General features: G+C 61.1%; 2 protein-coding genes across 7 annotated transcripts; one reads left to right on the plus strand and one right to left on the minus strand.

Annotated features, from left to right (window-relative positions):
- Positions 1 to 1,755: 1,755 nt before the first annotated feature.
- On the plus strand, positions 1,756 to 40,559 carry SRCIN1 (SRC kinase signaling inhibitor 1). Of its 6 annotated transcripts, XM_048926677.1 has the most exons (22): positions 1,756 to 2,257; positions 2,490 to 2,638; positions 10,345 to 10,628; positions 17,857 to 17,880; positions 26,208 to 26,400; positions 26,842 to 27,040; positions 27,449 to 27,542; positions 27,932 to 28,737; positions 28,930 to 29,022; positions 29,116 to 29,159; positions 29,437 to 29,615; positions 29,736 to 29,911; positions 30,076 to 30,206; positions 30,759 to 30,906; positions 31,782 to 32,094; positions 32,462 to 32,711; positions 32,805 to 32,959; positions 33,073 to 33,225; positions 33,685 to 33,813; positions 35,043 to 36,155; positions 37,957 to 38,094; positions 39,837 to 40,432. In XM_048926677.1, exons 2-22 carry the CDS (start codon positions 2,533 to 2,535, stop codon positions 39,954 to 39,956), a joined length of 4,848 nt encoding a protein of 1,615 aa, XP_048782634.1. In that variant the 5' UTR covers positions 1,756 to 2,257; positions 2,490 to 2,532; the 3' UTR covers positions 39,957 to 40,432. The 6 variants fall into 6 exon arrangements, with proteins under 6 accessions (XP_048782634.1, XP_048782636.1, XP_048782637.1 ...); XM_048926679.1 differs by lacking the exon at positions 35,043 to 36,155 and having other exon boundaries at positions 1,767 to 2,257; positions 40,316 to 40,558; XM_048926680.1 differs by lacking the exons at positions 33,685 to 33,813; positions 35,043 to 36,155 and having other exon boundaries at positions 1,769 to 2,257; positions 40,316 to 40,558.
- Positions 40,560 to 45,225: 4,666 nt separating this feature from the next.
- ARHGAP23 (Rho GTPase activating protein 23) lies at positions 45,226 to 58,446 on the minus strand. Its single transcript, XM_048926484.1, is given in 34 exon segments — positions 45,226 to 45,540; positions 45,542 to 45,679; positions 45,681 to 45,944; positions 45,946 to 46,015; positions 46,017 to 46,213; positions 46,376 to 46,407; positions 47,708 to 47,801; positions 47,918 to 47,959; positions 48,068 to 48,193; positions 48,284 to 48,369; positions 48,450 to 48,527; positions 48,651 to 48,729; positions 49,210 to 49,365; positions 49,458 to 49,519; positions 49,522 to 49,575; positions 49,718 to 49,829; positions 50,260 to 50,291; positions 50,294 to 50,332; positions 51,473 to 51,731; positions 51,733 to 51,774; positions 51,871 to 51,973; positions 51,975 to 52,009; positions 52,296 to 52,328; positions 52,330 to 52,354; positions 52,435 to 52,546; positions 52,719 to 52,782; positions 52,784 to 52,878; positions 53,084 to 53,217; positions 53,219 to 54,390; positions 54,902 to 54,956; positions 55,116 to 55,194; positions 55,461 to 55,562; positions 56,353 to 56,377; positions 58,210 to 58,446. Coding segments are annotated over 34 exon segments (4,476 nt in total). The 5' UTR covers positions 58,375 to 58,446.
- Positions 58,447 to 59,590: the final 1,144 nt, after the last annotated feature.

The raw sequence follows: 59,590 nt of genomic DNA on the forward strand, positions 1-59,590 counted from the left end.
ACCCCTTTGCACCCAGACCCCATTGCACCCAGACCCCATTGCACCAGACCCCATTGCACCAGACCCCTTTGCACCAGACCCCTTTGCACCAGACCCCATTGCACCCAGACCCCTTTGCACCAGACCCCGTTGCACCCAGACCCCTTTGCACCCAGACCCCACTGCCCCTGGTCCCCACTGCACCCTGACCCTTCTCCACTCAGACCCTGTTATGATCAGACCCCACTGCTCCCAGACCCCATTGCACACAGACCCCACTGTATTCAGACCCCATTGCTCCCGGCCCCGACTCCTCCCAACCCCAGTGGCTGCTGCAGTGCTCACATCCGTCCCCTGTCCCCATCCAGGTGCTGGTGGCAGCTCCCAGGAGAGCCTCTGATTGCAAATCTGTGTCTGGCATCGCATGTGCAAATGCAGGCACCTCGCCTCGAGGTGTGAGCTGCTTTTACCAGCCTCCCCCTGGGAGCTGCCTCGCTGCATGCAGCTGCTCCCAGCCCCACTGAGGCTGAGGTGTCACGCAGCCATAGGCTCTCTGTGCACACAACAGCTCATGTGCCACCACACTGCCAGTTCAGGGTTGAGTTGGAGAGAAATCGTGGCTTTGGGAAGTCCTCAAGTGGGGAACTTTGGGTTTCAGATCGGGTGCCCACCCTCTCTGCAGGCAGCCCTTTCCGAGCAGCTCTCCAGCTGCACTAATGCTTGTTTGCTTCTCATTAGCAGAGCAATCAGAATTCAAAGGTCACCCCTTCCTCTGGCCCTCCCTGCAGCACGGCTGTGGGTGCAAGCCAGGATTCAGGGATCAGTGGGAAGGACAATTAATCCTTGCTGCAAGCACTGACCATGTTTGCCTTTCCAGCACAGCATCCTCCCATCTCTGCACCCTCCTGGTGCCCCCACACCTTCAGCTTTGTGTCTCTGCACCGTGTCCAGGACATTTCCCCATAGGAAGGGGGCAGCAGGACCCTCTGGGATGGAGGCAGTGGGGGGTTTCTCATCCCAGAGCCTGGGATTCTCACACCTGGTTCTGCCAAGGCTCTGCACAGTGCTGCACCCTCCGTTCACACCTCAGTTTCCCCATCTCCAAAATGGGATAAAACCCCACTTTGTGTCTTTGGTGAAGGGTTTCCTGGGTGCTGTAGCCCCCAGCAGCTGGTTTTACCTCTCGGGTTGTGTGGGACGAATTTTGAAGGCGTGAGCAATTAGAAGTTCATGAGAGCCTTCAGGATGCTGAAATGCACCAGGAGCGATGGGGAGAAACACCGGGAAGGGGGGGAAAGGAGGAAAAAGGGTGAGTTTGGAAAGCAGCTGCTGTGCCCTGGAAAAGCCATGAGATGGGAGGAAAGCAGGGAGCAGCTGGGGGGGATGCTGCCCAGCTCTGGTCCCGTGTGCACGTGCTGCTGGCTGCCACATCCCCCCCATGTCCCCGCTGTGGAGGTCGGGAGCAATGCCACGTATCATGGCTGCCCGGGGGCTGTGCAGAACACAGCTGTGTGGCAGAGGGCAGCAGCTCGGGGTTGGTTTCCAAGGGCTGATCCTCACGGTGCCCACGGGTGGGTGTCAGATCCGCGCCGGGAGGGCTGCTGGCAGCAGCGCTGGGGGCAAAGCGTTTGCTGCTGGATGCTTCGCGCTCTGGCAGGTGGCGAAGGCGGCTTTGGGGAACGGCTGGTGCTGGAGCTGCCTGGGGGCTGCAGGGCTCTGCCTTTAATCACCGGTAATCAGTGTTCAGCTGCTGGGGGCTCTGCTGGCGTCCCCCCCGTGCGGACCCTGCGAGCAGGGAGGGGCGTCCCATGGGCTGACGGCGTCGGCGCTGTGCACGGATGTGCAGTGGCTGCTGGCTGCAGCCCATGTGATGCATCTGAGGGGGCACGCTGACATTTCGAGAGGAAAAAAAAAATAATAAAAAATAATAATACCCAGAGACCCACGGGGAGCTTTGAAGAGCCAGAAAAGAGAGCAAGAGAGACAGAGAGAGAAGAGGAACCGAGCCGGGCAGGGGCGCAAATTCCCGGGCCGGGAGAGAGGATGTGAGCGCAGCGCTGGCACGGAGCCGGGGAGGATGCGATGGCCGCTGGCACCGAAAGCGGAGCAGCGATTTTTAGCCACCGAAATGGAGCGGGGACAGCAGCGGGGAGCGGCGGGGACGGCGGCGTGGTGGCAGCTGAGCGCTGTGCGGGATCGGTGACACCGCGGCCGCTCCTCTCCATCGCGCCGATGTGACGCGGCGGTGCCGAGCGGTGGCTGCGCGCTGCTCCTCGAGGTCAGTGCCGTGAACGGGGTTTGGTGACGGCGCAACCCGCTGCTCTCCTTCTCTGCGTGCGCGTTTCGTAATGAGCCGCTCCTGTATTTAATTAACGCGAGCAGCTAACGCGAGCCTCCCTAGATTTAACCTGACAGAGACGACGTGTTGCTTGAAATGCCGAGCGATTAGTAAAAGCGGGTTTTGATTCGCTTTCAACATATGCCGTACGATGCATGTGTTTGTCGCACAGATTTTGGAGCCGTCTCCCGGTTCCTCCCTGCCCGGGTGTCACCATGCTTCCTCGCTGGGCGAAGCTTCCCTCGGGCGCTTCCCCTCGGCTGCGGGAGCAGGACCGAGCCTCGGAGCCCGGGGACCGCAGGCTGCCATCGCTGCTCGTGGGTACGGATTGGGGACGTGGAGGGGGAATGGGGGGTGATGTGTGCCCGGAGGCGATGCTGGGATGGGCCGGGCGGGATGCTGGGTGCTGCAGGCAGCTGCTGTGCCCTCCTTTTGCTTGACTACACCGCGATGTTTGGGCAGCCGCGGGCGGGCGCTGGTGGAAAGGGCTCGGAGAGACGCGGCTCTGCTCCGGGTTGGGGATGGAGGAGGGATGGGTGGCATCTGCTGCGGGATGTGAGGATGTTCCTGGAGGGACGCTGCAATGCTTTCGTCCCGTGGCTGAACGTGGTGTGCTGGGGGTTGGTGGTGGATCTGGGGAGCCCCGTGGGGAGCTCTGGCAGCAGGACGTGGCCCGGCTGTGTCCCTCCGTGTGCCCAGGGCTCTGTTCCAGCACGGCTGCCCCGGTTATTCAGATGATGGGCTCGCTTTCTGGCACCTCCAAGGCTTTAGGCGTAGATCTGTGTGTTTTTCCCAGCCTTTTTGACTTGTAGCTCGCTGTGACTAACCGGGCTGGCAGAGCAGGCTGTGACCAACCACCTACGTGCTACCTGCATGCTTATAAATAGGGGCTGTCCTCCCCTCCCCGTCTGGAGCATTGCTCTCAAGCCCCTCCATAACACAGAAATAGCTTCCCCAGCATCCTCCCCCCCCGTGCAGCACCGCCCCAGCTCTGTGCAAAGCAGCACAGGATCCCCAAATGCCCATTTCCCACGTGGTGCTCTGGGCACGGCTGGGCTTTGGGCTGCATTGCTGCCAGCACTGATCACAGAAGGAGCCAACTCCTCGAAGGAGCTGCATGCTCTCATGCCAGCGCAGGAGCTGTGCCAGGCTCTTGTCCCCCCCTTAACCCCCCCAAGAGCTCAGAGCTCTGCCCCAAGGCTCTGCTCCAGCCTCTCAGGCAAGGACTGGGGGAGCTTTGGGTTTGATTTGAGTTTTTCCCCTTTGTGGCACCATCCAGAGCTCTGCTTCCCTGCAGGAGAGCAGGAGGGGCAGCCCCCCCCCCCCCCCCCCCCAAACCTCCCCCCACCTTGATCCCGCTGTGCTCTTCCAGATGGATTTGCTTTTGATGAGGTGTAGCGTGCCATCGAAGCTCCTGTCAGGCAGCTCCGGCCTCCCATCAGCGAGGCGAGCAGTTAGCATGACTGCACTAATGGCAGCAGATTAGAGGAAGTGATTAACTTGCCTGAAAAACTGCACTGAGTGCATTCTGCACAACCCCAGGGCTGGTGCAGTGCACAGCCCACGCTCCCCTTCACAGGGGCTTTTGTCCCATCATTTTGCTTCCTTCTACAGCAACCTGTCGCATTTCTTTTCCACCTTTGGCTGCAAGCTCTCCGGTCAAATCCTGCCCCTCTATTTCCAAGCTGGAATGACAATGCTGCCCTTCCCATCTGCGGGACAAAGGTGCATCCCCATGCAGCACAGCACCCTGCTCTTGGCTGTCACCCAGCACAGGGGGGTCCTGCAGCCATCCTGCTGCACTGGGATGGGTGACACCAGGCACTGCCATGTCCTGGAGCTGCCACCTCTCTGCTACCCGTGTGCTGCTGATCCTCATTTCTGCTCTCACCGAAGCAATCAAGGTGGCCTTGCTCTGCTCAGCGATTTCGCTCGGTGTCTCATTAGAGGAAGGAGTGGGAATTGATTTTTGATCTCATCCTGTTTCCCTCCAGCCCCTTCTCCCCCCTGGCTCGTGCCCCTGCCTGCCTCCAAAGCCAGCAAGGCACCACCCCAAGCCCTGACCATGGGGCTCAGATGAGGTCTCGCATCTCCCACTGATTCCTTATGGGGAGCACTGCTTCTCTGCAGGTCTGCTCCGAGCAGCCCATGCCGTTTGGGATTCCCTCCTTCCTCCTTTTCCCTTTCTCCTTCTGTACCTAAAAGCCAATTAACTGCTGGGAAAGGGGGGTGCTGGGCAGGAGGGCAGGGATGTGCTGGTGCCAGGTGGGGCACAGATGGGGTGGGAGCTGCCTGCCTTACCCCTGCCCTCATTTTGGGGCCATTTCCCTCCAACCAGGTGGGCTGTTTCCTTCTGTCCTATTGCAGCAGGACCCCAGCCCCCCGCTCCCCACCCCCTGCTCTGCTCTGGCCTAAGAGGAAGCATCGATTTGGTGTCTTGAGGGGCAGTTTATCGCTTTCCTGATGCCTGATAGATTGGAATTGATTTCCAGAGCAATTTGCCTGAGCAGCTGAAGTCAGAGCGGTGGGACCCACGCTGCAGCACTCCTGCAGTGGTACAGATGCAAAAGGGTGATGGAGACAGCAGCTCTGCAGGGTTTTGCGAGCTCAGGTCCTTCCCAACCTCAGGTTCATCCCCGTGCTGCCTCTCCCCAGGCTGCACATGGGATCTCTGTGTGGAGAAGGGGTTTGGCAGCGCTTTGCTGCACGACGCAGTGAGTCACTGCCCCACGCCTGGCTCAGCATAGCGGTGGGAGTGAGACAGAGCTGCCGGCTGCTGGGAAGCTCAGGGTCCTTTCAGGAGATGTACATCCAAACCAAGTGCCTCTGCCTGTGCTTTCCACTTCTTCCCACCTGGGGTTTGACCCCTCCACATCTCCATTATCCCTACTGGCAGCCGTGCCCTGTGTTTGCCCCCTCTGGATTGGGCCATTCCCTCTTCAGTCCTATGCCTCAGTTTCCCCCTCAGATCTGAGGGCATCCCCCCAGGCTGCGATCTGGCTGCAGCCACATGGGCTCATCCCATCCTCGCTGCACTGCCTGGATCTGCTGCCACGTGGGTGAGAGAGGAGGCCACCACACACTGTGTGTTTGTGCCGTGCCACCCCTGCTGTATTTTAATCCAGTTCCTGAACTGCTGGCATCTCCCCCAGCCCCTCCCCACTTCCCCAGGCAGCGCTGCTCAAGGGATGCCGCCAGCTCCGGCCCGCTGCCAGGGGTCAGGGAGGAAGCTGGCAGCAGAAGGAAGCTTTGCCCAGCTCTGCTGGCCGTGACTCATCCTCGTGCATCGCGCATCCTCTGTGAGCTCACCCTCCGTGCTCATTTTCCCCCTCCACCAAAGCAAAGGCAGCTCCGTGAGGAGCTCTGGGACGAGGATGGGAGCAGCTCGAGGGGAGATGCTGAGCCAACGAGACAGCGCAGGAAAGAGGAGGGCTGGGAGGGTGGCTGTGGAAAGGGCTGGGGGCTGCAGGGGGCTGTGTGCCCATAGCCCATCTCACGGCCCTGATGATGGATGCGTCGGTCGGTGCTGCTGGTACCCGGCACGGAGCTCATGGCTGGGGGAGCGGGGTGCCCTCGCTTCCCTTTCTGTGTGTGTGTGGGTGTGATGACATTCAGCGGGGTGGGAAGGAGCTGCTGCTTTTCATGGGGCCGGGCCAGATGGGCTCTCTGGGTTGAGACGTGATTTGAGACATGGGAATTGAGCCGCTCGTGTCCCCGCTTTCAGAGCAAAGCCCAGGGCTGGGTGCCAGCCTGAGATGGGGCACGGCTGCCACCAATGTACCCCTATGTGCCCGGATGGATCCTGTGCTGCTTCCTGCCTTCTTGGCAGCTGCGGTGGCCAGGGCACATCATGGCTGGGGACAGGCAGGGCTGGGTCTGCAGGGACACATCCGGCACTGGGGGCACCGAGCGCTGCCAGCCTGTGGGGTGTCCTGGCATCCTGGCATGGTCCCAGTGGAGTGGGGCTGGGAACTTCCTGATGAAATGACCAGTGGTTGGTGTGTTTTGTCTCCCTTGGATCCTCTTTAATGGAGAGAGAAAGGCTCCATATTGTGGGGGAGACCCCTGGGGATGGGGGATGGGGGTGGCATTAGCACTGCTGTGCCACGGGCAGGGGTTGTATTGGGGTGGGCACTCTCTGCCCCACACTGGGTCTCCATCAACCCAGGAGTGAGCAGATCACACGGAAGCTTTCAGCACAGCCGTCTGTGAGCTTTTGCTCCTCGTATTGCTCTGCACGAAGCTGCTGGGAGGCAGGGGGAGGGCATGCAGTGCTCCTGCTGTGATGTTCATGTGCTGGGACAGCCCCACCGAGCGGTGCCACATGGCCATAGAGAACCCTCGTCTCACACTTTGGCACTGGGTGAGCTGCTGCCAAGCCCCCTCCCTGCAGCCCCCAGCCATTCAGAGGAGTTCCCACCAGGCACAGCTTGGGGCTGAGGCTCAGTGGGTGCCAAAGTGGGACCAAGGGTTGCTGTGGGGGGGTGTCCCTTCTGACAGCAAAATGCAGGCAAGAAATGACTGCTGGAGAGAAGCCAGAGTGCATCCTGGACAGAGCTGTGCCCTGAGCTTCGTGCTCCATGGGACACCAGCACCCAGCATCACACCTTGGCTGTGTTCACCAGGTCCCATAGCACAGCTCACCTTACCCCACAGCCCCATCCTAACGCAGCTGCTTGGCTGAGCACAGCACAGCCCTTCATTCCCTCCCTCCCCCCCCCCTCCAATAGGTCCTGGCTCCAATCAACCTGAGCACATCCCCGCGAGCATCGCCTCCCGTTGCCCTTCCCCTATGGCTGCATCCCAGTGCCTTGCAGCAGCGTGGCAGAGAAGGGGTTACTGCAGCACGGGGCTCTCCAGGCCGTGTCCTCACGTGCTGCACACAGCAGCACTTTGCAGCTCAGCGGCTGCGGCGTTTCGGGGAAGGCGAGCGCATCTCCCCTAATGGCCGGCTGTGTGGAGCTGCGTAGCTCCAAGGGCTTCTATTCTTCCGCCTCCCTTTCTCCCCAAACGTAATCTCTCCTTCCCCTCCCCTCTCCCCGTTTGGTACAATTGCTTTCTCGGACTATTTTTCATGCTCTGCTAACTGTCACGGCTTTCACGGCCCGCGTGAGCTCGGCTGCTTCATGAAGATTTATGAAACTGCAGTAATAAACTGTGTTTGAAAGATCCTTTTTCTGATAAACCCCCGCCACGCTGCTGGCAGGGGGGGGGGGGGGGGGGGATCGAGGCGGACCACCCTGCTGGATGCCCACCCCGGTGTGACTCTCACGGGGCGCAGGGCAGGATTTGGGGCTCCTCTCCCACCCACAGCACCCGGTAAGGAGGATGGATGGACGATCCTTGCTGCCCGCAGGGAGATTACCAGGATTTCCCATTGGATTCTGGCTGTTGTGGGAGCACATCTGGAGGATGCTCATCCCATCCCACTGATGGAATCAGAGGGGCGAAGCGGGGGTCTGCATCTCCTCTTTCGGGATGCCTGCTCGTGTTCTTGCTGGAGCCCAGAGAGGAGTTCAGGAGCGGATGCTCAGAGGTGGAAGAGCCCCCGTTGGTTCCCAGCTCTGCTCTGACTGATTTTGTGCAGGGCTTTTCAAATCATCCTCTTTAGCAGTCGCAGAGAGACAGCGAGCTGCCGCGTTCCGCTCCCGGAGCGTGTAATCAAGGAGCAGGGAGCTGCATGCTGATGTGAGGCTCAGCACCGGGAGGGGGGTGGGAAAGAGTCAGGAGGGTGGCTGGGATGGGTGCTGGGCTCTGGGTTCTGTGATGGTGGGTGCTGTTCTGGAAGCTGAGTTTTGGGTGCTGAGCTCTGGGTGTTGGGTTCTGGATATGGGGTTCTGGGTTCTGGATGCTGGGTGCTGTTCTGGAAGCTGAGTTCTGGGTGCTGCTTCTGGATGCTCGATTCTGGGTGCTCGGTTCTGGCTGTTGGGTTCTGGATGCAGGGCTCTGAGTGCTGGGTTTTGGATGCTGGGTTCTGGGTGTTGGGTTCTGGATGCTTGATTGTGGGTGCTGGGTTCTAGATACGGGGTTCTGGGTTCTGGATGCTGGGTGCTGAGTTTTGGATGCTGGGTTCTGACTGTTGGGTTCCGGATTCTGGGTGCTGAGTTCTGGGTTCTGGCTGCTGGATTCTGGCTGTTGGGTTCTGGGTTCTGGGTTTTGGATGCTGGGTTCTGGATGCTTGATTCTGGGTACTGGGTTCTAGATACGGGGTTCTGGGTTCTGGATGCTGGGTGCTGTTCTGGATGCTCGATTCTGGGTGCTCGGTTCTGGATACAGGATTCTGGGTTCTGGATATGGGGTTCTGGGTGTTGGGTTCTGGATATGGGGTTCTGGGTTCTGGATGCTGGGTGTTGAGTTCTGGATGCTGGGTTCTGACTGTTGGGTTCTGAGTTCTGGAAGCTGAGTGCTGGGTGCTGGGTTCTGGATTCTGGGTGCTGAGTTCTGAGCACTGGGTTCTGGGCGCAGCCCCTGCGCATCTCCACTGCTCTGCCCTCCAGACAAGCACTCTGTGACCAGCTGAGGGCAGGAGGGCCTTGCAGCCCCATAGCAGCCCCACAGCGAGCAGCGTGGTTTGGGGGCTGTCACACAAAGGGAGAGATGCACACAGGTAGCGCCATACCCAGCTGTCACCTCCATGGTGACATCATCCATCCATACATGCGCTCTTTGCACACCAGCATGGTGCAGGGGTGACACGGGGACTGGGCTGAGCTGGGATGGAGCAGGAGTTGCAGTGCTTGCTCAGATTCTGCTGTCAATGCAAGGAAGGGTGTCCCAGGGCTTTGGTGTCCCAGGGCTTTGGTGTCCCAGGGCTTTGGAGTCCCAGGGCTTTGATGTCCCCAAGGCTTTGATGTCCCCAGAGCTTTTGCTGGGGGCTGCACTGATGTCATCACCTGCCGTTTATCTTGCTCCACAGCTTCTGCTCTGAACAGTTTCTCTTGTATTCCCACAGTCACCCAACTCACAGCAAACCCCTCCGTATGACCTTGAGCAGCCGAGTGGCGTCGGCAGCGCAGACAGAAATCCTGTCCCACATTAATAACACAATCACTCGTTATAAAGCTGATATGTTGGGCTGATAAATAATTAAGGGAAAAGGAAAAGCTCTCTATGATTCGCTTAGCGGGAAGGAAGGGGGAAAAGGAAGGAGATGAATAATGAATCAAGGTTAAACGGGAGTGAAAGGAAAGCCTCACGGTGGTGAATTCCCGCAGCAGGAGCGCTGCAGGTTGCCAAACAGTTGGAGCTGGTGGTTGTGGGGTGACGTGGGCTGGGCAGCACGAGGTCCCTGAGCTCAGCAGCAGCACTGGGACGGATGGGGCTGAGCGCCACGGGGTTGGGCACTTCACACTCACTGTGTTGGTGATGGGTTTTGGCAGCACGCAGGGACTTCCAGGCATGAGTTACACTCGTGGTGTGTGAGCAGTCGGCACGGCTTCCCCGGGGATTAAAGTCATGGCGTGATGCTGATGAATGGCTGTGGTGGTGAAGGGATGAGCGCTGCCAGCATCCGCTGTTGAGCTCTGCGAGGGCTGGAATGGCTCTGGGGGGGTCCCCGGCCACAGGCAGCAGCACGGTGCAGCACTGATGGGACGATGCAAGCCTCCCCAGCCCACCTTTCATTTTCTTTTTTGGTCTGTCCGTGTGTCTGTGTCCCTCTGTCTGTCTGTGCCGCAGGGCGGTGCCCGGCTCCTGTGTCTCGTCTGTGCCGTTTTGGTACCCTAGAGCTGTTCATTCCATGTTTCAGCCCAAATGTTGGGGTCTTGGTAGCACCCGGCCCCTCTGTCCCTCCCGTAGCCCCCAGCCCTCCCTGATCCCCCCGCCCTCATCACCCCCACCATCACAGTGGGACGAAACCCTGCACCCCTCCCACCCCCACCGCTTGCATCCCACCAAGGGATGACCCCACACCCGGCCGGGCTCAGCCACATTTAACACCACCCCTCGCCCCCGTCCCCACACCACAGCACCCCCAAACCCACCAGGGGGCTCCCCCTCACCCCGTTCTGCTCTCCCTCCCCGTGCAGATCCCGACAGGACCAGCGCCCACATGATCTCGGCCGACGATGCCGAGTACCCGCGGGAGTACCGCACTTTGGGCAACGGCACGCGGCGCTTCTCCAACGTAGGCTTGGTGCACACCTCAGAGCGCCGGCACACCGTCATCGCCGCCCAGAGCCTCGAGGCCCTCACAGGCCTCCAGAAGTCGGAGATGGAACGCAAACGGGACGCCTTCATGGACCACCTGAAGAATAAATACCCGCAGCACGCGCTGGCGCTGCGCGGGCAGCAGGAGCGCATGCGGGATCAGGTAAGGGGTGAATGATTGAGGGGGGAGAAGGGGGGAATGGGACCCACCTCATTTGGAGAGGAGGGGGGGCTCATAGGGGCCACGGCATGGGTGGGAGCAGCCCTTCTCGTTGACCTTATTGCAGTGTTTCAGTATCTAAAGGGAGCCTGCAGAGGGGAGGGGAGTCAACTCTTGGAAAGGGTTGGTAACAGCAGGACGAGGGGAAATGGTCTGAAGTTGAGGGAGGGGAGACTGAGGTTGGATGTCAGGAGGAAGTTCTTTATTGAGGTGCTGGAACAGCTGCCCAGAGAGGCTGTGGATGCCCCGTCCATCCCTGGAGGTGTTCAAGGCCAGGTTGGATGGGGCCCTGGGCAGCCTGGGCTGGAATTAAATGGGGAGGTTGGTGGCCCTGCGTGTGGCAGGGGGTTGGAGATTCGTGATCCTTGAGGTCCCTTCCAACCTTTGCCATTCTGTGATTCTCACACAGGCTGGGGGTCTCCAGGTAGATTTTTTTCCCTTGGCTGAGATGAAAGCAGCGTCTCTGTACACGCAGGTGGAGCGGTGGGTGCCAGTCATGAGCTGTGTGGCTTCACCCTGCTGGAGACGGGTGAAGGAGGGGGGGGCTGACATAGTGGGGACCCCAATCCTGCTCTCTGCAGCTTCCTGTTGCAAATGGGGGAGGTTGGTGCTCAGCCACGGGCAGACCTGACCTGAAGGGGATGCGGATGCTCAGAGCCAGGGCGATGTGGGGCACCTCCTGGGACGGGGGTCTGCCATTCTGCCTGGGAGAGGGCAGGGAAGGGCAGGGCTGTGAGGCAGCGAGGGGCTGAGGCTCCATCCTGGTGCACAGAACAGTGCTGTGCAGGGCAGGGGCTGCACGAGGGTCAGGTGCTCTCAGAGCTCAGGATTCCCTGTGTTTGTTGCTCCCACAGTTCAGTGCTATCAGGTTCGGTGCCCACATCCCTGCAGGGATGTCCCTTGGCTGTGCGTTCCCAGGGACTCCATTCTTCCCCATGGCCCAAAGGCAGGGGGGATTTGCACAAGAGACACCTGATTTCATGCCCCTACTGTGTGGCAATGGGGAGGAGTGACCCCCAGCCACACATTCCTACCAAAACTATCACTTATATGGAAAAAAAAAGCACAGGGGAGGGCGAGCACGGAGCAGCTGCAGGAAGAAATCCTATATCATCTCCAACTAGACACCTCCCCGTGGGGTGAAGGCAACAGCTCCCAGACTGTCTCAGCAGAAAGAAACAGGGAAAGAAATCGAGCTGCATAAGGAAAAGCAGCAGCTCCCACACTGCAGCCCCTATCCTGGCTTTGTGGGGCTGGCAGGGCAGCACCGGGGGGTCCCACAACGCAGCCCCTCTCCGTGCAAAAGGTCGTTGGTTCAGGGCTGGATGCAAAGGGGAGCAGAGCAGCCCTGCAGTGCGTTGCAGCCTCCAGCTGTTGGCAGGGGTTGCAAGGAGCTGAGGGCTGCTTTGAGAGTTTTCCTTGCAGCAAAGTGCACCCTGCTCCTCTCTCTCTCCGTGCAGAAGCGATGCTGGGTGCTGGTGCAACCTGAGCAGGGTGAGCACGAGGTGCAAGGTGTGCAGCCACCCCTTCTGCTCTGCAGCGATGTTTGTCGTTTACCTCTCAGTAATTAACCAGGAATCTTCCCCTCGTTATTACAGTGGTTTAAAGACTTCTTTTCTTTCCTTTAGGCAGCAGCTGGGAAAAGCAAATCTGCCCGGTGTTGGCTCAGGGTTGGGAGGCTGTAGAGGATTTTAGAAAGCAAGTGAGAAACTTTGGGGTTTGGAGCATCCTCTGTGCTTGGGAATGGGTGCAGGGCTGAGGGCTGTGCATTTCCAGCGAGATGGGAGGATGAGAATAAAAACAGTGGGAACCTGGGTGTAAACCTTTAGGTGACATCGTGGTACAGCACTGAAATGCGGTGCCCTGTAATGGAACCATCACCCACGGAGCGCTGCGGAGGGGTGCAAGGTGGCGGCTGCTGTAAAACCCGCGTAGGAAAACGTTGTTCGATGGGTACAGCAACAGCAGGGGGTGGGAGGCGTGCGGTGCTGCAGCGGTGCTGCTTCACTTTGGAACCGATAACCCCCAACCCGTGCAGATGCGCGCATCCCCAGCCCTCCCCAAGCACCATCCCCCCCCTTCCCCCACCTCCCCGCCCCCGGGGGTCCCGGTTCGCACACAGCCCTGCGGCTGCGGGGTCTTTTGGAGAGGGAAACGAACGCAGCAGCGCCGCGATGGGAGCACGGGGATGGGGGGGGGGGTTACAAGCATGGGTGCGCGTGCATGAGCGCGCGTGCATGCATGCCTGCGTGTGCGCGCAGCCCTACGCGTGCGTGCGCACAGGTGCGGGCACACGTGTGTGTATGTTTGTGTGCGCGCCTCCACGTGCACGCGCGCTCCTCCTCCTCCTCCGGGAGCGCGCACCGCCGCGTGGCGGCCCCGCGACAGGTGGAGTCGCGGTTGTCATGGAAACCGCACCCCGCGGGAGGGGCGGGCGGCGGGGCCGGAGCGGAGGCCGCAGCAGCGGCGGAGGAGGAGGCGGTGGCGGCGGTCGCTGCTCCGCGCAGCGCTGCGCTCCCGGGCCCCGCCCGCCCCCGGGCCGCGCTGCGACGCGGAGAGGAACGGAGGCGGTCGGGGCTGAGCGGAGCGGAGCGGGCGCACCTGGTGCAGGTACCGAGGGGGTGATGTCTGTCTGTCTGTCTGTCTGTCCGTCTGTCCGCCTGTCCGCCCGCCCGTTCTCCCATTCCTCCCCCCAGCGTCTCCCGGTATCCCTTCCCTATATCCTCTCCTTCCCCCATCCCGCTCCGTTCCGCTCACCTCTGCCTTTCCCTGTGCTCTCCCATATATCGTCCACCTCCATCCTTTCCCCTTCCATCTTTCTACCTCTCCGCCCCCCATCCCGCTCTGCTTCACCCATTTCCTCTCTTTCCCCCCCGTTCCTACGGACCCTCTCGTATCGTCCCCCCCCCTCCCCCCTATGCGCTGTACCCCGTCCCGGTGCGCGGAGCTGCGAGCCGATCGCCCCCGGCCCCGCTCGGCCTCCGGAGGGCGAACGCTGCGGGCGCTGCAGTGGCGGAGGAGCGGCCGAGGAGCAGCGCACGGTGCGGCCCCGCGGGCTCTGCGCGTTCCTCTCCGGTTCGTTCAAAGAGGGGGCTGTGAGGGGGGGGGGGGGAGGGCTGAGCCCTGCTCCTTTTGGGATTTTGCGGGGAAGAAGCGGCTGCGGAGCGGCTCTGAATGCGGCAGTGCGGGCGGCAGCGGCCGCAGCCCCCCCCGGGTTGGGGACAACGAAGGGGCACCGCTCGTCATCCCAACCCTCCCCACCCCCCCTATCCGGAGCGCTCCCGGCCCGATGCCGCCTGACCTCCCGGTGCCCATCACGCGACCCCGCACCCTTGGTGCTGCTGGGGGCCGCGCAGAGCCAGCAGCCCCTGGGACCCCCCCCGGGGAGGTGGGAGTGGGAAGGAGGAGGGCCGGCTCCAGGTGCTGCCCGGATCGCATTCCCTGTGCAGGATCGCACCCGGCTCTGTCCCCGCGGGGCCGCCTGTGGATGCCCGCGGATCTCCTTCCTCCCTTTACCTCTTACGTCCCTTTTGTGCCCGTCCACCTACGCGTGCCGTTGCCATCGTTACCCCGCAATTCGAGCTGCCCAACTTCTCCCGGGCTTCCTGCCTACCCCCCCCCCCCCCCAAACCCTGACCCCCAGCCCCGCTCCCCGGCTGGGGGGGGGGGGGGGGGGGGAGCAGCACCCTCTCTACCTCTCCCTGCCCCTATGGAACCGGGATTCCCGCTCAGTGACAACCCCTCCCCCCCTCATCCCCCACCTTTCTACATGGGGCTGTTGCAGCTCCCCGTGGATCCCCCAGTCCCGGAGGGGTGCCTGAGGCTTGGAGGCTGCGTTGCAAGCAGGGGGGGTTGCACGGCTTATCCTCAGCAACGCTCTCCCCTCCCCGCCCCCCCCCCCTTCCACCCCGAGATGCGTCGCTGCGTGCCGTTTTGCAAACAGCCGTCGTCGCTGCTTTGCTCTGTATTGATGTGGTGAGAAGGGAGGGCTTGGGGAAGAGCCAGGAGCACAAACGCGGTGGTGCTTGAGCGCGTTCCTGCTCTGACATCACCTGAGCTGCTCCAGAGGGAGCTGAGGGCTGGAACCGCTGCTTACGGTGGGCTCCGTGCTGTGGATGCAGGCAGGAGCTGCACGCAATGCCCTGAGCCTTCCTCGCTCACCCCGTGCTGCCGTGCCGGGCTTGCAATAATTACAGGACCTCAGATAACGATATCTGCAATGCACAGCCTCGGTGTCTCTCTTGGCTGCTTCTGGTTGCTGTTTGCATTCGGCTCTACGTGGTCGTTCCGTTGCTTCGGCTTCGGTTCCTCTCGTGCTGAAAAGCGTTAAAAACTTTTAACACGGAGAAACGGCTTCAATCCACTTTGCCGGTGTATTTCGGGGAGGTTTTTGTTTGTCAAGACGTTGTGCCCGAGGGGGAGACTATCAGAAACCGCAACAACTGGAAATGAGTTAATTAAAAAGCCAATGAGAGCGCTGCTGTCCCTCCCCCCCCGGCACGGCGTGCTGAGATGCCGCTGCTGCCCATTTCGGAGGGACGCGTTGGTGCTGCCTTGTTAATCAGTGACAGATTTGCGCCATAATTGCTAACCAGGAGCAGCCTGCCTCGGTCAGAGCGGTGACTTGCTTGGATTTCATTCACCTGGGACAGCTTTACTCCACAAGGACTGTGGGTTTAAGTGTGATGTTCTTTGCTGCGTTCCCCCAGCTCTGGCTTTCCTCTCCTCAGCAGCGTTTGCTGGTGCGGCTCTGTGAGCGTTGCTGCGTGCACGAGTTCCCTCGTGGCCGTGGGTTCCAGCAGATCCGAGGTTTGCATGGGTTCTCTGCCCCTGAAATGCACGGCTGTGTTCGGGAGGGCCCGGATCCTCCTTAGTCCCTCGTTTTGCAGCTCCGCGTACATGACTTTCATTGTAATTATAATCTCAGCCTTTGTAATTCTCCCTACCGTCGGCGCGGCTCGAGCTGCCTGTTTTATCGCGTGGAACAAGGCTGTCGTTTCCAATCCTCTCTCAGACCATTATCTGCCTTTGATGCTTTTGAAGAGTCAGGGACGCTTCATTCTACCTTGGCCTCCTCTTCTCTCCTTCTCTTCATGCGAACCCCCAGCAGGGCGGCGTGCAGAGCGCAGGGACCGTCCCAGCCCTGTCCCCATAGCGCAGCGTTTGCCACAGGGGTGGCGTTTTGCTTCGGGAGAGGCCAGGTTGGTAGAAAATGAGCTCAACCGGGCTCAGTGCCTGCGAGGACAGATGGAGCCTGAGGTGCCAGTGCGGATCTCTGCCCTCAGAGCATGGCAGATCGGTTGCTCTGGGCCAGCATGGGGTGACCCCCCCTTCCTTTCCCTTCCCCCCCCCCCCCTTGCAACCCAATGGGGTTTGGCTCCTGTGCACAGTGGGTCAGCACTGAGCCATGCAGCCACCTGCAGAGGTGCCCTCCTGGTTCTGTTTGGGCAAGGATTTGGTTTTTGTGCTCTGTGACCGTCAGCATCACTTTGAGGTCACGGAGCTGCGGCTGTGGGGCAGTCTGGGTGCCTGTGGTGGCTTCTAGAACATTCCCCACCTGCTGCCCTGGCACAGGGGAGGGGTTCAGATGAGCTGGATTGTGGCTGGGATGTAATGGATGGGCTTTGTGATAAGCCTGTCCAGTCATCCTAAAATAATAAATAAAATGCATACCGAGGGCTGCTGTGAGATAGGATCAGCAATATTGGGGATGGGGAAAATCACTGCGGCTCTTCAGCAGCGAAATGAAGGGAGCGGAGGGAAGGGGCAGAAGGAGCCATTCGAGAGCATCCGCTCCCAGTTTGGGGTTGGGTCCTTTGGGGTCGGGGGGCTGCAGCCACATCCCTGGGCTGAGGGCTGCCCTGCTCAGCGCTGGGTCTGTGCGCTACCTGAAGGCATTTGGAGGCAGCTCTCATTTGGGCAAGTTCTGTGCCCAGGGTGGCTCCTGTGGCTGCTGTCTGTGGGCTTCTGTTCCTGGTGCTGCTTCTGAGTCACAGCGTGCCCTTGGAAAAGACCTTTGTGCCTCCAGGCTTGCCTGCGTGAGCAAACAGCAGCGCTGGGCTTGAATCGCTCCCAAAGCAGCCTCGGTTTTGTTTGATGCAGAACTTGTGGGTCTGCTCGAGTCTGGTGGAATATTAATGTCAGTGCATCGAGGAGGACGTTGCACTGGGATAAGAGCATCTTGCTGAGGCTGTAGGTGTGTCTAAAAAGGGATTTAGGAGAAGGTTTTGTGTTTGTATGGCAGGCTTCTGTTCCCACTGTCAGGGTTTGTTTATGTCCACAGAGCTGAGTCCTGCACAGCTGGTCAGGGAAGGGTTAATGCCCCGGGATGGAAACAGAGCTTCCTGATGGGAGCTCCTGTGTGATCCCAGAGCACAGCAACGGGATGGGCAGCACAGGGTCCTGGGAAGGGAACCTGCTTGGTGCTGAGAGCTCTGCAGGGCGAGCTGAGCACGGTGGGGAGATGGGTGGCTGTGAGCAGGGAGGCAAAGAGAAGCCGCCGAGAACTTTGATCCCAATAAAAGGGGGGGAAGAAGCCGCCCTGCAGGCGTTCCTCCCACCCCAGCCATTCGTGGCACATCCTCAGCCCCGTCCTGGGGAGCTGCCCTCGGTGAGGCTTTGCTGTGAGCATCCCTGGGAGCTCTGCATCCATTCCTGATGCTCATCAGCGGGTGTTTGGGGAGTGCTTTGCAGCGTGCAGGGCTGCAACCGATGCCAGCTCCCATCACTGGCTGCAGCACATTGCAATGACACCGGTGGAGACGCTGCAAAGAAGCACCGGAGGGAGGTAGCAGGGGCAAGCAGGGTTGAAGGGGGGGTAAAGGGGGGATTTTAAGATGCTTTTAAGACTGAAAACCGTTCTGGCTCCCTGGCAGCAAGCTGGGTGGTGAGCATGGGGCTGAGCCACGCTCCCTTTGCACTCAGCTGCACGCCTCACTGCCTGCACAGCCCCCCCCAAACCCCATCCCCAGCCCTTGCCTGCAGGGAGGGGGATGCTGAGCAGAAAGGAGAGCAGGTTGAACGCAGTCAGCAATTCTCAAAGGGAAAACGAAACTCAAACCAGAATCTTAATGGTATTTTTTGTTTGTTTGTTTCCTTTTTTTCTTTTCTGTTGTTGTTGTTGTTTTTGTTTGTTTTCCCTCGTTTCGTCGCTTTATTTTGTTGTCGTTAGCAGCCCAACTACTGGAGCTTTAAGGTCAGTATTTCTGATTTCTTTGGTCATGCTTTGGTTTGACGTGCATGCACTTCTCCACCTGTGCCTCATCTGTGTCCATGCAGGGGGTGGGAGCTGGGGGGCTGTGCTGAGGGTTGCTGTGCCAAAGAGGTGCGTTCCTCAGCTTCAGCTCGTGAGAAGGCTCTTATGCTCCAGGTCGAGGCGTTGTGTGGAGGTGAAACCGTTCCCTGAGTGAGAGGAATCCGTGCCTTGCCCTCACTTGGGCCGCAGGCGATCCGTGCCGCTTTGCAGTCGCCTCACTGCTGCAGGGATGAGGGCCGCGTCCCCTTAACAGCAGGAAAAGGACAGAGCAAAGCCCGTTGCGGGTGGATTCTGAGCTCAGCAGGACAGCTGCCTGCCCCCCTTGTGCTCTTATGGCTGTCGGTAGGGCGGCTGTGGGTCCCAGGTCGGTCGGTCGGTGCTGAGCGCAGCCGAGGATGCGGTGCTCATCGATACCTGCACCCAGCATTGCACAGAGCAGACCCAGCGCCTTGCAGGCCGTCACCCCGTTGCCTGGGGGTGCAGAACGCGTGGCCCAGAGCTGCCTTCCTCCCTCCTCTTCTTCCTCACGGGGCTGCAATGGCAGCGCTTCAAGGCCGGCAGCGTTGCTGGCTGACCTTGGCACGCCGTCTTGGTGGGTCTGCTCTTCCTGTGGATAAAACAGGCGCTGTGCTCGGCTGGCAGCTCCGAGCTGAGGAGTCATCAAACACATAATATGAGCACTTGTTCCCAGTGCTCATTCCTGAAGTGCTCGCAGTGCAAAACGCGTGCGAGCGGCAGCTCTGTGCACATCCAGCTGTCTGCGTCCTCCCTGCTCTGACATTTCCTGGGCCTGAAGGGGTGGCACAAAAGCTCTGATTTTCATTATTATTATTATTTCCCCCTTTCTTTTCTTGTAAGGAATGAAATGGGGATGAGCTCTGAGCGCCAGCTGTCCCGAGAGCAGTTGGGTGTATGCAGGGAGCATTGCTTCACCCAGCAGCGCTTTGCATTGCAGGCAGATCATCCCATGTGGGACTGCGTGCAGCTAAATCTGCCCAGTGCTCTGCACCTGGAAGCTGCTGACCTGGGGTGTCAAGGGAGCCCTGTGCTAAGCTGATGTGTGGAGCAGATGCTGGAGGCTGCCTCGCGGCCACGTGTGTCCTGGGGTCTCCTGGCTGTGCCCCCCCCCTTGGCCAGGGAGCCACCATCCTATGGGAAAGAGCCACAAAGGGTCCCAGGCAGGACCTGCTCCCCTCACCCCTGTGTTCCTGCTGCGTCCCCCCTTTCACCCACAGGCAGCTGCTGGCTGCAGATTTGGGGCTCTCCAGGTGTGGGCTTTGGTTTGCCACGCTCAGGATGGAGATGAGGAGATGCTCCTGGTCTCACTGCAGAGAGGGTCTGTCCCCAGCCATGGGGTCTTCTGCACCCCATTGTGTGTCTGCCCCCTCAAACAGCCCCAGTGCATCCCTGAGCCCTCTGCCCTGGCATCTCATTGGCTCAGCTGCCGGTCCCTGAGCTCCCCTGCCATGTGTTTTGTCAGCACCCACAACCAGAGTGATCCCTGTTCCATTTTTGGGTTGTTCAGGACCCTCCTCCTGGGATCTGCAGGCTGGGATGGCTCCCAGAGCCCAGCCCTGCTGCTGACTGGTGTAGATTGAGGGTACCTGTGTGTGTGTGAGCACAGCCCCCTGCAATTCCTCGTCCCCTTCTCTCCCATCCCCTTCTTGCTGCTTTCTCCTGCCCAGCTTTCCTTCCGCTCCCCGGCAGCCCTGAAGGATGCAGTAATTTGCTTATTTTTGGAAGATGCTGTCACACGAGGCAGCACCACCATTGAGCAGAGGATTGGATGCAGCTCCTGAGCAGCGGGGAGTGGGGGGAAGGGGGGGGGGGGGGGGAGAAGTGGGGTAAAACAGCCCCAAGGAGGCAGGATGCTGCCCTCACCCCAAATCCATCTCCTGTCGCCCATCCCCAGCACAGCCCCATCCGCAGGCACAGCTCAGAAGGATGGATCACACTCATCTCTGCTGTTTTCCCGTTGCTTTTCTCCTGGATGAGCCTCTTTCAGGCTTGGGAGGAATAAGCTTAGGAAAAGCAGCCAGGCTTCCTCTGTAGGGTGGCTGTGCTTATCCTTCCCATGGGATGGGAGTCACCCCCAGCACCAGGAGGTGGGGTGTCCCTGTCCCAGCTCTACCTGTGCTGGGTTGGCACAGCTCTCCGGGGTTCCTTAGGAGCACCTGCTGCTCCATCCCATCCTATTGGGCAGCAAGCAGCAGTTTGGGGAGCTGACGCTGTGGGGGAACCCCACTCCATCCCGTGCACATCTGGCGGCTGCGCACATCTGGCGGGACGCCCCCTTCCTTTAGTCAAGGGGTCTGGTTTAAAAGGCTAATCCGATTGGGACACTAATCCTGTTAACATTGAGATCGGGATTAATGCTGGGTTAATCGGGATAATCCTGACAAAATGGTGAGCATTAGGCGCTGGGTGAATTATTGCTGTGCCGTGAGCAGGGGCGCTTTTGGTTCGGGGGTGAGATGCAGGTGGGGTGGGAGGGATGGCCATGCAGGGAACCCCATAGGTGGGTGCACCCTGACCGCCTTTGCTTTGCGCTCAGAGCACCCGGAGCAGCACCCCAGACCTGTGGTTTCATCCACCTTTGGTGCTCAACCCCACTTTCCTCCAGTTCTCACTCCTGTTTTTTCCACTCTTGTGCACCTTCAGGAGGTTCACAATCCCCTGCTGGATTGATTTGTGCTGAGCTTCAGTGCTCTGGGCTGCGCCGGAGCAGCGCACGAGGCTCAGTGTGGCCATTGGTGTGCAGGGAGCTGGGGGTGCACAAGGGGCTGCCGCAGTGTGTGCTGCCCCCAGGATGCTCCCCAAGGGCTGTGCAGCCATAGGAGCCCGCAGGGGCCGTGTCCCATTACCTGGGCTCTGCCAGCAGACCGTGCCACCTTCCACTCCTGGCCCATCAATAATGAAGGATGAGCAGAGTTCGTTAGCAATGAATGAATGAAGCGCTCTGTGACGCAGCGCGTCGGTTTCGTCTTTCCTTCTTCTGTTTGCAGATGGGTGGGAGCTGCTCAGGGCAGCAGCAGAGGCTGTGCTTCAGGGCTCCCTGCCCAACCCCAAGCACCCCAGTTGTGAATGCAGGCCGGCCTGGCTGCAGCACAGCAGCAATAGGACGGGACGAGGCAGGCGGCACTGCAGGCAGAACATCCAGAAATCCCCACCCTCCAACTTCTGTTCCTGCTTCAGGAAAAGAAAAAAAAAGAAAAAAAAACCCTTCAAAATTGCAATTAAATTTTCCTTGGAAGCGTCGACAGCAGCAGAGCTGCGGGAGGCACAGATGTTGTTTTGCTCCCAGCTTTGCTAACAGCTTTGCTTGCTGCTGACCCTCTGTTGGCAGCGTGGGGATGAGCGGCCGCAGCCCTGCCTGTCCCAAGGGGTCCCAATCCAAGCTCCGTGTCCCCGTGCCATGGAAGCCCTCCAAGGAGTGCATCACAGGAGGATGAAATGGGGCTCTGAGCGGCACGCTGTGAGCGGCAGTGAGCTGTGAGCGTTGGGGATTACATGCAGTGTCAATGCAAAGGCTTTTGCAGGTGCGTGGGGTGAGGGGGCTGTGTCAGCTGGGTTCCTCCATCCCTTTGGTGCTGAGGTCTGCCCGCCTGGGAGCTGAGATGCTCTTGGCAGCTCTGCTCCGTGCACTTTTTGCTTTGCCCATCGCTGGCCTCGCCTGATGGAGGCGGTGCTGCAGCATCGCGGTCTCAGCGCCGCACCTTCAGCTCAGGTGGCCAAAGTGTGGGATTTTAGGGCAGAACTGCAACGCCGTCCCTGAGGGCTGCACCTATGGCTGGGGATGGGCCAGAGGATGGAGCATGGTGGAGAGCAGGAGGAGACCTTAGTCCATGTAAGGGGTCCCACTGCCCCCGTCCTGCCCCCACCCGTGCCTGCGGTGCTCCCCATACCTTCCCATGGCTTGTGCCAACCTGTCCCCCCCTCCCCTCTCCCTGGTTGGGTCCCCTTCCCAGCCCAGCCCCATCCAGCACAGTGCTGAGCTCCGGTCCCTGTCCTGAGAACGCAGTGTTCCACCAGATGGGACTGCACTCAGATGCAGGATTAAGTGCTGAGAAGGGGATTACAGGGAGTTAATCCAGATCCATGTCCAACCAGGGGCCGCAGCCGGGCTGTGCGCATGCAGTAAATAACCAGTCGTGGTGCTTGGCTCAGGGCTGGGCTCACCAGCTCCATGCCAGCTGCTGCCCAAGCTGGGTTGGATTTCAGAGACCTTCTCCTTTATCCTGAAGCAAAGGAAACGCAGAGGGGCTGGGGAAGCTGGGGGGGACCCCTCCAGGCTCCGTGCCACCGCAGCAGCAGCGCGATGCTCACTGAGCCCAGCTCCCCCCAGCACTTTGCAGTGCATTATCCCTGTGAGCGCAGCACGATGTGCTGTGAGCACGGCAGGGCTGGGGGAAGCTGCAGCTCCCCCACGCTGCTGCCCGGCTCCAGCCCAGCCCAGCCTGCAGGGTCCTGGGGAGGGGCTGCGCTCAGGGCTGGATGCTGCCTGCAGCAGTAACACGGCGAAGGCTGATCCCAGCCCACTGCAAGGCCAGGTTGGTGCTGGTGGGGGGGGAAAGGGGGGCTGGGTAGGGCTGGGCTGCAGGTGGTGGTAGGGGGGGAAGCTGGGAGCTTCATCTCTGTGTTGCAAATGGTGTTCTTCCCATGGCTGAGGCAGGGCACTGATTGCTGGGGGGTCAGCAGAGAGCCGAGTTAAGGTGTGAGGTTGGGGCTGGGGGTTGTGAGCCTTGCGTGGGAACGACTCTGGGTGCTCTGCTGTGTCCCTGTGTTTTTCTCAGTCCTTCTTTCAGAAGGGCAGGGTGAAGCCCTTCGCTGCTCCTCTGCCCCAGTTCTGCTCCCTTTCCCTGTTCCCTGCCTCCATCCCAGCTCTCTATCAGTGGGATGGGGGGGATGGCTGTGGGTCCCATCGCTGCCCCCACCTCACCCCGTCCTCTGACCACAGCTGGAGCCACGGCTTGAACCTGGGAGTGGGGAGGGAGGGGGTGGGAGGAGGAGAGCAGCATCCTTGCCCAGCCAGGCAGACAGAATGGAACTGCCTCAGCGCTGACAGGAAAGGGATTGTTGGAAGTTTTAGAGCTGAAAGAATCACTTAATTGTAGCTTATTTTTAGCTCCGGGGAGATAAAAGACAAAGCCCCCCCCCCCAAGTCTCCCCCTTCCCCCATCCCACCTCTTCTACATAAGACACAGAACCAAAAGCAGCACCCAGGATGGGGGGTGGTCTGTGCCCACTGCTGCAGGAGGGGGGTTGCAGCCACCCTGACCTCAGTGCCCATCACCACCCCACTCTGTGGGTGCTTTTAGAGCTTCCTTTCCCCACTCTGTGCCCAGAGCTGCAGCGTTACCATCCACCTGTGGCCTTGGGCAGCTTTTGTTTTGCTTTGGGCAGCTTTGTTTTGCTTTGGGCAGCAGCACTCCTCTGCTTTCCGTTCACCTTCTGCCCCTGAACTCCTAAGAGCGCAGAGCAGCTCCAGCTGCATTAACCCTGTGCTGCAATTTCAGGCAGAAATGGGTCATCTCCCAGCACGGCATTGCAGGGGCAGCCAGGGGGGGCTCCTCCCCCTCCATCCTTCTGCTCGTGGCACCATGGGAAGGGTCTCGATGCCTGGGGTATGGGGAGATGTGGGGCTCCTCGGGGGCAGAGCTGGGGCTAAGCTGCCCCTGGGGGACCCAATGCCTTTGCTCCACAGTGCTGCTGGAGCTGGGGTGCCCCCACCTTGCACCCAGCCTGGGGTCAGGCAGCAGCACAGCCACGAGCATCAGCTCCTTCACAGCACAGCAACAGCATGGAGGTAGATAAGGCCCCTGGGATGAGAGGTGCTCTGCGAGGAGGAGGATATTCCGCTCGTTGTTGTGTGCTTTGATATCTCACTCCTCAGCTGTGTGATACGGTCGGGGCCAGGAGGGGAATCAGGTTTCCATTCTGGAGTCATTGTGTGGGTTTGATGTCGGGTTTCGATGGATGCTCTGTGCCTGCGCCCTGCACGCAGCCCTGGCAATGCTTGGCCAGGTGAGGTGTCCCCCACAAGGGCTCTGTGGGGCTGTGGGGGCCCCCTACCCTTCATTGACTCCCAGCAAGGCAGGATTCAACTCCCTTGGGCATCTCCAGACAAGGAGAAGCGTGGCTCTGGATGCTTGTTTGAGCCTTATTACCTGAGAGAGGGATAAGTCATTAGTGAGGCACTGCAATAAAACACAATTCCCCTGAAGTCAGCTCATTAATGGTCCACAGGAGGCCAAGGATGTGGCTGTGGTGCTCTGCAGGTGTCCCAACCCTGCGGGTGCCTCCCCCTTATGTGACAGAAAGGGCAGAGCCCCCCCCCTCCAGAGCATCAGGGTCTGCTCACCCCTTTTACAGCAGCACAAAGTGGGTTGAGGCACCCGTCCTGCCCCACTGCCCACTGCAGGGGCAATGCTGGGGTCCTGGGGATGTGGGGTGGCCAGCATTGGGGGGTGCCATGGGGGGGGGGGGCTCTGGGGGTCCTGGGGATGTAGGGGGATGCGTGCCATGGAGGTGCCCTGCAGAGGGGTGTGCTGGGGGCTGTGTAGTGCTGCTGGTCCCTGCTTGGGTTGCTGTCTGAGCACGTGAGGCTGAGCATCAGGCTAATGATCAGAACAGTCCCTTCCGGGCTAAAAATCCATTAATTTTCATCTTGACCTCTTTTTTTTTCCTTTTTTTTTCCTTTCTTTTTTTGGTGGATGCCACAATGAGCTCCATCAGAGCAGCTTAATTACCTGAGGTCAGCCAAAGCTGTGGGGCAGAGGGCAGGAGGGGTCTGGGTTCACCTGGGGGAGGGAGGGGGGTGGGCAGCTCTCCCTGCAGAGTGCAGCAGGGCGCAGTGCTGCCATGCTCACACACCACGTCCCATAGCAACAGCGATGCTACATGGCAACAGCAACCCCCACCACCCTGCTGTGCTGAGGATACAGAGAGCCAGAGACCCCCCCCACCTCACCCCTGGGGTGACAGAGCACTGGGGATGGGGGTCAGCCCTGAGCCCCCCATCTTTTGCTGCTGCAGGGCCCCCCCACGTGCAGTGCTGCTTTGCTCTGGCCCCGCTCCCCTCCTGCAGGAAACCTCTCCTAATGGCAGCGTGCAAAGCATCTGTGCTGCCTGCAAGCTCTGCCTTCAAACAGCACCACCAAAACGAAGCAGTCAATTTTCCAGCAATTAGCTACAGCGAGAACATTTCAAGTTCTAGAAAACCCCGCCCCGCAGGATTAATTAAATCCTCCAATTAATGTCTAATTTAAATGACGATGATGGCTGTTATCATTCCGTATTGATTTTTCTTTTGGCTCTTAGAAAAGAGCTGCTGTCCCTTCCACGCCGCCTTTTCCACACCCCAGGAGATGTTTGTTCTCCTGGGTTCGTCAGCGTTAAATGTGTGTCTGGGAAATGGAGCCGTGCTGGGCTGGGCTGGGTGATGCACTGGGTGCTGAGCTGGGTGATGCACTGGGTGCTGAGCTGGGTGATGCACTGGGTGCTGCACTGGGTGATGCACTGGGTGCTGTGCTGGGTGCTGTGCTGGGTGCTGTGCTGGGTGATGCACTGGGTGCTGTGCTGGGTGATGCACTGGGTGCTGTGCTGGGTGATGCACTGGGTGCTGGACTGGGTGCTGTGCTGGGTGATGCACTGGGTGCTGTGCTGGGTGATGCACTGGGTGCTGGACTGGGTGCTGTGCTGGGTGATGCACTGGGTGCTGCACTGGGTGCTGAGCTGTGCTGGGTGCTGAGTGCTGATCTCAGGGGCTGTCCAACCACTCCTCCCAGTGCACTCCTTTTTGCTTAACCCACAGATATCAGCTCACGACACCCGTGTCCGTACCCTCAACTTTTATGCAGAGGAAATACGCTTGGCCGTGTGAAATTGGACTCCTGGCATATTAAATTTTTACTGCTGTAAACCCAAACCCATTACTTTCCCTTTGCTCAGGCAGCCATAAACCTCAGTGCTGGTTTGCTTCTAGGAGAAGCTGGGCATTTATGTATCCCGGGAGCTGGTTCATTGCCGTAATGGATGTGTAACCTCCTGTAATTGCTAAGGTTATTCCTGTGCTTGCGTGCGACTCCTGGCTCTGTAACCAGCCAGCCAGCGCTGGGTTTCTTTGCAGTGGGTTGCTTGGAATGGCTTTGAAATGTGGAAAACACATGTGAGCAGTGCAGGGCTATGGGGTTAGGGGTATGTGGCCATACACGTGGGTGCAGGGCACAGATGGGTGCTGGGCTCTCACCTTCCTGCTCCCCTTGCAGACCAGGAGCTCCCGGCACTCACAGGGCTCCCAGCCTGGCCTGGCTGATCAAGCCAAGCTCTCCTTCGCCTCGGCTGAATCCCTGGAAACCATGTCGGAAGCAGAGCTGCCCCTGGGCTTCAATAGGATGAACCGGTTTCGGCAGAGCCTGCCTCTGTCCCGCTCCACCAGCCAGACGAAGCTGCGTTCTCCAGGTACTCCAGCACTGCCCCAGCCTTATTGCATCCATGCACTGAGAAATGCAACCCCTGCCACGGTGCAGCATTGCTGATTGAATCCATGTGTTGGGAAATGCAACCCCACGGTGCAGCATTGCTGATTGCATCCATGCTTTGAGGAATGCAACCCCACGGTGCAGCATTGCTGATTGCATCCATGCTTTGAGGAATGCAACCCCACGGTGCAGCATTGCTGATTGCATCCATGCTTTGGAAATGCAACCCAACGGTGCAGCATTGCTGATTGCATCCATGTGTTGGGAAATGCAACCCCACGGTGCAGCATTGCTGATTGCATCCATGCTTTGGGAAATGCAACCCCCTGCCCACGGTGCAGCACCACACCAGGACGTGTGAGCCCAGCAGCTGTGGGGATGTTGGCTCAACCCCACTGCTCTCTGCTCGCTTTGCTTCCAGGGGTCCTCTTCCTGCAGTTTGGGGATGAGACGAGGCGTGTGCACATCACCCACGAGATCAGCAGCATGGACACCCTGCACGCCCTCATCGTCCACATGTTCCCCCAGAAGCTCACCATGGGGATGCTGAAGTCTCCCAACACCGCCATCCTCATCAAGGACGAATCCCGCAATGTCTTCTACGAGCTGGAAGATGTCCGGTGAGAGACAGACAGACCTGGGGGGCAGCTCAGGAGCACTCAGACCCAGATTGGTGGCACAGAGCACTGAGTGCATCCATCTCAGGGCCATGCTGATGATGGAAGCCTCTCTGCCGTCCCCATCAGTGCGGGTGGGATGACTCTTGCAATGGGAAAGGGTTTCCTTGGAGATGGTGGAGGGATTCGGGTTGGTGTCAATGCCCTGAAAAGACTCCTTGGCAGGTGGTGCTCATTCAGCTCTGCAGAGCCAAAGCAGCCCCTGGTGCTGCTGTCTTGTGCCTCCTGCCTGGGCACGGCCACCAAACCTTCCCCTGGGACCACTGATGTTGGCTGGGGCTCTGTGAGCAGCATGGGTGCAGCCCTGTGCGACTGCTGGGGCTCTCCTCATGGCTCTGCCTCTCCTTCCAGCGACATCCAGGACAGAAGCATCATTAAAATATACCGAAAAGAGCCGCTCTATGCCTCATTCCCTGCCTCGCACATCACCAATGGTGACCTGAGGGTAAGGAGCTGGGGGCCAGGGGGGTGGGCAGCGCCCCGGTGTGGGGCTGGGGTTGGTGCAAGGCAGGAGGGCGATGAGGAGGGCATGGCGATTGCATGTGTTTGTGGGAGGAGTCGTGGCTGCCATTCGTCTTCCCCAGTCGCGGCATTGTTAAAGGAATGGATGTTTGGGGCCTGGCAGCGGGGTGTCATAAATAGGGGATTCATAATTAGGGGATTCATCACGATGAATCATCCCGCTCTTGAAGGAGAAGGAGGGAGCTGCCATTTGCCAAAGCCAGGGGGTGACACGTAGGGTTGCTGGTCCTCAGGGCTGCCACCCCCAAGGCAGGGAGAAGATGACCGGGCACAGCAGGATGCAGCGCTGACCATCCTTCCTTCTTTCCACAGCGGGAGATGGTTTACACCTCCAGGGAATCCTCTCCCACCCGCCGCCTGAACAACATGTCCCCTGCCCCCCACCTGGCCTCAGGCTCCCCCCCACCCGTCCTGCAGTCCTCGTCCCCCTCCCGCTCCCGCATGTCCTACAGTGGTGGCCGCCCACCCTCCTACGCCGGCAGCCCGGTTCACCACGGCGAACGCCTGGCCAGCCTTCCCCCAGCACCCGGAGTCTCTCCCAGCCCCAGCGCCATCCTGGAACGTCGCGACGTCAAACCCGACGAGGACCTGGCAGGGAAAAACATGGTGCTGGTGAAGAACGAGGGGCTGTACGCCGATCCCTACGGCATGGTGCACGAGGGGAGGCTCAGCATCACCTCCACGCAGTCTCTGGCCGGCATGGGGGACCCTTTTGGTTACTCGGGGGGGCTGTACAAGCGGGGCTCGGTGCGTTCGCTCAGCACTTACTCGGCGGCCGCGCTGCAGACGGAGCTGGAGGACAGCCTGTACAAACCCAATGCACAGATCTACAGCGATACCTACGGACCCGGACTGGGTTTCCGCATGCCCCCCTCCTCCCCACAGAAGATGGTGGAGGGGCAGAGCCCGCACAGCCCTTATTCGGGGCCGCCCAGCCGCTCCTCACCCGTCCGGCAGTCCTTCCGCAAGGATTCCTGCTCCTCTGTCTTCATGGAGAGCCCCGTCAGCAAGCCACGCAACCCCGGTGCTGCAGGACCTCCTGAGCTGTTCCCTGGCCCTGGGGACCGTCCGCTCTCAGGGTTCAGCTCCCCGGTGCCAGCCAAGGACACGGAAACGAGGTGAGAAAGGGCCTTGCTGAGGTTTCCCTGTGGAATTGGGGCTCTGCTGGGTGGGTTGTCCTTGGGTATGACTGGGGAGCGGGGCAAGGTTCCCTATTGCCGGCCCTACAGAAGCACAGGGTCGGGTGGTGAAGTGCTGCCTCTAACCCTAAGGGTGTCACTACCCCTAACCCTCACCCCCTGTCCTCGCAGGGAGAGGATGGAGGCCATGGAGAAGCAGATCGCCAGCCTGACGGGGCTGGTGCAGAGTGCCCTGCTCCGTGGTTCTGAGGCTGAGACCCCCAGGTAAGGAGGAGGGGGCAGGAATGAGATCCAGGGGGGCTCCTCTGGGCCGCTCCTCTGCGCTCCATGTTCACCCCTTCCCCTCTTTTGTCACAGTGAGAAGACTGAAGCCACCAATGGTGGGACTCCTCCATCAGCATGTAAGTGGCTGGGGAGAGGTTTGGAGATCCCCCCCTCCAGTGGTCATCCCCACATCCTGGGGCAGTTGTGGGTCCTTGTCCCCAGGGGCCCCATCCCACACTGGGAGCTTCAGGCTCACATTTGTTCCAGGACAGAGTTGGTGGCAGTTCTAGGGACCGAGCAGCAGCACTGCTGGGCTGGGACACAGTGGGGAAGGAGAGGGTTTGTGGGGATCCCTCCCACCCAAGCTGCAGTTCCACGTCCCAGCATCGTCCTCTCGTCTCCCCCACCCCACAGCAACCAGCCGCAGCGGCATGGGGACCCCAGTGCCTGCACCCCCCCCACCCTCTGCCACCAGCACACCGGCAGGGCAGCCCACAGCCATCACCCGCCTGCACATGCAGCTGCACCTCCACGACCTGCAGCAGAACGCCAGCGACCTCCGCAACCAGCTGCAGCAGCTCAAGAAGCTGCAGGTTGGTACCGTGGGGTCACCCGACCCAACCCCTGGGGGCAGGGAATGCCCCTTTCCTGGTGACCTCGTGCAGGTCAGCCCACCCAGCCTTGCTTTGCCCCCCCCCAAACCCCCCCCCCAGCTGCAGAACCAGGAGACGGTGAAGACGATGCTGCGGCGGACGGAGACGGAGATCAGCGTGCGGGTGACGGACACCATGCGCAAACACGAGGACCCGCTGCAGCGCCAGCGCAGCCTGGTGGAGGAGGAGAGGCTGCGGTACCTGAACGAGGAGGAGCTCATCACCCAGCAACTGAAGTGAGCATGGGGTGGGGACCCTGCTGCCCACATCCCCCTCCCTGGTTCGCTTCCTCCACCGGTGCCGTCCCCATCCCTGGTGTCATCGTGGTCCCCGATGCGGCTCTCGTTTTCCCACCCTCCATGGGGACCTGGTGCCATCCTGCCCTGCTTTGTGCTCACAGTGACCTGGAGAAGTCGGTGGAGAAGATCCAGAAGGATCTGGCGCACAACCACCGCCTCATCCCAGTGCAGGAGCTGGAGGAGAAGGCCGTGGTGCTCAAGCAGCTCGGGGAGACGCTGACAGACCTCAAGGGTGAGCGGGTTGCCATGGGGCTGCATCAGTGCTCCACCAACTACCAGAATCAACACAAGTCCTCCCAGCAGCTTGCTTGTGCTTGGCACTGCTGCCCCTTCCCCATGCTGTCGCCCACCCTGTACGCACTGCTGTTATTCTGCTGCTCCTGCAGCTTTCTCCATTCCACGTCTCAGTGCAGAGTGGCAGAGCTCCGGATCTGGCAGCAGTCACTGAGGCAGCAAGAAGACACGAGGACAGTGGGGACAAGGGGAGGGCACAGGACAGGGGTGGCAGCAGCTCTGCTCTCCTGCAGTGAGATTGCCTGACGCTAAGCAAAGGGAGTGAGCTGCTCTGTGTCCCCCCAGCAGCACATCTGTGGGTCCTGGTGACCGAGTGCCCATCTCTAGGGCAGCACTGTGCCCGAGGGCTGCAGTCAGTGCCAATGGGAGGTGGGTTGGTGATGGAATGGCGAGCGCAGGGAGGTGCAGAGGCAGCAGCCCGGGCTCCCTGGGACCCTTCCATCCAGACACGATGGCAGCAGGGCTCTCGGTGACCCCGCTGTCCCCTCAGCCCAGTTCCCCAGCCTGCAGAGCAAGATGCGGGTGGTGCTGCGGGTGGAGGTGGAAGCTGTGAAGTTCCTCAAGGAGGAGCCGAACCGCCTCGACGGGCTGCTGAAACGCTGCAAGACGGTGACTGACACACTCACCCAGATCCGCAGGTGAGCTCTGCACCCGACCCCTGGTGCTGCCCCTGCTCTGTGTCCTCCCCATTGTGGCATCCCATAGCCGGGTGTCCTGGGCGCACCTCGTGGCACACGGCCTTTGGGTGCTCCTGTGCTGCTGTGCTGTCTGAGTTGTAGATGAAAATTCCCAGAGCAATTGACAGAAGGTTCCTTTTTCTGCTCAGAAATCAGAAGGAAAAAAAAGAAAAGAATGGTTGAATAACCCAAAGTGGAACAATCAAGTCCAACCCCAGTGGATTGAATCCCATTCCTACTGCCCCCAGTGCTGCTCAGTGTGCATGTGGGAGCCCCTCTTTGAAAGCAGCTCCTTCCTTATCGCCTTGGAAGAATGTGGCCGCGTATCTGGGTGCGATGGGAGCACTGAACGGGGCCAGAAATCTCATTCTTGAGGAGCAGAGCTGTTGGGGTGGAGGAAACCATCTCCAGAGCTCACCTGCCCGTTCCCATTAGGAGACCTTTCAGCAGAGCTCACTGCTGGGGCAGGCTGTGTTGCTGGGCTCGCCCCGGGCGCTGTTCTAGCCTGGTTTTGTATGGAGATGAGCTCGTCTGATGGCGCAGCACACTGATCTGCCTACCTGTCACTCTCCTTCCCTGATAACTGCTGAGTCCAAAGGGCGATTTTGGGCAGATCTGACAGAGGGGTGGAATTTGGAGAGAGCTGCTTTCCTGCAAGGTTCGTGCACAGGGACGGGCAGGTGGAGGAGTTCGTTGGCATGCGCTGCTGTGGGAGAGCAGACACTGGGGATGCAGATGAACACAGAGCTGCGTGCATTTGTAGAGGGCTCCAAGACGGTGCTGTAACCCAGCGCCAGCACTTATCCCAGTGAATGCCTTCCCTCTGTCCCCTGCAGGCAAGTGGATGAGGGCGTGTGGACCCCCCCCAACAACCTCAGCCAATCCCCCAAGAAGATGGCCCCCGAGACAGACTTCAGCAAAGGGCTGGAGCTGGAGATGCCCCCGAGCCCCCCCGTGAGCCTCCACCACCTGACAGCTGGCACTGAACCCCTGGGCATGCCCAGCTTTGGGCACAGCCCCCCCCAGACCCAGAGCCACCCTTCTAAGAGCAATAATCCTTCCCGGGCTCCAGAGATGGTGCCTGCCAAAACCCAGACGGGTCCTGAGACGCCCAGTAAGAAGAGCGCAGACAAAGCTGTGTCTGTGGAGGTAAGAGCCTGGGGGGGGGTGGGGGTCCTGCCTGGGGGGCTCCTCTAATGGCTCTAACCCTACTGGAGCATCCAGCTGAAACTGGGGTGCATCCTCCCTAGTGGGTTTGGAGCTGATGGAGAGTCTTAATAGTGGAAAGCACCAAATACTGGGGAGATGCAAGGTGCAACTGGGACACGGGGGGAAGGGGGGGCTCCAGCACAGCCTGGGATGTCTCAATGCTGAGTTAGAGCAGCACTGGTGTGGGCTTGGTTGTGGGAGATTGTGGGGCAGCGGGATTCAGTGGGGCAATGGGGAGGTGATGGTGGGACAGCGGGGTCACACGTTGCCCATAAGGGCAGGGCTGCAGTGGGCTGTGCTGTCACAGGCTGCTGAGAGGGACTGGGAGGAGAAGCGGGCAGCGCTGACCCAATACAGTGCCAAGGACATCAACCGCCTCCTGGAGGAGACGCAGGCTGAGCTCATGAAGGCCATCCCCGACCTGGAGTTTGCTGCCAAGCACAAGCAGACCACGGGCAGCAGCAGCGCCGCGTCCACGCCGGAGCATAAACCATCCAAGCCTCAGCATGCACAGAAATCCACGGGGAAGGTGGATGCCAATGGCCGCAGAGGCTCAGGTACGGGGAGAGGAAGGGGGCTGCCTCGGGTTTGTGCAGGATTGGGGGCACGGACGGGGGCAAGGCTCGGTGCCAGCTCTGCTTTCTGCTCAGATGAACTGACGGTGCCGCGGTACCGCACCGAGAAACCTTCCAAATCACCGCCTCCACCGCCACCCCGCCGGAGCTTCCCCTCATCCCATGGGCTGACCACCACCCGCAGCGGCGAAGTCATCGTCACCAGCAAGAAGGAGCCTGGCTTTATGAAGGTGGGTGGTGGGGCTGGGCACGTGGTGGTCACCCCATGGTGGTCACCCCATGGTGGTCACCCCATGGTGGTCACCCCGTGGGTGCAGCCCCCTCACCGCTCGCTGCCCCACAGAAAGCAGAATCAGAAGAGCTGGAGACCCAGAAGCCACAGGTGAAGCTGAGACGGACGGTGTCAGAGGTGGTGAGACCTGCATCCACCCCACCCATCATCGCCTCTGCCATCAAAGATGACGACGATGAGGACCGCATCATCGCGGAGCTGGAGGTGAGCACAGCAGCGTGGGGGCACGGGAAGCGCAGCCCACCCAACTCCAGGCGTCCACAGGAGCAGCTCTGGGAGAGATCCCCACACAACAGCACAGTGGCTGCCATCCCCATCCTCACCCCATCGGTGGGGACATGGGGACATGCAGCACTGCGGTGACTGTCCCCATCCTGCCCCCATCCTCATCCCTGTCCACAGGGACGTGAGTGGCTGTCCCCATTCTCACCCCATCCCTGGAGACATTCAGTACTGCAGTGACTGTCCCCATCCTGTCCCCATCCTCATCCCATCCACGGGGACATAAAGCACAGTGGGGGCTGTCCCGTGCTTGCTCCATCCATGGTGACGTGGGGACGGCACGATGCTCTCCCACCAGTGGCTGCCCCCCCATAGCGCTGAGCCCTGTCCTGGCTGGGCTCCATCTCTGCCCTCCTCCAACGCAGCTGTTTGACTCCCCAGGTGTTTCAGAGAAGCTCTGCCTCCCCTTTCCTCCCCACGCTCCGTTACGATCCTCTCGCGGCTGCCGTCTCCCCTGGGCACGCAGACATGTGGCCCAATGGAGCCTCCGTTGCAGCCGAAGGATGGAAGGTAACATCCCTCCTCCTGCAGATCTCCTCCTGGCTGGCTGCACTTAACCACCGCCTCTCCCATCTCTTAACTCACTTCTTCCTTATCCGGTTTAACCAACTAATGGCTTCTCTTCACTCCTCTGCTCACTGCCACTGCGCGTGCGGCACTGATGCGGCACCAACTGAGCACCAATGTGACACCGGGCTGCAGCCCTGGGGCAGAGGCTGGGGGGGGAGGAATCACTGCTCTGATGGCACTGAATGGGGCTGCAGATGGTGATGCACAGCACTGCAGGAGGGAGGGGAGGGGATGCTGGGAGCCCTGGGCTGCATCTCACCTCTTTTTGTTCAGCAGGGCATCGGTCATGGGATGAAACAGAGCAGTGGGGATGGGATGGAGCAGAGCAGCAGGGATGGAGAAGAGCAGCAGGGATGGAGCAGAGCAGCAGGGATGGAGCAAAGCAATGGGGGTGGGATGGAGCAGAGCAGTGTGGTTGAGGTGGAGCAAAGTGGTGAGGATGGAGGAGAGCAGTGGGAACGGAATAGAACAAAGTGGTGAGGACGGAGCAGAGCAATGGTGTCAGCAGATGGAGCAGAGCAGTGGGGCAGGCGCTGTGCTGTGGAGCAGAGGCCTCGTTGCTGCAGCTGAGGGGAGCAGCTCTCCTGTCAGAGCATTTCTCCTGCAGAGCACGGCCTTCTGCTTTCCCCTGGGTGCTGCACAGCTCATTGCACATCCCTGGGACTGTAACAGACAGGTGAGGGGAGGAAGGACAGGCTGTTCCAGGTGACTTCTTGCTGCTCAGGGATTTAAAGGTCTGGCACCCACTGCAGCTCATTTGCAAGGGCTCATCCCTGCCTTCAGATCTGCTGAGAGCAGCACGGGGATGAGCAGCAGAGGGCTGCACTGTGCTCTGACACAACTGTTGTGCTGGTGCAAGACAAATCTCAGCCAGACCACGGCACTCAGGTTCCCACACGCATCGGGGAGGTGCAGCAGCACCAGCTCTGCTTTGCTGAAGACTCCAGCTCACTTGTAGCATAAACCTCCTCTAAAGTTGCCATGCCCCTGTATACACCCATGGGGAGTGCTGGAGCCCCTCCCAGGCTGAACAAATCCTTGCAGCGATGCCTGGAGGCACAGCAGGACCCGAAATAACCCGGCTGCTCTTCCCCAAGCAGCTGCCATCCCCCCAGCACGGCATCCCACGCTGCTCCCAGGCCCTTAATCTGTCTGACTTCTCTACCTAGGAGCTGGCAGCCCCAGCAGCCCCGGGGAGCAGGGCTTTCTCCCTCCCGCAGATTGTGCTCACCCACTGGGTGTCTGCACCGCCGTCTCCTGAACCCGAACCCGCAGTGGAACAGCACTGCTCTGAGCACGGGGATCCCGCTGGCCATGGAGGAGCAGGAGGGGAGCACACAGCCGAGGTGGGGAGGAGAGGTGGAGTGTCAGCCAGCAGCCCCAGCAGGTCTCTGTATGCAGCTGGGAGTGCTCCAGCCACAGCCCTGCAGCCCCTGAGCACTGCACCCCGCACACTGGGAAGGACACGCAGGTTCCCCCTGGCACACGGCGAGGTCCCGGCTGTCCCGAAGCACAGAGCGAGCTGGCCGGCAGGAGGAGCAAGTGGAAACCCTGCTCCAAGCTCTGCCAGAAGGCACGAAGGCAGCAGCAAGGTTTCTCCTCGGTGCACTTTGGCTCCTTGTCCCCAAGGGACGGTCATGGCACTGCCCCCCGGTGAAGGGCACAGCATCGCCCCACAGCTCCCTGGTGATGCAGAGCCCAGAGATGGAGCTGGGCAGGATGCATCCCTCCCTCCTGGATGTGCACGGAGGGAGCAGCACGGCAGCACACCGGTGTCAAGATCCAGGTGCCCCCCAGGCCTGCAGGGCAGCAGATGGAGCCAGGCTGGGCACCAGCCATGCGTGGCAGTGCAGGATCGGAGCTCTGCTGGGGCTGAAGCGGGGGGGATGGCAGCTGGGGGGTTCCACAGCCCCACTCCTCAGGGAAGGAGCGAAGCAGAGGGGTCCCCCCTGCACAGCATGTCACCACGCAGCAGGGAGATTTGTGAAGGTGCCTACCAGAGACTGAATAGCCTGGAAGAAACCATCCGTGAGCTGGAGATGACCATCAACGAGATCAGCAACCACCGCTCAGCTGAGGCTGCGTTCCCTGCAGGACTGCTGGGACAGGCAGCAGCCAGGGATACCAGCCAGGAGTCTGAGGATGGTGTGGGGCACAGTGAGCACTGTGATGATGGCACTGCGCTGGATCTCAGCCAGACCAAAGCTGATGCTGCCAAGAGTCCAGCCTTGAGCCACACCAAACCGCCTCTGCTTCCCAAGCCGCAGCTCGGCTCGCCTCAGGTTTATTTCCTGTTACTCCTCTTGCCGTGCTCTGCCCTCGGATCTGCTCTGATGTCTGCTCTTCCTCCACCTCCACCTGCTCCCTCTCTGTGACTCTACCTCCAGGCAGAGCTGAGGTGCGGCACCCATCTCCTTTTGGAGCTGATGTGTAAAGGCAGCAGCACCAGCACCCACCTGCCCACTGCCACCTCGCGCCTTCCCGGCTGTGCACCAGCTCTGGATCCCACCCTGGTGGCTGCAATGTGCCATGCAGGTGCAATGCTGCGCTCACTGGCCTGCAGCTCCATTGTGTCAGGAGCAGCATTTGGCAAAGGAGCCCTCATTTGAGCCACCAGGGGTTGGCTTTGGAGGGGGCCGATCCACCCTCCAGGCGGCGGGTGGCAGAAGGCTTCCATGCTGCTGCTGTTACTGGTTAGGGGGCACGGACCCCCCCTGGGCTGGGGCTGCCACCTCAGACCCTACGAGTGCAACTGCTGTGTGCACATCCCACACCTCAGGGTCCGTCCTGGCTGCTGGGCACCCAAGGAATGAGCTCTGTTGGTTGTGCCCGTGGTGTTGGGTGAGCAGAATGGGAACGCAGCGCTCCTCTCCATCCCGTTTTGCACGAGCACTTTTCCAAGGAGCTGCGCTTACGGTGCGACTGCAGAGCACCAGATGTTTCTCCTAATTAAATCACAGCTCAGGCTCCCCAGCGCCGTCCAAATGGGTTTCTGCTGGAATCTGCAGCAGCCACTGGGCTTGCTGAATAACTGGAAAAAGGCTGTGGGGTTGGGGGGGGGGGAGCAACCACCCCCAGCTGCGCACAAGTCAGCCCTGCTCCTTTATTAACAATCAGTGCTGCTGAATGAATCTCCTTTTTCATTTGCAGCAATTATCTCAGCCCTGTTTCCTGGTAGCACCAGGCCTCTCACTGCAGGAGCAGCCCTCTCCGGTGGGTGTAGCTGCAGGTTCTCCTCTGGTCGGGTCCTGGAGCAGAGCCATGGGGTGGATTTATGGCCGTGGCTGGCATGCGTGCTCCCAAAGCAAAGCTGAGAGCAGGGCTGGGCAGGAGGGGCTCTGAGCTCAAATTCGAGCACCAGGCCCAATCCAACGCCTGCCTGGATGTAGGGGGATGCAGGTGGGAGATGGACCCCCTGTGCAATGGCTTCAGGGGTTCCAAAGGAGCACAGAGGGGATCCCAGAGCACGGGCAAGGAGGACAGGCACTGACATTCCATGCAGGCAGCAATGCTTCTGATCTGACCCCAGAAACAACCTGCTGCCTCTGACCTGGTGCAGCCAGAGCATCGTGCGTGTGCTTTTGGGGCAGCACAGCAGAGCCACTTTGGCCACCAGTCCAGGCTGGCACAGGGCAGGTGGGCTTTTGGGGTGCCAATACAGAGCGCTCCTCCTGCTGCTGCTCTTGCAAGTCTTTGTATCTCAGCCCGTGCAACCTGTTAATAAAAAACCTCTGCGTTCCCACTGTCGCCGTTTCCACCTGGAATCTTGCTTCCACCTGCCGTCGCCTCCTGTCCTTTTCTTTGGGCTGGGTGCTTTCCTCCTACCCTCCACCCCACAGTGTTTGCTCCTCACCCCTGTGTACGTGGCAGCAGGGGCTGGCGGTGGGTCCTGCCCGCTCCCTGGGCTCCTGTGGCACACGGAGCTGATGACCCCTCCTCAGCTGCCATGACTGTGGCAGAGCCCTGTAGCCCCGTGGTGCTGGGAGGACTGGGATCCCACAGTGCCTGGCTGCAGGCTTGTGCCTCTGTGGGTTTCCCTCTGTTCCGAGCTTTGTAACCTCCCCAAATTCTCTGTCCCAACAGAGTGGTGGCGTTTCCATCCCGCCCATGAAGATGGTGAACCCGGCATCCAGGCTGAAGCAGAGCCAGCAGGGCAGCCCCGACAAGAGCAAGCACATCAAGCAGAGGATGGAGTACATGAGGATCCAGGGACAGCAGCAGGTAGCCTATCTCTAGAGCAGGTTCCCAGCTGCAGGCTGCCCACAGCCCCTGCTCCCCCTGCACTGTGTGTTATGGGGCGGTGGGCACGGGGTTCCTGCAGTGGGATGCTGGGGTGGGGGATGCAGCCCTTTGCTGAGCAGAGGGTGCAGGAGGCACTTCTGTGCCACGCTGGGGGAGCCCAGCACCTGGAGCTGTGCTGAGGAGGGGGTGCTATGGGTGGGGGCTGGAGCCCTGCAGTGCATCCCCTATGCACCCTGTGCCAGGAGGGGGGGTGGGGGGGATGGGGTGGGGGCCACAGCAGCTGGAAGAAGAGAGCTGGGGGATGGGACTGTGCCTGTCCTCAGCCCAGCACCGACCCCATCCCCATCCTTGTCACTGGGACCGATTGCAATCTGGGTACCACAGCCCCATCCTGCTCCTTCCTTCCCTCCCTCTCCTGCCCCAGGTCCCAGCACCGCCCCTCCCTGCACCGGGCAGCATCGAGTCTTCCCCCATCCTGTCCTCCTCCCCTCCCTTCTCTGTGTCTCAATCCCTTTCCCTGGGCCTGTCCTTGGCAAAGAACCCCATTTTGCTCGTTCTGTTGGATCCATAAAAGAAAGGAGGGGGAAAAAAAAAATAAGAGAGAAGCCAAACAGCCTTACTCCCAGCTGCCTCCATTTGCAGCCAGGGTGAGCGATGAGGAGGGGGGATTTTATGCAATTGGGGCAAATTGTCTGAACAAAACGAGCCCCTCCCTCCCCATTGGCCCCAGTTGTGCATGAGGGCTCAGCACTGGTGCCATTTGTCACTGCTGTCACCAGGACACGGCCGGGGCAGGGGCACAGCTGCCCTCAATGCGCATTGCAGCCCCTCACCACCTCCTGGCGCTCACAGCCAGGCTCCTCCTGGCAGCTTCATGCAGCTCTCTGCCCCCCGGCCCCCAAACCCAAGGCCACACAGCTCTCCATGATGCCACCAAACCCTCAGCCTGGAGGCCAATCTCACCTGGATGGCAGCACCATCACAGCCCCCTCCTCACCAAGGACCCCTGGACCCCCTTGGATCCCCACTGTCCTTTGCTCAGCGCCCACCCCCCCTACTCCAGAGACCCCTTTCCGAGCCCCTTCCCAGTGCCGACCCCTCCGGCCGTCGCTCCTCTTGGCCTCACCAGCAGCAGGGTCTGTCGGTGTGGCTGCTGGCAGTGGGCTGGGGGCCGGGGGGGGGGCTCTCAGAGGAACCACAAGCAGCACGGCTGCGGCACCCTGGGCGCACAGCGCAGCCCGTGCCCACCCTAACGCTGCCATTCTTGTCCTCCCCCCCCCACCTCTCTGCCCCATCCCCTCCACCTGCTGCCTCTGTCCGCCTGTCTGTCCTCCTGTCCGTCCATCCGTCTGTCTCTCTCTCGTCTCGCCCCCCCCCCCCCCCAACCATGGGTTCCCCCCCCCCCCCTAAATCCAGTAACGCGTGGAACCAGCTCGTCTCGTGCTCTCTTTGTGGTGGACCTTTTCCAGCTGCTTGACCTCAGGCCTGAATCAATGCTGCTTCTGAACAAACTCCTGTTTGGTTCTGTTTTCTCTCTCTTTTGTGTTTGTTTTGCCTCCCCTTTTCTTTTGATTTTTCCTGGTTTTGTGGATATTTTGCCTTTTTGGTTTTTTTTCGGTTGTTTTTTTTGGGTTTTTTTTTGGTCTCTTTTTCTTACCACACTGTCTGACTCTCCTCCCTTTCTCCTCCTCCTCCTCCTCGGCTCTCACTTCTCTTTCCAGGCCGCTAGACCATCCAAAGATCCTAGCGAGGCTCCCCCTGCAGAGAAACCCACCTCGGGCAGAACATCCATCCCCGTATTGACTTCCTTTGGGGCAAGGAACTCCTCCATCTCCTTCTGAGCCTCCTTGCCAACTCCAAACATCATTTCCCCACTCTGGGGCTGGGCTCCTCCTGCCCTGGACTTTGTCTCCTCGAGGCATCTCCCCCCATATCCATGTCCCACCCCACATGGCCAGCTCAGCCCGGCTGCTGCCCCACGCCTCGCTCCAGACATCCAGCCACAACCACTTGCTGTTTCTTTTCTCTCTTTCTCTTCCCCCCTCCCCTTTCTATGATTACGATTCTTTTCCACCTATTTCCGTTGTTTTCTTTTCGGTTCTTCACCTTTTCGGTTCTCCCCCCCCCTCCTCCTTTCCCTCCCTCAATTCCCCCCCCTTCCTCCTCCTCCTCCTCCACCGCCGTTTGCTGTTTATTGAAGAGCTCTCAGAGCTTCATCCCACGAGCTCCAAGCAACAAGGACCCAGCAGGCAGAGGGGGCAAAAAGCAGCAGCCGAGGACCCCCCCCCACACCCCCCCCAGCCCTCTGAGCTCAGGACACCGCATGGGGACGATGCTCCAAGGCCACCTGAGGTCGGTGCTGCCCGAGGAGCATCGCAGTGCCCAGGGAGGTGGAAGGCCGTGATACATGGGGAGGTGGGGGGGGGGAGTTTGGGGGGTTGGGGTGCTGGAAAGGGGGGGGGGGGTTTGGGGGGCCACCCCCACCGCCGCCGTTGGCGTCGTCCCTATCGCTGTCGGTTCGTTACGTAGCACTTTAATGGTTTGTCTGTGTTCCCCCCAAGGGAGAGGGGGGGGTGCTGTGATGCTCTGAGCGTGTGGGGACATCGTGTCCCCTTCGCCGTCACCCTGTGCCCTCGGGGGCATTGGGGACAAGTGAGGCCGTGCCCATGTGGGGACCCCGTGTCCCTTTTGACGTCACCCTGCGCCCTCGGGGACAAGTGGAGCTGTGCCCGTGTGGGGGCACCGTGTTCCCTTCCCCATCCCCCTGTGCCATTTGGGTTGTGGGGGACAAGAGGGGCTGTGCCCACGTGGGACCCCACGTCCCCTTTGCCATTGCACCGTGCACTTGGGGGCGCTGGGGACAAGAAGGGCTGTGCCTGTGTGGGACCCCACGTCCCCTTCGCCATCACCCTGCGCCTTTGGGGACATGGGGGGACAAGAAGGGCTTTGCCCACGTGGGGCTCTGTGTCCCCTCCTCCATCACCCCGCACCCTTGAGGAACACGTGAGGACAAGAGGGGCTCTGCCCACGTGGGAACCCCATGTCCCCATGCCTCCTCCCTTGGGGGTACGGGGGGACAAGAAGGGCTCTGCCTATATGGGAACCCCAGGTCCCTTGGGGACGGGGGGGACCCACAGGGACAGCAAATCCAAAGCCCCCCCATTGCAGCAGGGTTGGGGGGGAGGGGTGAATGCACCCCCAACCCCATATAGAGCCCATGGGGGGCCGGGGGGGGGGGGAAGGGAAGGGGAGGGGGGGGGGGGGGGCACGCTGGGTGTGTGTGCATGTGTCCGTGTGTCCGTGCCGTGCTGTCCGTCCCCAGTGCAACAAAGAGATGGAATCACTCTTTTGTTGGTTAATTCCTTCGTCTTTGGGTTGGTTTTGGTTTTAATTTCTATTATTTATTCCTTTCCCCCCCCCCTTCCCAGACCCCCAACCCCTCACCCCCCCCCCCCCAGACACCTAAAATGCTTTTTGGTTTTGTTCTGTTGGTTTTTGTTGGGTTTTCTTTTGTATCTCGTCGTTTTTTGTACAGGAAAAGAAAAAAAAAGAGCCTTTTTTTGGATAACAAAGGAAAAAAAAAAAAAAGACAAAAAAAATACGCAAAAAAAAATTAATAATAATTAATAATTAATAATCACGATGCAATTTCTTTGGATTGCAAAAAAGAGCAACTCTTTACATTTAAGTGAAGTGTCTTAACATTTTCTATATTGTTTTAAAGGCTATATTTACATATGATATATATCTATATGATAGACGTGATATAAATATAGAGCTGGAGATATTTAAAGGAGGGGAAAAAAAAGAATAATAATAATAATAATAATAATAATAGATCTCTTCCCATCCACTGTGTGAAGGTTTGGGTTTCCTTCCCTGTTCTGCTCTGATGGTGAGGGGGTCTCCCCCCCCTTACCCCCCCCGCCCCCCCCCTTCCCCATCCCTGTGTCCCCATGGCCCCCAATGAGGCCGGGCTGGGGGCCAGCAGCTCCTGGCAGCAATAGCAGTCATTGGATGATGCCTTTCATTTCAGGTTGTTTTAATTACTCTTTAATTACTCTTCATTCTCCTTATTTTTATTAGTAGTGTTATTATTATTAATTTATTTTTCTCGGTACCAAAGTGGAACACTGTAGCAAAGCCGCAGCTTCTTATAGATGGGGGGGGTTTATTTTGTGGGGTGGGGGGGGGGGTGGATCTTTGTGCCTGGTCCCCCCCCCGGTGCTGCGCCATCATCCCTGTGCTCAGTGCACAATGGGGGGGGGCGCACTGTGGGGCTGAGTGCATTGCAGCCCCCCAGGGGGGGTTGTGGGCACAGGGCTGGGGGGGGGGGGGGCTGGAATTGGGCTGCAGCTTTGTGTGTGCAGCAGTGCTGTGCCTGGTTGTGCTGTGTGCAGGCCAGGACCCCCCCCTCCCCCCTTCCCCATATCTTGCATGGGGACCCCCACCCTCCTCCCCCCCATTGGCACAGTGAGGAGAGGTGGAGGGGGGGGAAGGGGGGGGGCGTGAGGATGCTGCCATGTAAATGCAGAGCTGCAGCAGTGCTGCGTCCTGGGTGTGAGCAACGCTAGGACCCCCCCCCAAAGCTTTGCACCCCCATTGGCAGGAAGCACAGCGGGGCTGAGAGCCGGGGGGGGGGGGGATTGGGGGGGAGGTGGGGGGGGGGGGCATGGGGATGCTGCAGTGCTGACACAGAGCTGCAGCCCCGTGTCCTGGTGTGTGCCTTATGCATGCCAGGCCCCCCCCTCCTCCCGCCCCCCCCCCTCCAAACCCCACGCATGGCATCCCCCCACCCTGCGCCCCTATTGGCACAGAGCACAGCTGGGGGGGGGGGGGGGGGGGGCTGCGGTTCAGCTGTGAGCTCAGCTTTAAGTGAGGGGGGGAGGAGGGGAGAGGGGGGGACGGGGGGGGGAAACAGCCCTTAAGTTTGCATTGGGTCCCAAGTGAAGCATTGGGACCCTCATGGACCCCCCCCCCCCCCGGTGTGAGCTGAGCGCTGCCCATCCTTCTGGTGTCGTCGTCGTCGTCGTCCCCTCCCCCCCGCTGTCCATCGGGCTGCCGTTCTCTGTGTGTCCGTCTGTCCGTCACTTCAATGGCATCGTGCAAAAATAAATCGATAAATCCTCCTCATCGCCAATAGGAAAAGAAAGAAAGAAAGAAAGAAAGAAAGAAGGAAGAATCGCGTGCGGGCTCCCGAATGGGGGAGAGGACAGAAAGGGAAAAAAATAATAATAAAAAAATTTTAAAAGGGGGAAAAAAAAAAGACAAAAAAAAGATCCTAAAATACCCGGCACCCCCCCCCCCCCCCCCCCCCCCCCCCCCCAAAAAAAAAAAAAAAAAAAAAAAAAAGGAAAAAAAAAGGAAAAAAAAATACGAAAAAAATGAAATAAAAAATAAAGCATGTGTCGGAGGCTGCATGCGCACCCCGCGGTGCCCGCCTGGATGGAATCACCTCGAAAAGGACAAAAAAAGACGTGAAAAACCCCCCAAAATACCCAGAAATCCCGATTTCCTGCTGCTCTTTCGAGGCTTCTCCTCGGGGTTCCGTTGTGTCTCTTCGCATGGATTTTTTCTCGTGAGCTGTGCTAGCGGTGGGGGTTGGGGGGGGGCAACAAAAGGGGGTTTTGGGGTGGGGGGAGCGTCTGTGTGTCTGTCCGGGCGCCTGGGGGGGGGTTGGGGGGGGGTTGTAGCGCTGTGTGTCTCGCGATCTCCCGGCGACGAAAGGGTTTGTTGCTGTTGGTTTCGTTTTATTAACGCCCCCCCCCCCTTTTCCTCCCCCCTCCCCACTTTTTTTTTCCTACTTCTTTCTTTTCTATCAGAGCGTCCGGCTTTAATACGAATCAATAAAGACTTTTTTGTTTTCTCTCTCTCTCTCTCAAGCCCTTTATTTCTTTTAATCCCCCCCCTTCCCCCCCCCATCCATCCATCCATCCATCCCTGGGGAAAGGCACAGCGATGCGAATCACCCCGAATCACCACTTTATTTCTGTTATATAGACCAGGACTCGGGGGGGGGGGAGGAACTGTGCAGATCCCGACCCCCATCTGGGGAGGTTGGGGGGGTTTGGGGCACGACGCTCATGCAGAGGGGTTACAAAGTGAGTGCGCGGTCGGGGCTGAATTTTTCCACCGAGTCTTTTAAGAAAAAAAAATCCTTATAAATCCTTTTTTTTTTTGTTGGTTTTTTTTTTTTTTGGCGTTATGTTACACTTCGGGAGGCCGTATTTACACCGAAAAGGGGGAAAAAAAATAGAGAGAGAGGAGGAAAAAAAAACGAACGACGACGAGGGGGAAAAAATGAAAGGAACTTTACAGCAGATGAACTTTACAGCAGATATCGGCAGAACGGGTGGCAGCGACGCAGAACGGAGCGACAGGGACTGACTTCGTGTCCCACCCCCTCCCCATAACCTCCCCCCCCCCTTTCACCCCCGACCCTGGCAGAGGCTGTGGGTCCCCACCGCGTCCCCAGGGTAGGGGACACCTCACACCCCCCCCCCCCCCCTTTCTAAAGTGCTTCTCAGGTCGCTAAGCCTGGGGGGATGGAGCGAGTGGCACCGGGGGGGATAAAGGGGGGGGGTCGGAAAGGAAAGCTGTGATGCGCCGTCCCCCTCCTGTCAACCTCCTGCCTCGTAACCCCGAGACCCCCCCCCCCCCACCCCCGACGCTGCCCAACCCCTGCGAGGCCACCGATGTCCCCACGTCCCTTCTTCCTTTTGGGGGGGGGGGGGGGGAAGGGGTTGGACAACCTCTGCCGCAGCAGCCAGAGAAGACGCCCGCACTTCGCATGGCCACGGCCGGGCAGCCCCCAGGGTTGGGGGGCATGAATGGGTTGTGGGAAGGGGGGGGCCAAGGGCTCGGCCCTCCCACCATGGCATGGAGTTGGGGACAAGGGTGGCTTTCGTCCCTCCTGGGGCTGCACCGAGGCCATAGGGAGAGCGTTAAATAACAGCACAATTAAATACAAGCACAAAGGCAAGTCCTTAAATTAAACTCTGTGGCCCCCCCCCTCCCCCCCATCCCCGCAACACCCCATAAGCTGGAAGGGGAAGCGGGGGATGAGGAGGGGAGGGGGGGGAGGGGGGAATCGGCAGCAGCCCCAGGAGGTCACAGACACTGAGGGAAGCGTAGGGGGCCGGCGGGGCCTGGGGCCTGCCCCGGGGGGGTCCCGGTGCCGGGGGAGTCGGGAACCACGGGCCGGGTTTTGGTGGATTCCAGGCTGCTGAGCCCCGAATCCGGATCGCGGAACGGCCCGGTGGGCACCGACAGCCCCCCCCTCGACCCCTTCCACTCGTTGCAATTGAGGTCGGTGATACCGCCGGGCAACACCAGCACCGTGTGCCGCCTCCAACGGCTCTTCCTACGCCGGGTCTCCGGGGAGGGGGTCCTTCGCAGTCGCACCCCCGTATCATCCGCAGAGCCCCCGCAGCCGCTGCCGGAGCTGCTCCCGCAATGACGGCCGCACCGGGGGGGACCCGACCGCCCCCAGCGCCCTCTGTTACGGGCAGGGCGAGACCCCCGACGGGCAGCGTGTTGTCCCCCCCGCCGGCCGCGCCCTTGCCCAGCTTCCTACGTGCCAACGTATCGCATTGGATGAGGCGGTGGGAACTGAAGGAGGGCCGGCCGGGTGATGCCCTATCGCCGCCCCCCAGCCCAGCCGCCGCCCCCCCCGGCCCCGCTCGGCTCTCCGTGTCCGTCTCCGCGTGGCTCAGCTCGCTGCGCTCATCATCCGCCTCCTCCCCGCGGCTTTCGGCCACCGACTGCACCTCGGAGCTCAGACTTCGCTCCATGGTGGATAGGGTGGAATACCCCGACACGATGGAGCGGAGCGTCCGCTGCCGGTTCCTGCCCCGGTACCGCCGGTTTCCACGGCGTTTTCCTTCCCGGTGCGTGGGGTTCCGCCGGGTCCCGGTGCGGTGGCCCGTGCCCTCCTCCTGCCCCCGCCCCGCGTATCTCTGTGCTCCGCGTCGTCGTCGGTGCTGCTGCCGAAGCATTCGGCTTCACGCCACTTCTTCCTCTTGCGGGCGACGGCGGAGATGAAGGGGATGGCCGGGAGCTCGCGGGGCGACGGCTCCTTCCGCGACGGCCACGTGCCCTGCGAAGATGGCAACGCAAGGTTGGGGCCGCGTTGTGCACGCTGACCCCCATAAGCAGTGGGGCAGCACCTCCCCCGCTCTCCCCCCATCCCTTTATCCCCCATCTCCCCTGCCCCCCCCCCTCCCCCCCCCCCCCCGCCCCAGCCCGGGTCTCCTCTCACCTTCAGTTTGGCGGAGCCGCTGTGGGTCGAGTCTGTAAAGCAGAGAGGAGAGAAGGGAGTCAGCGAGGCCACTGTGGGGTGGGAGCATGATGGGAGGGGGGAGGGGGGGCCGGATGGGACACTGCTTCGCTCCCATAGATGGGAGGAGGAAGAGGAGGCAACCAGGGCCATCAGTTCCCAGAGCCAAGGGGGGCTGTGTGGCTGCAGACAGGAGCTGGAAGGGCTCTGGTTGGGGGGGAATGGGGGGGGGAATGTACACACATAGGGATGTGCAGCTGAAAAATGCTGCTGAGAGCCCAGCTGTGGGACCCCTGACCCAATGGGGTACGGAGAGCAGCAGGGCATCACCAGGAGGGGACACTGCCTCAGCACCCAGTCAGGTCTGCAGCGGGGCAGGCGTAGGGATGGGCTGAGCTGGGGGGGGCTAAGACAGGGCTGTGGGGCTGCCCCTGGGCTCCCTGGTGGGTTAGGGGACACGAAAGAGACCAGTAAGGGGACGAGGGTGACAGGGGGACACGAGGGTGACAAGCAGCCCTGCCTCTGCCTCAGTGTGGGGGCCAACACAACAGACACCCTCACCCCCCCCACACACACCCCCAGCCCCGGGATGGGGATTAGCAGGTGCTGACAATGAGAGAGGAGGAGGCAGAAAGGGGGGTGCTGAGCCCTCCCCAGAGCACGGGGACCCTCCAGACCCCCGGTGTTGGGGTGCCCCACTGCTGGGGCACATGGCACCAACCCCAGGGACACTCAGAGCCCCCATGAAGAGGTGGAGGAGAAGGAGGGATGGAGGAGTTGGGGCTTCCCGAGGGCACGCATCCCCCTGGGATGGGCAGGACAGGACCCTCCCCCCACTGCCACCCCCCTCCTGTCCCCCCTCTCTCGTGGTCACCCGGAGGAATTAGTGCGTGAGCAATGCACCCAGAGCAACACTGTACCCCGCTCTAGCTCTCGAGGAGGTCCGCTGGAGGAGGAAGAGGAGGAGGAGGAGGAAGAAGACAGCACAGAGAAGTTCAAGGAAAGAACAACAGAAATCAGTCCAACATCGAAGTCTCCAAATCTCCGGGCTGACAGCGTGAGAGGTGCAGGTGGGGGGGTGTGGGCAGCAGGCTGGGTGCCACCCAGTGGGGTTGTGGGGATGAGAAGCCACCGGGGAGGGGGGGGGGGGGGGTTACAGAGGGCAGGGTGGGACCCCTCAGGTGTCCCAGCAAGGAGGCTGCAGGGGCATCGGGCTCCGCATGCACAGAGCTGCAGTCACAGAGGCTGCGAGTGGGGGGACAGAGAGGGCACAGATTGGGGGGGGGGGACCCTGCGTGGGGCGCAGCTCCTCACCTGGGGCATCGCCGGGCGCTGCGGTGCGGCCGATGTTGGGCAGCAGGTATTCGATGTTGGGCACGGACTGAGCCTCCTTCTCATCCACCGGGGTCTGCAAAGGGATGGGGGGACGCGCGGTCAGGGGGTGGGGATGGCGCTGTGGGTCTGAGCCAGGGAGCAGCCACCTCAATGCGCCCCCCCTTGAGCCCCGCTCCCGGAAGGACTCACCTTCTCACCCTTGTCCTCCTTGTCGCTGAAGAACCAGTCTGACTGCAGAGGGAGATAGGAGAGGGGGTCAGAGCCCAACGAGGAGCTCGGCGTGGCCACCCCAGGGGTGCAGCAGGACCCCCACGCTGCCCATAGGGCGGCTCCACCTACGTGCTGGATGAGGGTCTCCACGATTTTGTAGCGGTCGGGCATGTGCGTCACCATGTCTGTCATGTTGTCCTCAGACGTCCTCACCAGCGTGGGACCAAACACCAACGCCAGGTTTCGGGGTTCCATCTGTAACCAGAGCCCGGGGTCGGTGAGTTGCCCCATCGGCTGCCCCCATCCCTCCCTGCCCCCACGCGGGGTGCAGCTCAGCCCCATTACCTTGTTCTTCTCCGAGTGGTCAGCGATGGTCTTCAGGTGACCCACCAGAAACTTGAGCGTCTCATAGTAGTGCCCTGGCAGATCCGGATCTGTGGGAGGCATTGGGTCACCCCTCCGCCCGCCCCCCAGGCAGCCCACGCCGCCCCCCCAACCTGCCCCCATCTCCCTACCAGCTTCCGCAGCGTCCTCATCCTCTCACTGGCATCCTCTATCCGGTTGGCCTCGATGAAATCGTTGTATTTATCTGAAAGGGACACAGGGGGCTCAGGGCTGGGGTAGAGGAGCAGGGGAGGCTGAGGGGGGGTGAGGGGGGTCGGGGGGGAGGGTCCCAGCAGGATGGGGCACGGAGGTGCAGGGAAGGACTCACCGTCGGTGAAGAGGGGCTCAGGCAGCTTTCGGAAGAAGGATTTTAACAGACTGCTGATGACGTTCAGGTCCTGCCAGCGCTGTGGGGAGAGAGGAGGATGCTCAAATCCCAACGCCAGAGGGACAAAGTCCCCAACCCTGGTGACCAACACCAAGAGGGACACCCGCCAGTGCCAGCAGGGGAAGCGCAATGCCACCACAGCGCTGTAGGGAGGTGTGAGGTGCCAAGTGACAAACGTGTCCCCAAACCGCCACCCACTCTGCTGCCATCGGCCACCAGGAGGCCCTGCCAGCCCAGGGAAGGTCCTGCCATGAGGATGAGGAATGTAATGGGGACCATGATGAGAGCTGAGGGCCATGATTGGAGATGGAGACCGTGATGGAGATGGGGATCGTGATGGAGATGGGGACCGTGATGGAGATGGGGATTGTGATGGAGATGGGGATCATGATGGAGAAGGGGATCGTGATGGAGATGGGGATCGTGATGGAGATGGAGACCAGGACAACAGCCCTAGGAGCACTTCAGAGACACCAGGACAGGGATGGGGGACACACACCTCATCCTGCAGGTTGATCTCAGTGGCTCCCTTGTTAAGCTGCTCCTGCAGGCTGGACACCACAGCATTGTTCCCAGGCACACGGTAGATGCCCATGTACTCCAGGCCACGGTCCTCCACCACCTTGCAGCAGGCTTCGACGATCAGAGGGATGTTCTGAGGGGGGGACACATGAGGTGATGGAGGTGCCGGGGCTGGATGGGAGCCCTGGGTCTGTCCCCCCCTCCACACACACACACACACCATACCTTGTTATCCGGGGCGGGCTGGCAGTCCTCCAGCCTCACACCAAAGGCTCGAGGGGCAGATTCTTGTTCTTCTTCATGATGTTGATGCCCCAAGGGGCTTTTTGGGAGCTGCTTTCATCTGGCAGGAAAAAAAAAAACAACAACAAACCACAGAACTTTTAGCTATATGGACCATCAGCAAGAGCATCCCTGCTGCACGCCAGCATCCTGTGAGGCTCTGCCATGCCTGGGCTCTGCATACTGCAGGGGGGGGGATTTACCTTTGGTGACGGCCGCATCCTGCCTCGGGGACCGGGGTGCACTGGTTCCCGTCTGCTTCAGGAACTCGGCTCTGATCCCCAGCCCACGGGAGCCCTTGGGTGAGGAGTCGGGCTTGGCACCGCCCGGCCGGCAGCAGGGAGAGCGGGGTCAGGGGGCATTGCGGGGCCGAGCACTGTAGGTGGGTCCCCAAAATCTGCCCTGCAAACCCTGACCTAGCATCCTGCCCCGGCTCTGTGTGTGCTCATGGGGCCCTTCCTGCCCTCAGCAACTGACCCCACAGGGCGGCGCTGCGTTTTCAGGGATAACAAGGGCTGAGCAACCATGCCAGCACCCAGAGAGCTCGGAGCCGGCTTCGCCCTCTGCTCTGTGCCAGCTTGACTGAATGGGGCCCTTCCTGCACCCCAACCAGAGCCAGGAGCAGCTGGGTGCCACCCCGCTACAGGATGCACTGCTTTTGCTCCATCACTTGGAAATTCGGGTGAACAAAGAGCTCCGGGAGCACGGTGCCACCGCTCACTGGGGCAATCAGGTGCCCCACAGCACCAGGTGCGTACCTCACTTTCCGATAGTCGTGAGCTTCTTGTTGATAAGTGCTTGGCTGCAAAACCGGGGTCCTGGGGAGCAGAGAGAAGAGGGGAAGGGGAAGCTTGAGCAGCGCGTTCTCTGCAGGCACCAGGCACCATGCTCTGCCGGGAGCCACAAAAGCCCACGGCCACCTCTGGCACTCCTCACCAGGAGGCTTCCTGCCAGCCCTGAGCGGGGCTGAGCACAGCACCGGGGCCCCGTGCCCCACAGTGGCACCCAGCACCATGCCGAGGTCTGCGGTGCTCCTCACCATGGCGCACCACGCGCAGGGTCCAAGCCATCAGCTAAGGCTCAAGGACCCTTCCATCCCTGCACCTCCATCCTGCCAGGACCAGATGCACACACTGCGCCCTACAGCACTCCAAGACACGCTCTGTTCTCCTCCTGCCTGGTGGCACTGCGGCCCCAGCGGGCGCCCACACAGTTCCATGTGCTCCGTGTGCTCCAACCCAGGCCCGCCAGCTCCATGCCCCTCCAAACGGGGGCTGTGCTGCGGCAAAACAGACACTGCCCTGAGCTCCATGCGCCCTCCAGAGTCACAGCCTGCCACAACCAAGCACAAATCCTGAGACCAAATCCGTGCCATCCTGGCACCGTGGGGACACAGTGCACATCAAACCCAGTGCCTGCACAACCAGCTCAGCATCGGCACAACCAGCTCAGCAACGGCACATCCACCCTGTCCAGCCCTCTGGTGCAGCCGGTGGCTCCTCTCTGACCCAAGCAATTCATTGCACAGACCACAAACGCCCAGCAAGAGCTCCGCACTGACCCCACACTTGCCCCAAGAGCGGGCAGCACTGCGGGGCCGCATCCAGCACGGGCAGAGAGCTCCACATCTCACCCACGGGCCGACGAGCCCCATGGTGCCAACACACCCCACGGTACCAAAGCACCGGGGTTCCAACCGAGCCACACAGGCTCCTCAAACCACAGCGCGACCAAACACCGCCGCTCCGGCACGGAACCCTGGCTGAGCCACCGCGATGCTCTGAGAGCCGCACCACGCGATGCGCCGCCCGGCCGAGCTGAGCTGCGCTCTTCTTGGAGCCCTGGGAGCACAGCTGGCCGCAGCCAGGGGAAGCAGCACAAGGCAAAGAGCCGGAGAGAGCCGAGGGCGTTAGCGCCGGGAGAGCCAGAGGCAGCCGGGAGCGCCGTGTGGCTCTCACCTCGCCCTCGGCCTTGCTGTTCTCGCCTGATGACTTTGATCCAGGCCAGCATGTCTTCCCGATCCTCTGCCTGAAAGAGATATTCACAGAAGTCAGCGGTCGTCAGGCGGAAGACGTGCTTCCTCTTGGTCTCGCTGTAGGAGATGTCCACCAGGCACGCTCGGATGCTGATCGGCTGCTCCTCCTCACCTGGGGCCGGGCCGCAGCTCACCGCCTCCCGCCTGTCCTTGCACAGGTACAGCGAGTGGGTGCGCAGCACCCGCGAAGACGCGCTTCCACTGCCGGAGGCCTCCGCCAACTTTCTGCAGGGAGGAAGGGCCGGGAGTCACGGCTCTGAGGCTCACGCATTGCCGGCCACGCTGGGGACCCCCCTTTTCCCCCTCCCCCCGTGCCGGTACCTTCCCCTTTTTGGTGAGGATCTGCTTGTAGTGCAGCCAGCCCTCCTTCCTGACGTCGCTGAACGTGACGTCCGACAGGTCAGAGGTGGAGTGCCGTTTGGAGCGGGGTGTCTTCAGACGTACCGAGGCTGTCCAGAGACTGCGGGGGTGACACAGCACGTGGGGTCAGGGGGGGGTTTGCCATCACCCCACCGCCCCACGGGTCCAACTGGTGGCCCCCAACCCCCCAGCGGTCACCCAGAGATTGTGGGGTGACGGCGCACGCGGGGCCGCAAGGAGCTGGCATCACTCCCACCACCCCATGGAGGCACAGCCTTGGTACCCCCCAGGTGCCACCCAGAGACTGCAAGGCTGGCACTGTCCCCCCCATCCACGGATCTTCCTGGTACCCCCCCAGCACCCCCCCCCCCCCCTTCAGCGCTCACCCCATCGGTGAAGAAGCTCCTCAGCATGCGGAGGGCTGGGGACCCGGCTGGGCATCCTCCTGTGGGAAAGCAGCCCTGTGAGCAGGGGGGCACGGCAGGGAGGGGACGGGGGGCTGCGTGATGCCCATATCGGCCCTACCTGAGGATCTTCCCCTCATCCCTAAACGTGTTCAGCCCATCATCACACGACTTGGAGCGCTCGGTGGTGATGGCCAGCAGGTAGGAGGAGCGGCGGCCGGCCTTGATGCTGCCTGTGGGGGGAGGAGGGCACAGCACGTGGCCGTGGGGCTCTGCGGGGCTCAGCGTGGTGCCAAATGGAGGGGCAGAACCGCAGCCCTTCTCCTGCTGAGCTCCTCATCCCTATGCCACCCAACTCCAGCTGTTAGGGCTGCTTCCCCCCTGTCCCCCCCCAGCCCCACTCACTGCAGTCCTGTGAGTAGTGCCGGCTCAGGGCGAAGGCGAAGGTGGGTGAGGAGGAGGGGCTGGTGGCCACGGGCGGGCGCCGAGTTCATGGCACTGGAGACAACGGAGGAGGCAGGGATGTGCTTGGCCTTCAGGTCGATGCTGGGGCTGGTGGGCTCGTCTGTGGGACGGGGCAGGAGGGTCACAGGAGGGCAGAAAGCAGCGCTCGACTCTTCTCACGCCTCTGCAGCCCCAGCAAAGCCAAGAGCCCCCGCTGCACCCACCCTGGGGGAGCAGCACCACGAAAGAGGGGGCAGCCCCACGTGGGTGCCCTCCCCACCACAGCACCCATCGCATCGCCCACCCCCAGCACTGACTCCACTCACCAATGAAGGGGATGGATGCCAGCGAGTCCTCGGGGGCTGCTAATGGAGCCACACGGCGGCCCGCGTGCTCGCCCACAGACCTCTCCTCCCTGCTGCTGGCTGCGGGGGGGTCACAAATGGTCCGTCTCCTTCCCCCTCCCAGCGAACACAAAGTTCATCTGCCGCAGCGGGGGCTGCACCTTGCGGCCCGTGGGGGGCTTCTGCCGCAGCACCACCTCCTCGCGTCGCTCCTCCGCACGGCCGCTCTCCGTGCGCTGCTCCCGGGGGGCTTCGGGGGGCGCTGGTGGGGCGGCGGGGGCCGCTGTGTGCGCGATGCTGAAGGTGGGCAGCCCGCCGAAGGTCGGGTCGCGGAAGGACAGGGCGTGCAGCAGCCCCGTGCGGCGCTGGAAGGACGGGCTGTAGCTGCGGTAGCCGATGTAACCCGAATCGTCCACGCTCTGCAGGTTGGGCTGCGACGGGTGCTTCTGCACCGCCGGGTCCCGCGGGGGGGGGGAGGAGGAGGAGGAGGAGGAGGACGGCACGAAGGAGCCGTGCACGCCGGGCTGCCCCGCGGCCGTAGCTCTGCAGAGCCTCTCGGGATGCCACGCGGAGCGGTCGAGGCGCGGGGAGAGCAGAGCTGCGGGTTCCAGAGCCTCCATGGAACGCCCGCATCTGCCCAGCTGGTGCTCGGAGCGCGCCCGGGGCTGCGCCCACGCCTCGCGGTTGGGCTGCAGGAGGGTATCGTGCGATGCGCTATGGGGCCAACCCCGGCGGTGCGCCGAGCCCCCCAACCTCTCCTGGGACACGCTGCGGGATCGGGGCGGCATGGCGTGCCGGCGCTCCTCCGAGGCGCTGCGCCGCGGCTCCTGGCTGCAAAACCATCGCGACAGCGCCCGCTGGCACTCCTGGCGACCCGGCGGCCGCACGGCGCTGCCCTCCGGGGCCCGCATTGAGTCCGGTGCTCCGCCACGTGCTTCGGGGTCCCCGTAGCCGGAAGGGGCGGCGGGCAAAACGCCGTAGCGCTCGGGGCAGCCGCTGCGCGGCCGTGGGGAGCTGCGGGGTGATGCGGGGGGACCCCCGGCGCGTGGATCCTCTGGGCGGTGTGCGGGGCTGCCCCCTGCTTTGCTGTAGGCGGTGCTGTGCGGGGACGAGGGGCCGGCGGGGTGGTGGGAGCGGGGGTCCGGCGGTGCGCCCGGGGGGGGCTCGGAGCCCCGTGCCTGGAAGGGGTAAGTCTTGCGTGGGTAGCAGATGGGGGGGCGGCTCGGGGATGCTCTGTGCCCCACCGGAGTACGCTCGTTGCCCTTCAGGTAGGCATCCTGTGAATAGGCCTGTGGAAATGGGGGGTTGGGGGGAGGAGTCGGGCTGGGGGCGCAGCCACGACATCCCACTCCCACCCTGGGGTCTCCTGCAGCCCCCAGCACAGCTGTCCCACCCCTTTCTGCTCTCCCCACAGCCACACATTGCTGCCCCCCCTTCCCGCACACCTTTCTCCTTCCGCAAAACACCCCCCAGATGCAGCATCAGCCCATCCTGCCTTTCCTTTCTCACTTTTCATGCACACCTCTGACTCCATGCCCTGGGGAAACCTCAGGGCCTGAGGAGTGGGTGGGCACAGATGTGAGAGCCCCCCAGCAGGGCTGCCAGACCCCCCCCCTGCCCCCTTTGATGCACAAGGACAGCAGTGGGGACTCCAGCAGAAGAGCCCCCAGCCAACAAACAGCACAAGGAATCCCACTGCCTGGCTGTAAGGTCTGCACTCAATGCAGCACTGGTGCCCCCAGGACCCCCAGGACCGGGGGAGGGGGCTTGGGGCCGTCACAGCAAGGCAGCAAGACTCACCAGCTGGAGGATGTCCTCATCTTTGGGCATGATGGAGAGCTCCAGCACATTGTCACTGTGGAGAGACAGGGGTCAGGAAGGGCTATGGCACCCATGGCTGCGTCCCCCACAGCATCTCCCCCAGCTCCCCAGAGCAGTGACAGCGTCCTCATCCCAGGAGGGGACAAATGTCCCCATCCCCACAAGTCACGGCCTCAGTGCAGCAGGGACTCACCTGTTCTGGATGAGAGCGATGACCTGCGAGTAGGTTTTCCCTATGATGCTGTCCCCGTTCACCTTGACCAGCCGATCCCCTGTGGGGTGGGAGGAGACACAGTTACCCCCAACCCTGCAGCAAGTGCTGGTGGTGACACCTGGCTGTCCCCTCATAGCAGGGCTGGGAGCAGAACCTTGTCCCGTGTGACACCAATGCTGCTACAGGCATCCCCACACAGGGGTGAAGATGGGAAAATCGGCAGAGAATGCATGAAAGGAACCAAAACAGGCCCACATCTGCAGGGAGGAGGGGCAGGGAGTGGTGCAGCCCCCCCAAGCCCAACCCTCTGCCACCTCTCCGTGCCGCTCACCAGTGCGCAAGCCCCTGCCTGGTGCGCCGGGCCGTCCTCCTTTACATTCTTCACAAAGATGGTGTCCATGGGCTCCAGGCGGCTCCGGGGGGGACCTGAACCAGGGGGACAGGCTGTCAGCAAGCCCTCGGCATGGCTGGGTCCTGCAAGCAGCAGGCCAGGAGCCACGTGGTGCCATGCACGCCATGTGCGCCCCATGCGTGCCACCAGGCACAGCGCTGTGCACACCCCATGCACACCCCATGCACACCCCATGCACACCCCATGCACACCCCATGCACACCCCATGCACACACCCCATGCACACCCCATGCACACTCCTCACACCCTGCTGTGCCTTCTGCATGCCACCGAAGCAGCCACAACTCCTCCCCATCCATTGCAAAGACAGAAAACATCCCTCGCTGCACCTTCCCCCTCCTCCTCCCCGGTTCAGGTTGGTGCTGGCAGGCTTGCAGGGGGGACGCAGCGCCAACGTGGCACTGCTGAATTCCTAGGGAATTCCCCACCCCCCACCCCCGTCCCCAGGGGCACCCAGCACTGGGGTCTCGCCACCACCACAGCCCTCCCAGCCCTACAGTGCCTCATCAGCCCAGCAGCTCAGCGATGCGTTCCGACGCCTTTCACATTCGTTCCCATCACTGCTGGCTGCAGCACAGTGAGGACACGGCCCCGTCCCCGAGCACCGACCCACACCACAGCCCAGCCACGACCCTCTGGGATGTCCCCCTATGGCACAGCACCCAAAGACCCCCATCGGAGGGATGCAGAGACACCTGTTTGCTCTTCCCCACGCTGCCACTGAGTGCTGTGCCACCCCACACCTCAGCTCCTGCTCTGCCCCACACCACCCCCCACACTGGGTGCCCACAGCTCGGTGCTCACCTGCCCGGTTCCCATTCTCCTCTTCCTGTCAAGAGAAAAGAAAAGCAGTGAGTTGGCAGTTTGGGCCAAAACTTTTTGCGGGGGACCAGAAGGGGACAAGATGGGGGCAGAGAGGCTGGGACTGCTCAGCTGTGCCCGATGGAGCCCCTCATGGATCTGCATGTCCGCCTGTCTGTCCCTCTGTCTGTCCCTCTACCACCCCAGGGATGCACAGTCAGGGTAAAATTAACTTGTGGCACTGGATCTGGCCATACTGGGAGTGGGGTTCAACACTGCGCTGCTGGGAAGGGGCTGGTGCCCCCCACCCAGTGATTTCTCACCCCATAAGTGCCCAACTGTGCCACCTCGGATGGACGGCAACAGCTCAGCTCTGCCAGCTCCAAGCTGGGACAGAGCTCTGGTGAAGGCAGGGCAAACAGCGCCCCTCCTCACGAGGCACTGGAACGGACAGATCTCCACCTGGGATGGTCCCCAGCGCGGAGCGGGGGCTGGAGGCATTTCCCCATCGCACAGAGGGAAGCTGCACACCCAGCACTTAGCACACCAGTTGTGCAACTGCCTGAGCACCGAGCTGCCCTGTGGTGCCACTGAGGGTCCCTCGAGGCACAGACTCTCCCAGCCCAGCCCTGGGCTGCCCCGCTCCCCAGAAAGATGCTGACATCAGGCACGGCGGTGCCGGAGCGCCAGGAATGCGGAGCTGCCACCCCCATGGTGTTGAGTCAGCACCACCGAAAACTCAGCCCCCAGAGCTGGCACCTCACCGCCCCGGGCACCCATGGGTGCTGCAGCAGTCACACCCTGCACGGCTGGCTGGGAGCACCGGCTTCGGCTCAACCCAAAAGCATCCACACCCACCTCCCGGCCCCACTGTGCCAACGTGGCTTCGTCCTGCTGGGGCTCAATGGCCGTGACATGGGGCAGCAGCAGGGTCAGGCCGTGCCTTTGGCTCCCTCGGCTATCAGAGCCCCAGTTTGTGCAGGAAGAATCTGAGGGAGCAGAATTAAGACCCTGGGAAAAGCGCTGCCGTGCCCACAGACAGCGGCTCAGCAGTGGGGGGCAGCCACGAATCGCTGCTCCCCACCCGGTGATTCATTTCCCACCACGTTTCCATGACTGCAATGAGCACCAAAGATCGCCAGATGCGCTTCCTGCGCCTTGCACAGGGCTGGGAGGTCACCTCCTGCTCCTGGAATCAGCCACTGGTTTTGGGGGGGATCCCCCCACCCTCCATCCCCATGTGCTGCCGGGTGGCGATGGATGCTTAAAGCCCACCTGGAGGTGAAGGCACTGCCTGCTGCCCAGCCCAGGCAGTGAGGTGACGTCCCCATCCCTGAGCTCCCAGCATGAGGGAACCAAAGGATGGGACCCAAAGTGGGCTTGCAGTGGGAGCAGCTTCTCCCAGCCAGCGGCTCCAAGGGCGCAGAGGAGCTGAGAACCCCCCCTGGGGCTGCAGTGAACCTGGGGCAGAGCCATGCCAACACCTCCAGCAGCAAAGCACAGCCCTGAGCCCATCTTTGTGCTGTGTTTCAGCCATTCCCAGTGCCCACAGGTCCTGTCAGAGCGCTGCGTCTCCACAACCCGCATCCAGCATCCTCCAAACCGCCCTCCTCCTGTGCTCTGGGGCTGCATCCTCCCTCCCTGCCCACGGGGTGTGGGACAGCACAGTGTAACATGGGCTCATCCCAAAGGGGCACTGGAGGCTTCACCCCCCACGTGTGGGGACCCCCAGACAAGGTGGGAGATGGATGCGCCGCCCTATGGCTCCCCAGACCCCCACCACCACCACCCAGATAACCCAAAAGCAACCTCCAGCAGCAGCCCCTCCGAGCTGGGGGTCCCGACCCCTCCAGTCCTTACCTTGGAGGGGGAATGCACCGCTGACTCGGGGGGGTAAACGATGAAGTGGCGGAGGGTGAAGCCAAACCCCCCTCCCTGGGTGCTCTTCCGCAGCACCACCGTCTTCGGGCCCCCCCAAAGGAAAGGCCCCCTCCAGGGGCGCGTTGTCATTTGGGGACGCCCCATCTCTGCGGCCCGGCGTCGGCTATGGGGACAATGGGGAGATGTCACATTCAGGGGCAGATGTCACACCGTGCCCCTAAGAAAACCCCTCCTGACTTCCAGCCCCGCTGCATGAATGGCAGCACCCAAAGCCCCCCCACCCTCCCCACTCTCCCAAAGGGATGCTGTGGAGGAAGGAAAATAAACAGGAGGGGCTGGAATGATTTTGGGGTATGGATGAGACCTGGAAGGGGACAGCAGGGGGGGGATGAGTGCAGAAAGCAGGGAATGCAACAAAGAATGGAGATGTAAGCTGAGTGCAGGGGGGCGGCACAGCCACGGTGGGGGCAGTGGGGGCAGAAAGTTTGGCTTTGCAGCAGGAAATCTCTGCATTTTGAGGCTGCACATCTGGCTGCTTATGGCACATCTGGATGCACAGGGCTCTGCTATGCATCCCCCGTGCAGCAACGAGGAGCAGACCGCGCTCCAGGAGCAGTGAGTGCTGCCCTCGGGTTGGGCTCCTTCCCTGCCAGCCCCGCTCACACCACAGCACTGCACTGCATGTGGGGTTTGACCCCCTCACCCCCCCTCACCCCCCCACTCCCCCCCATGGTGCTCCAATTCAGACTCTGCATCCCGGTGCTGAGGTGATGAATGGGGAGAGATGAGGCAGAAGCCAGGCGGGGAGGAAGAGGGACACAAAGGGCCGAGGCACAAAAAGCCTTTGTCTCTGCCTGTGCTGAGCACGGCCTTTTTGCTGCTGGTGGGTAAATGGGGCTCCCTGCACCCCACGCTCGGTGCCGGTGTGGGGCTGGGGGTCCCTCCTGATGGGGAAAGGGGGGGCAGCCCCAAAACCTCCACCAAAGAGCTCTTATGTCCTCCAGTAGCAGCAGCCCCGTGTGCTCCGATCCCAACGACACAGGGAGCACCTGGGGACGCCCCAAGAAGCAAAGAGCTGCGATGCTCCAATGGGGAGAGCCTGAAACCACAGCAAAGCCACAACCCCAGCCCTACACCCCCCTCCCCCCCCCCCAGGACCCCGAGCCCTTCCTGCACCACAGAGACACCCAACTTTTGACAGCAGCGGGTGCCCCGTTGCCACAGGGACCCCAGGCTGCCCACAACCCCCCACCCAAGGACGCCCGTCCCCATCTGCGCCCTCCATTGTGTCGGCCGCCGGCACGCTGGATTATTTTTAAGCTGACAGCTGAATGTGCCCCGCTGATGGTAAGCAGCACAG

This window comes from Lagopus muta, chromosome 25, assembly GCF_023343835.1.
Source record: "Lagopus muta isolate bLagMut1 chromosome 25, bLagMut1 primary, whole genome shotgun sequence".
In the NCBI taxonomy this organism is placed as follows: domain Eukaryota; kingdom Metazoa; phylum Chordata; class Aves; order Galliformes; family Phasianidae; genus Lagopus; species Lagopus muta.

Bases quoted from the DNA above. Each gene is read 5' to 3' on its own strand.
- SRCIN1 (XM_048926677.1), top strand. From the start codon at position 2,533: ATGCTTCCTCGCTGGGCGAAGCTTCCCTCGGGCGCTTCCCCTCGGCTG. The intron at 27,543-27,931 runs GTAAGGAGCTGG...TTCTTTCCACAG, and splicing joins TCACCAATGGTGACCTGAGG to CGGGAGATGGTTTACACCTC. The intron at 29,160-29,436 runs GTAAGTGGCTGG...CCCACCCCACAG, and splicing joins TGGGACTCCTCCATCAGCAT to CAACCAGCCGCAGCGGCATG.